Source organism: Trichosurus vulpecula, chromosome 1, assembly GCF_011100635.1.
Source record: "Trichosurus vulpecula isolate mTriVul1 chromosome 1, mTriVul1.pri, whole genome shotgun sequence".
Classification (NCBI taxonomy): domain Eukaryota; kingdom Metazoa; phylum Chordata; class Mammalia; order Diprotodontia; family Phalangeridae; genus Trichosurus; species Trichosurus vulpecula.
In genome coordinates, this window is record NC_050573.1 from 122,998,455 (window position 1) to 123,070,543 (window position 72,089).

The window sequence follows — 72,089 nt, forward strand, 5'->3', positions numbered from 1 at the left end:
ACACCAAAGACAACTTAGCAGGTCAGTAGGAAAGGTCTGTTGGACCTAGGTGAGGGAGGAGCACAGTTTGACCCCACCCCCAAGTTGGCAATGGCAGTAGCAGTGGCAGCCATGCCTGCTTCTGGAGCTCTCAGCCCATAGGACGGGGTTGGGGGGGATGGCGATCAAGTGGCTGATCAGAGGGGATCACAAGGATCTCTTTGCTGGCACTGAGGCAGGATTCTCTTGCTTTGCTTTGTATGAATGAATGAGAAAACATTTATTAAGCACTAGGGATACAAATACAAAAGCAAAGACAGTCCTTGACCTTGAATTATAATAGGGGAAACAACCCACATGTGAAGTGATGGCTGGGATGATGAGTGGGAGCCATAGAGGAGTAGATTGACAGATATCATCCAGGAACAACAGAAAAGTGGATTTGATAACAGTTTATGATATCAGGATTGGGTGGAGGTTGGTGGAGCTAAGCAGGAGAGAAAGGATTCAGGAAGAGACAGCTGGTGAAGATGTTGGGGAGGACATGTCTGGAGGGAAGAAAGTGAAGTATGGCTAGGGCTTTTCAGAAGTGTTTAGGGATAGGTAGTGATTAATGGGGAAGAGTGATTTGCTTCATTTAGAATTGTCTTAGGAAGATTCTGAAGATCACCTGGCAAGGTAAGGAACTGGACACTGAGGTTCTTTCTCAAACTCAACTGCCAAGCATTTAAACTCAAATCAGAGTGCAACTTTGATGAGCTGGCCACTGTTGAAATGCCAAATGTACATTTGCCTTATAAGATTATTTTACAGAAAACTCACACAAGGCAAGTACTCACATGGAAGAAGCAACACGAGGACTCTTCAGGTCGCTCTGAAGAACTTTAGAATCCATTGTAAGACATGGAAAACACTGGTATAGGACTGTCCTGAATGGCACGCCTGAATCAAAGAAAGTGCTGTACTCTATGAGCAAGGCAGAACTGCAGTAGCTCAAAATGAACACGAGATTCACAAATTTAGAAACATCTCCACTCCAAATGTACATATGGATTATTTGTGTCCATCCTGTGATATAGCCTTCTGAACTCATATTGGTCTGATCAGCCACAGTTGGACATATTGTACCTTGACCCCCAAAGAGTGATGTCATTTTGGTCAGCTTTGAGTATGAAGGACAACCTTTCCATCACTGTCACATACTACAACTTGTTCAGATATTCCCCAATTCATGGGCATCCCTTTAATGTCCAATTCTTTGCCACAACAGAGTTGTTATATTTTTGTACACGTATGTCCTTTTTCTTTTTCCTTTCTTTCTCCCCCCACCTCCCAATCTCTCTCTCATGGCAGTCCAATAATTCTTAAATTATCTCTTCTCAATCTATTTTCTACGGCAACTATTTTTCAGGTATTTCATAATTTCTTCTATATTTTCATTCTTTTGATTTTATTGTTTCTTGATGTTTCATGGAGTCATGAGCTTCTACTTGCCCAATTTTAATTTTTAAGAAATGATTTTCTTCAGTGAGCTTTTTTATATTCTTTCCTCTTTTGGCCAATTCTGCTATTTAAGGAGTTCTTTTTAGTGGATTTTTATCTCTTTTACCATTTGGTCATTTTTTTATAAAAGTTAATTTATTTTTAGTTTTCAACATTCAGTTCCACAAGCTTTTGAGTTTTAAATTATCTCCACCTTCCTCCCCTCCCCCATCCCAAGATGGTGTGCAATCTGATATAGGCTCTACATATACATTCATATTAAACATATTTTCACATTAGTCATGTTGTAAAGAAGAATTAGAACCAATGGGATGAACCACAAGAAAGAACAATACAAAAGAAAAAGAGAGCAAATAGTATGCTTCACAGACTCCATATTTCTTTCTCTGGATGTGCATAGCATTTTCCCATCAAGAGCCTTTTGGAATTGTCTTAGAACCTTGCATTGCTGAGAAGAGCCAAGTCTATCAAAGTTAGTCATTGTACAATGTGGCTGTAACTCTACAATGTTCTCCTAATTCTGCTCACCTCACTTAGCATCAGTTCATAGAGGTCTTTCCAGGTTTTTCTGAAGTCTACCTGCTCATCATTTCTTATAGCACAATAGTATTCCATTATATTCATATACCACAACTTGTTCATCCATTCCCCAATTAATAGATATCCCTACAATTTCTAATTTTTTGCCACCCCCAAAAAAGCTGCTATAATTATTTTTGTACATATGGGCCCTTTTCCCATTTTAATGATCTCTTTAGGACACAGCCTTAGAAGTGGTATTGCTGGGTCAAAAGGTATGTACATTTTTATAGCCCTCTGGGCATAGTTCCAAACTACTCTCCAAAATGGTTGGATCAGTTCATAATTCCACCAATAATGCATTAGTGTTCCAATTTTCCCATATCTCCAGCATTTATAATTTTCTTGTTTTGTTATGGTAGTCGATCTGATAGGTGTGATGTGGTAACTAAGAGTTGCTCTGATTTGCATTTCTCTAATCAATAGTGATTCAAAGCATTTTTTCATATGACTATGGATAACTTTAATGTCTTCCTCTGAAGACTATTCATATCATTTAACCATTTATCAAGTGGGGAATGACTTGTATTCTTACAAATTTGACTCAGTTCTCTATATATTTTAGAAATGAAGCCTTTATCAGAGATACTGGTTGTAAAAATTCTCTCCTAATTTTCTGCTTCCCTCCTAATATTGGTTGCATTGGCTTTGTTTGTGCAAAACCTTTTCAATTTAATGTCATCAAAATTATCCATTTTGCATTTCATAATGTTCTCTGTCTCTTGTTTGGTCATAAATTCTTCTGTTCTCCATAAATCTGACAGGTAAACTTCCTTGCTTCTCCCAGTTTGCTTATCGTATCAGCTTTTATATCTAAATCATGTACCCATTTTGACTTTATTTTGGTATATGGTGTAAGACACTGGTCTATGCCTAGTTTCTGCTGTACTATTTTTGAATTTTCCCAGCAGTTTTTTGTCAAATAGTGAGTTTTTATCTCAGAAGCTGTGGTCTTTGGGTTTATCAAAACAATTTTCTTTTTTAAGGTGTTATTTTTTCCACTATTTCTTGCACCTCTTTTACCAAGCAGTTAATTCTCACATTCTAATTTTCTACCATCACCTTTCTTTCCCCAATTTTTCCTCTACTCTTTTTATTTTTAAAATATTTTTGAGCTCTTCCATGTATTCTTGTTGGGCTAGTGTCCAATGCACTTTTTTTTTCTTTTGAGGCTTTACTTGTAGCTGTTTTGAGATTGTTTTCTTAATTCATGTTAATCTTCCTCGTCATCATGGTGTAAAGGCAATCAGTGAATGGAAGATCTTCTCCGCCCATTTGAGTGGGCTTCTGGGGCCGGGCTCTCAGGGTCCTGGGGGGAGTGGCTAGGACTGGAGCCAATGGAAGCCTGTGGTGGGAGGAGCTTGCTGAATGGTTGGAGCACAGCTAAGAGGCAGTTGGCAAGAGCTGAAGGGGAGAGGAAGCAGTCAGATAGCTGGAACAGAGCTCGGAGACTGCAGCGGAAGCAGCAGAAGTGGTGGCGACGGTGGCAGGTGCTACAAAAAGGCAGGACTGACCCTTGTGGGGACTGGAGAGTGCTGCAGGGGCTTGAGGCCAGTGGGTGGTCTTGCTGGAGGGCCCTAGCATTGGTGGGGAGCACCAGTATGGCTTGGCTTGCTGCCGTAATGTTTTTCTGTGGCCTCCTGGTCACTATTGTGAGATGGGCATACTGGTCTTGGAAGGTTCTTACCAGGATGTCAAACAGGGGACACTGGTCCATGGGTCTGCTACTTTTGAGTTTCAATAAATGCTTCAACTCCTCTGCCTTCTACTTAAAGAATTCCTTATATCCTGCGATTCTGGACCACTCGGGCATATTCATGGTTATCTTTGAAGTCATGAATTCTGCCTTACTGATATACATGGTAGCTTTTTTGTTGTTTGCTCATTTTCCAGCCTATTTCTTGATTTTTAACTTCATGTTAAAGTCAGGCTCTGCTCCTGGGGTGAAGGGGACGCTGTTCCAAGTTTAAGACTTTAAGTTTATGATCCCTACTGAATCTTATTAGATTCAGTCCAAATGCATATCCACCGGGCTACATCTTTTCAAGAGTCTCTCAGCCAGGATGTTAATTATCCTTCCTAGCCTTTTGTCACATGCAGATTTGATAAATATGCCATTTATGCTTCTAACCAAGTCATTAATAAAAGTACTTAATAGCATAGAGTCCAGCAAAGATCCTTGAGGCACTTCATTTCCTGCCACATCTAGTAAAGTTACATTTAGGCCGTTCCACTGTAAAACTGACTACACAGCATTGACTATAACACTGTCAAAAGAGGAAATAAGGTTAGTCTGGTATGACCTATTCTTTATGAAACCACTCATATTCTTTGTAAACATTTCCTTTTCTGGGTTCACCAAGCCACATAAAGTCCACAAAAACCAGATAATTTCCATGTCAAAAGAAAAGCTAAATTCAACTTAACATGTTTAGGTACTTGAGGACAAATGGTCTTAAATGTACACTAACATCCCCCATCCCTTTCTGTTCAATAAAAGATCAACTAAATATTATGAAGGTCCGTTATTTCATATAATGGTAGTCCTGAACAAACTGTTTGGATACATTGGCAGCCTCCCCATAGAAATTACAATGTATTTACATTTATGCTAATTTGCAAGTTTAAGTGTTTATATATTTACACACACATACACACAGAGGAATTAATAGCTTAAACTATTTTTTTTTTAATTTAGAAATAAGGAATAGACTTTTTAAGTTATTTGAATATAACATATTAACAAATGGTTACTAAATTAATCTTTTCAATATAAGATAACAAAATCAAGAAAAACAATTCAAGAAAAATAAACTTAATAATGAAAGTTTAAACCTAAAAAATTATGCTTTCACATGATTGCTGAATTATAGAAAACTAACAAAAATTAAGAGCTGTCAATAAGTTACTATACTTAACAGAGAGATGTTATACTGCTTACTAAACTATGAAGCATATATTTAATGTATATTTGCGATAATGGAACAAAAATTTAAATAAATTTTTGCAACATTGCGACGAAGGCAAATAAGCTACTGTTAAAAAAAAAAATCAAAGCCAAAGAGAATAAAATAGCTATGCAAGTTATAAAGTACAAATTTAAAAATCAGTTCAGTTCCTCATTGCCAACATGGCATTTATGTCCCAGATGAGATTCCGTAATTGGTCCATAATTTGTTTCAGCTGTTGATTCTTCTGTTTGAGTTTCTGTAGAAAAGAAAGAAAAAGTTTATCAGAAATGTTTGATGAATATATTAACTTATGATATTAATTTAACTAGAGTGACAAGGATGACTATGATAATATATACAATGGATGCCATATAACACAGTCATGCAGCTAGGTGAATTGACATTTAATTTTTTGTGGGGGAAAAATGAAACATAGCACCTGATATAATTAATGAAACTATGAGCAACTAACTGTAGCCCCCAATATTTCTTAAAACTAAGCATGTTCTAATGACAGCAACATAAAGTTGAGACAGTTAACATAATGGTTTTCATCAATTAAGAGTTACTAAATGCCTTCAGTGTGTACAATATGGCAATTATCTATACTCACATGTTTTCCCTTCTAGAAAGTGGGATAAAACTAGCAGCCTTGGTTTTTACTAGGCCAATAACTTACTTCTAGGGCACTTAAAGTCGCTGGGCTTCCCTTATATCTAATCAATTAAGGATTAGTTCAATGCAAGCATTTATTAGGCTGGAGTATTATCATTTACAATAGTCTAGTAATTCATTGCATTGTTTTTTGTGTAGGCTGTTAATTTTTTTCATTGGGAAGAGTCAACTCCTGATGAGGACATTCTACCCACTGCAGATCAGCAGTTATATTACAAGTGACAGTTCTGATTCACCTGCAACTTTTCAAGGTGAAGAAGCTTGTCCTTGGCCATGGAACCAGCCAGGGGTCTGAGGCAGAACTGATACTCAAGAGTTTCCTGACTTCAGAGCCAGTCCTCTGTTATGCAAAACTGACACTCACACTTTTCACCTTTAAAAAAGTTTTTACTATCAACTGATACTGACTTAAATAGAACAGGATATGAATGACACATCATTCTTTCCTAACACCTTACTTTTTAAATACTTAGATCTACGGTTTCAATTATGTGGGTATTCCCTACACTGGTGCTTCCTCATCCTGTGGAATTCTTGTCTATACTTTTCCGATTATCCCTCCTCTTTTCCTCCCCACCTTCCACCCTCCAAGGATCCACTCAACACTGGAAGCCTTCTTCTCGGTCTTGCAATATGCCTGGAGCACTGATGGAACACATGGGTTACTCATCGGCTATCCCTGATCAACCCAACCTCTTTTCTAACAAGGTATTTCTTCTACGATATCTCGTACACGACTTTCTGAATACAGGTTATCACTGGAAATAGGCTGTATGTCTCTTTGGGGCCATCTACAACTTTAATTCCTCAAAGACTGAGTATCTCTGCAACTACAAAGGACTATCTGAATCTGGAGAATATTTAAAAGTATGCATATGCATACAACATGAAGCAGCTAAGAATTATGAAAAGCTCTGTTCAATCCACTCCCTCCTCCTCAATTCTAGGCCTGATTCATTATCCATCTGTACCACCTATCCCTAGTGGATACATATATTGAGATACAAACTCAGTGGATTGACCATTTGCCAATATGTTATAATCTGAGAAATAGACATTTTCTTCTTATTCTGTTTTTCCTATTTAGATGATTAGGCTGCTTTTCTTTTGAATCATCATCAATCTCACTGCAGAAGCCCTCTAAAATTCTGGAACTTGATGCAATCAGTACATTATCACCTACAAACAGGATTAACATGCAGGATCTCATGGTGATGAACACCTTTGGTAAAAATATTCCTCCCTGTTTTAGGCTTCATTTGATACTAACAGTCACTGAACAGTTTCCTTTCTGATTACATTTGTTGTGGAATCTTAATATAAACATGAGATACTAAAAGGAGGAGACTTTTTAAGGTTAGTTGTTTGTATTGCCAAATGCTCTTTTGTCATCAGTAAACAATAAATCTAAAAGAATCTTATTTTCTCTGGAGCTTTTTATCAAATGTGGGGCTAAAAACCTCATCTACTATAGATAACCATTTACAAAAGTCTCCCTTTGCATATTTTTATCCAGTATATTCTTGGTACACTTACAGTTAATTCTCAGAAACAGTTGTATAAACCTGAGGAAGAAGGCAGAAACATAAACCTGACAGAGTAGAGAACTGGAAGAAGTGGGTTCAAGTCCTCACTCTATAAGAAAGGTAGGTCAACACTGATGATGCTCTCTTGAGGAATCCTCACTGCACACCTCATTTATATTATTTCAACTACTAGGCCAGTACCTTCGAAGACACATTCTCTTAGGCACAATTGTGAAAATCTGAATGTGCTTCTCTTTCTTATAAAGAAATATTTTTATAACTCAAAATAAAATCATTTTTATTTATAACATGGACAAGAATTTAAGCTAGAGGCATCCAGATGTATAACATTAAATGTATAAATTCATCGTGTCAATCAACTACTAAGATATGTGTTCATCTCTATACTCTTAAATGATTAAAATCTTTGAGGTGCTAGCTTAAAAAGTTACCATTGCTACCAATAAACATTTTTTGATAGAGTGATCCCATCAGGAGCCACAGAAAGTTGACAGTCAATTGTAAGAAAAGGGCAGCTTTCCAGGGAAAATACCCACAGTGATATAAATGTCAGTGTTGGCTTCAGTAAAACTTGAATTGTGTTCAGAATATTATGTTTCACAAAGAATTACCACCTATATTATAGTCTAGTGATGAGTTTTTAAACAAGCATAATAAAAACTATCTTCCACAAGAGTAAACTAACATTCTGTTCACTCCCAAAGAAAAAGGTATTTAGGTTACATTTAAGAAGATACCTTAATTTCTGGCTTTCAAGAATGCTGTCAGTTGGCGGGGCCAAGATAGTGGCTGGAAAGCAGGGACTTGTGTGAGCTCCCCCCCAGGTCCCTCCAAAAACCTATAAAAAATGGCTCTGAACAAATTCTAGAGCTGCAGAACCCATGAAATAACAGAGGGAAGCAGGGCTCCAGTCCAGGAAAGCCTGGATGGTCGCGGCGAAGGGTCTATTGCATGGAGTTGGGAGCGGAGCAGAGTAGAGCCCAGTGTGGGCTGTGCCAGGAACAACCAGACCGGGAGCCAGGCAGAACAGACCACAGTGCCCGGAATCAGTGAGCTGTGGCAGTTACCAGAGTTCTCAACCCACAAACACCAAAGGCAACAGAAAAGGTTAGTGGGAAAAGCTGCAGGGACAGAGTAAAAGGAGTTCGCGGTTCAGCCACCACTCCCGGGGCAGCAGAGGTGGTGCAGCTCTGAGGACAGAACTATAGCTATAGTTGCTTCTGGCCCCAGGCCCACCTGGTGGGGGGAATTAAGTGGTGGATCAGAGCAGGAGTACAGAGCCTGCGGAAGATCTGAGTCCAGCCTGGTTTGGGGGTTCTTGGGGAAGGAGGAGTGCTGGTGTGGCAGAGCTGGCGCATCCCCCCAAGCTTGGAACATAGTACTCTTTATTCTACAAGCAGTCATACCACAGTGAAAAACTTAAGGGTCAAGTAAGTCGGCTGGGAACATGGCCAGGCAGCAAAAACGCACCCAGATTCGGTCTCAGACTTTGGAATCTTTCTTTGGTGACAAAGAACAACAAAACGTACAGCCAGAAAAAGTCAACAAAGTCAAAGAGCCTACAACAAAAGCCTCCAAGAAAAACATGAACTGGTTTCAGGCCATGGAAGAGCTCAAAAAGGATTTGGAAAAGCAAGTTAGAGAAGTAGAGGAAAAATTGGGAAGATAAATGAGAAGGATGCGAGAAAACCATGAAAAACAAGTCAATGACTTGCTAAAGGAGACCCAAAAAAATACTGAAGAAAATAACACCTTAAAAAATAGACTAACTCAAATGGCAAAAGAGCTCCAAGAAGCCAATGAGGAGAAGAATGCCTTGAAAGGCAGAATTAGCCAAATGGAAAAGGAGGTCCAAAAGACCACTGAAGAAAATACTACCTTAAAAATTAGATTGGAGCAAGTGAAAGCTAGTGACTTTATGAGAAACCAAGGTATTGTAAAACAGAAGCAAAGGAATGAAAGAACGGAAGACAATGTGAAATATCTCATTGGAAAAACCAGTGACCTGGAAAATAGATCCAGGAGAGATAATTTAAAAATTATTGGACTACTTGAAAGCCATGATCAAAAAAAGAGCCTAGATATCATCTTTCAAGAAATTATCAAGAACTGCGCTGATATTCTAGAGCCAGAGGGTAAAATAGAAATTGAAAGAATCCACCGATTGCCTCTTGAAAAAGATCCCAAAAAGAAAACTCCTAGGAATATTGTTGCCAAATTCCAGAGCTCCCAGATCAAGGAGAAAATACTGCAAGCAGCCAGAAAGAAACAATTTGAGTATTGTGGAAACACAATCAGAATAACCGAAGATCTAGCAGCTTCTACATTAAGGGATCAAAGCTTGGAATATGATATTCCGGAGGTCAATGGAGCTAGGATTAAAACCAAGAATCACCTACCCAGCAAAACTGAGTATCATGCTCCAAGGCAAAATATGGACTTTCAAAAAAAAATAGAGGACTTTCAAGTTTTCTCAGTGAAAAGACCAGAGCTGAATAGAAAATTTGACTTTCAAACACAAGAATCAAGACAAGCATGAAAAGGTAAACAAGAGATATCATAAGGGACTTACTAAAGTTGAACTGTTTTTTTACATTCCTACATGGAAAGATGATGTGTATAATTCATGAGACCTCAGTATTAGGGTAGCTGAAGGTTATATACATATACATATGTACATGTACATATACATATATATACACATATATACATATACATATATGTATATATATGTATATATATGTGTGTGTATATATATATATACACATATGGAAAGAGAGAGAGAGAGAGCGCGAGCACAGGGTGTGTTGAATATGAAGGGATGATATCTAAAAAAAATCAAATTAAGGGATGAGAGAGGAATATATTGAGAGAGGGAGAAAGGGAGAGATAGAATGGGGTAAATTATCTCACATAAAAGTGGCAAGAAAAAGCAGTTCTGTTGGGAAGGAAGAGGGGGCAGGTGAGGGGGAATGAATGAATCTTGCTCTCATCGGATTTGACCTGAGGAGGGAATAACATACACACTCAATTGGGTATCTTACCCCACAGGAAAGAAGGAGGAAGAAGATAAAAAAGGGGGATGACAGAAGGGAGGGTAGATGGGGGAGGAGGTAATCAAAAGCAAACACTTTTGAAAAGGGACAGGGTCAAGGGAGAAAATTGGATAAAGGGGGATAGGATAGGAAGGGCAAAATATAGTTAGTCTTTCATAACATGAGTATTGTGGAAGGGTTTTGCATAATGATACACATGTGGCCTATGTTGAATTGCTTGCCTTCTTAGGGAGGGTGGGTGGGGAGGGAAGAGGGGAGAGAATTTGGAACTCAAAGTTTTAAAAGCATATTTTCAAAAAAAAAGTGCATGCAACTAGGAAATAAGATATACAGGCAATGGGGCATAGAAATCTATCTTGCCCTACAACAAAGGGACAATGGGATGGGGGCGGGGAGTGGGGTGACAGAAGGGAGGGCTGACTGGGTAATGGGGCAATCAGAATATATGCCACCTTGGAGTGGCGGGAAGGGTAGAAATGTGGAGAAAATTTGTAATTCAAACTCTTGTGAAAATCAATGCTGAAAACTAAAAATATTAAATAAATAAATAATGATTAAAAAAAAGAATGCTGTCTGTTATGGTGAATGAGAGGGGAAAGAGCACTGGGAGTCAGGAACTCTAGGTTTTAAACCTGGTTCTGCCACTTTAGACTGAGCAAGTCACTCAAGTACTTCAAGCTTCAGTTTCCTCATCCATGAGATGGGAATAAAAACGGCTTGGTCTCGCTCAGAGTTGTTATAAGGATAAAAGATAATTTTGTGAGCGCACTTTTATAAAATTAAAGCACCATACAGAGTAAAACATTATTGTTACAAGTTAAATAAAACTTTACATACTTACTGTCAGTTATTTTATTATGAATCACATGATACTGCCCCTGGATCACTGGAGTACTTCATACCTCTTATGTTATACCTTATAATTCTTGGTCTACATATTTTATCTCCCTCACTGTACTGTAAGTTCCAAAAGAACAGGGATTGACTTTTTTGTATCCCTCCCATTGCACACAGATTACACACAGTAGGTGCTAATAAACATATATTGAATTATTAATAACATCTGACTTTTTTTTTTAAAATGCTTTACAAACCTTACCTCATTAAATCTACAGAAAGATCCTGAGAAGTATTATTTACTAGCTCATGGTCCCACAATTATTAAGTGTTATGGGTAGGAATCAAACCCATTTCACTCTTGACTTCAGGTCCCCCACTCTTAAACATGAATGCAATTGTAACGTCAGCAAAGAATATATTTCTTGACCAAATGGATCATCCAAAAGAGTACTGAAGCTGGAGGACCCGAAATCAAACCATGAATCTGATATTTACAAATTACATGACTAGAGGTGAATTCCTTACTTTCTCTGAGACTCTGTTTCCTCACCTATAAAATGGGAATAATAATATTTGCACTGCTTACTTCATAGAATTGTGAGGGAAGGTATCTGGAAAAACATTAAGTACCAAATAAATAGATACTGTTATTACTGGCTACAGATACTGAAACATGCCCTACTAATTGTCCCAATCATGGATGTCGACATTTCAGATCACCTAATGATATAGTGTCCTGGTGGGGAAAAAAACAAAACAAACAAACAAACAAACAAAAACTTACACCCTTATATAGGAGGGGGACTGCTCCACTGTAATACCGCTGGTATAAGGAATTCCCTGGTGAGGAAGATCCCTGTACCAGTTCAGGCAGTACCTCCTCTGCAGCCTCTAGTCTTACAGAGTTGCCTGGGGCACTGAGAATTTAAGTGACTTACTCAGGAACACACATCAAGTATGCATCAGAAGCAGGACTTTTGACACAGGTCTTTCCTGGCTTTGAGGTCAATGATGTATCTGCTTCTACAACCTGCCTCTTTCTATATAAACATATGAAGGCAAAGCTTTAATATAATTAAGGCAAAAAGTCTATCGTAGAAATATTTAAATTTATTCCGTAGTTATTGACACATTTTTAAGTATATATCTTGACAGTTTTAGACTTGTCAGCCACACTGTCAGAAATAAAACCAAAATACTAGGATGCAGAAAAATAAGCCTTACAATGACAGACAGAAAAATGTTAATTTAAAATCAGATAACATGAAAGAATCCATGAGAAAATGGTGGAATATTTTCCAAATACTGTAATATAATAGCTTCTATTATTGTGAAAGTGAGTTTGTCTTAGAAATATCTTCCTAAAAAGCTTATTTGACAAATACTGTACAATAGCCAAGAGTTTACATCTGTCTACTCACTGTAACAACAATGCTGCTTGTGGCTGCTGTGGAGGTGTAAAGCCAGTAACACCAGCACAGAGGAGGGCTGCTAGCACAGGTTCTTTGATCTGCTTTTCTAAGGAAAGCAACTTTAAGGGATTAACAATCTCACTTTAATTAAACATACATATATCATTCACTTAGTTCAGGGGAGAAAGTCAACACCCTGAACTTCAGAACAAATACAAACAGAAAACATAAACAGAGCAAAATAACACAAATCAGCAGGCTTCTATCTATTCATAGTAATACATACACAGTTACCAGAGGGAGAAACACCAACATCTGGGTGCTTCTTTTCAAAGCTGGGAGGGCTCCGTGACCCAGTCTCATCTAGTCAAATCACAGGACACTCTTCCAGTGACAGAGCCCCAGAACTTATATACCCCTTCAGGGTCAGAGGGCATCATAACCATGTGACTCAAACTCATGTGACCTAAGCCTTGCTAGGCTTACAAAGGTCATCAAAGACTCTTGATCCAATCAAAGACTTTTGATTGAAACAAAGGCAAGACTCATCAAAGGGACTTGACTGCTTTAGTGTTGAGAAGCACTCAAACAAAAGACAACAAAAAAATCCACTTTGTTTGCCATTACATTTGAAAGGCAAGACTCATCTAAGGTACTCGACTGCTTTAGTGCTGAGCATTCCTCAAGGAAAAATAAAGGCAAAAAGTACCACCCTGATTACCATTACACTCACCTGTGCTTAATCCTCAGAAGTGTGAAGCCTCTTTCTCCCTCAAAAATTAACCTCTACTCTTCCTATTTTGCTCCTGTATTTATATCCTAAAGGAAGCTCCCTGCAATAAGCGACATCTTCTGTTGGGGTAGAGATAGAGCCATTGTAAATTCACCTCCTTCCCTAAGCCAAAAAGAGAATCAATCACAATCCCTAAAATTTCCCTTTCACAAGCCCCTGGAGAAGGTTTCAGGGCATACAACCTCATGCTCTCCACACTTTCCAGCTTATCACCTTGGAAGCTCTATCCAAGCATATAGCACAGAGCCATATACACATTAAGCAAAATGAACAACACAGGGAACCATTTTTAAAACCCAAATAAGAGGGCTACTGTTTTAAAGAGTTTGTTTAAAATGTGGGACCCATGTTGTTCCCTGAAAATCAGGACTGCTTATACTTGTGCAATTTATAGGAAGATATTTCTTCAATAAACAGATATCTCCCTAATAATGTGAAGGATACTTCGAAGCAGCTGAAGTAGAAGAGCAATTTTTAAAATTGTCTTGGAAACTTATCTACCCTAAACTAAGCATTACATTATCCTATGAGCAGTCTCTCCAAATCTGTGGGATTAAATCTGAAAATCCCCAGAACAATTCAAATACTCATCACTGGTAGTTCCATCAGATTGGCTTGAAACAACCTTTTGGAAACTCTATGAATGAAATGTGCAAGAGAACTTTCTCTGTAGCCTAGGATATTCCAGATGACATTTTAGCATAAAGACAACAACAATAACAAAACATTAGGCTTTGGGGTGATTTGGAAAGAGAAGATAATCTATTTGATTATTCTACCCTACAGAGTCTACATTAAAACATTATACAAATTAATATATATGTGCAATACTTATTTGTAACCCTAAAGGGAAATGGGCAGCAAGCTTCAAAATCTGAACTACTGATCTTCCTCAATATGGCTTTCATGGCAATTTAACTTTCATGAAAGAAAAACAAATAACTCTACAATCTGACTCAGAAAGATGCATGTATCTACTTTAGTCTACTGGTACAAAGAATAAAATGGAATGCAGCTCATGACAATTGCAAACATGTAAAACATCAAAATATTTTGTGGAAAAACAAAATGCCTATTTTGAGTCTTTAATTATCCTAATGTATAATATGTGTTTTAATTACACAGCATAAACGAACCAAGGAGAATTAGATAAAGCATTGTCATTTATTTGGAGAACTCAATTGTTAATGAAGGCTGATAACTTATCCCCACAGAGATCTATACTATAGAGTGACATGAATGAAATCATCTTTTTTCACAAAGTTCTTTTCAGGACTTTTGAAATATTTTCAAAATGTTTCAAAAACTCTACTATGGCTTGAGTCAGAATTTTAGAGTTGGAAGATATCACAGTGGCCATCTAGTCCAGGCCATACTTGAAAGAAATCCTTAGTGCAACATACATGACAAATGCTTATTCAGTTTCTGCTAAAAGACCTCCACTAAAGGAGAATCTACCACTTCCTAGGTTAGTTCTTTCCATCAAATTGTTAAAAAAAAGTTTTGTTTTTACTGCTCCTAATTCTGCCTTCTGGAATGACCTAATCCCTCTTTCTCAAAATAGCCCTTTAATATTTTGTCATATTTGGAAGACAACTACCATATTCCCACCCCAGTCTTTTCTTCTCTAGAATTTTCTAGTGAAAAGGCTTGGGCTTTAATCATGGCTTTGCTACTAACTATATGTAAGCAGATTATCCCATGAGCAGTCCCCCTAAATCTGCAATAAATTAAATCAGAAACTCTTTCAGAAGAATCCAGTTCTCCTTCTCCTTCCTCTTCTTCATCATCATCATCATCATCATCATCATCATCATCATCATCATCACAGTTTGCATTTAAATAACACTTCACTAACAGAGACTGGCTTGCAATGGGTACTCTTTGGCCCTCAGTTCTTTCATTTGTAAAATGAGGAGGTTTAAGGTCCCTTTCAACTCACAATCCTAGATCCAACCCTACTCTAAGTTTGTTTTTTTTTTCCTATAGTGAAATGAAGTACAGTGAAATTTTGGCACATCATACAATTTCATATAACATACAGATACTGCTATGTAGTAACTGTATATAAAGTAGGCTGAATGCATGGTCTAGATTTGGTCTAGAATTTTGATCTAGATCAGAATTTTTGATAAGATAATGACTGGAGGTGAGTGTTCCAGTGAGCACTACACCTGCTCTCTCAAGGAGCGTAATAAAATGCCTTCCTCTGCCTAAAAAAAAAAAGAAAAAAAGAAAAAAGATAATGACTGGAAATTGAACCTCAAATCCATGAAGTCTCTGTCATAATAGAAACCAATAAACCAACACTTCCTACAGTTACTGAGCATGACAATAAACTTTTGGATGAGTATAACATACAAGAGCTAGTCTTTCTATTTGCTTTTTTCTATGGTGTCAAACCAGTTCAGAATTGGTTGCCCCCTGCCCACAGACCCATATTTTACTTCTGATACATCATTTCCTTAGAAATGGATCATTCCAACTATTGCTATTCCCCTTCTCATTTTTGTAATAATTTGTATAAACTGATGGAGCTTAAGAAAAAGAAGTGAAGGAAAGTAGAGAGGGGAACATAGCAACAGGAGGGAGGAAAAGGGGTAGAGATAAAATAAAGATTACCAATTTCCAGGTTGAAAGGACTCTGCAGTCTTCTAGTATAGTGCAACTCCCCTTATTTTCCAGATGAGGAAGCCTGAAGCCTAGAGAGGTTAACAGACTTGTCCAAGGTTACAAAGATAAGTGACTGAGCTAGGATTTGGAAGTAGGCCAACTTGTATTCAAACAAGAATCCTGTCTACCGTATTCCTAAAGAAAGGACATCCAGTTTTTCTTTAATAGCCTCAAGTTCAGGGGACCCACTACCTTTCAAAGCAGCCCTTTCTATTTGTAGAAAACTCTAATTGCTAAGGAAAAAATGTCATTATACTGAGCTTAAATCTATCCCTACAATTTGCACATATCTATGGGATTCAGAACTGTATAGAAGAAAAAATATATATAGAAGAAAAAAATATATATGTGTATATATATGCTCTACCCATTGTGCCATCTAGCTTCTGCTGAATGAAAGGTAAGGAGGGGTTGTGTTCTGAAAAAAAAAAAATTGGCTATACAGAAATTGTGCACTTTAGGCCAAGTTGCAAAAGCTTAGCACTGAATGGAGAAAAGCCATAAAATAAATTAATATTTTAGAGTCATCATTATCTTTTCCCCCTAAACATTTCCTTCTCCCTACCTTCTCTACTATTTTAGAGGGCAACACCATCCTCTCAGTTCCTCAGGTTCCCAAACTAGGAGTCATCTTGAATTCTTCACTATTTCTCACCCCTCATATACATAAGTGCTTGCCAAGGGCTGACATTTTCATCTTTGTAACACTGCTGAAACACACCCCCTTCTCCTGTGACACTGACATCAATCTAGTATGTGTAGGTCCTCATCACTTCACACCTTGGCTGCTGTAATAGTCTGATGGTGGGTCTACCTGCCTCAACTCTCTCCCCCTTTAAATCCATTCTCCACATAGACACTAAAGTGATTTTCCTAAAACACAGATCCAAGCATATCACCTCACTATTCAATAAACTCCTGTGGCTTCCTATTGCCTCCAGAAGCAAATACAAAATGCTCTTTCTCAATGCCCTTTATAATCTAGACCCCCTCCTACCTTTCCAGTCTTCTTACATTTTACTCCCCAACATATAATTCTTCGAGTCAGTGCCACTGATCTTCTGGCTATCCAACAAACAAGACACTCCATCTCTCACCTTCCAGAATTCTCTCTGGCTGACCTCTATGTCTGGAATTCCCTCTTTCCCCTGCTCCATCTACTGACCTCCCTGGCTTCCTCTAACTCCTAAAATCCTACCTTCAATAAGAAACTTTCCCCAATTCTTAATTCCAGTCCTTTCCCTCTGTTAATTATTTCCTATTTATCCTGTATATACGTTGCTTTGGATATGTTTGCATTCTGTCTCTTCCGTTAGAGGGTAAGCTTCCTGAGGGCAGGGGCTGATTTTGCCTCTTTTCATAACCCCAGTACTTAGCACAGAGCCTGGGCACATAGTAGGCATTTAATAAATGTTGACTGATTGAACTTAGGCCATGAATTATATACTTTATTTATCTTTGCCTTAGGAATAGATAAATTTGGAAACATTTTCTCAGGAACTATCTTTTGACTTTTCTTACTATTCTCTAAGATTTTTCTTTTCTTCCTTCATTTGCCAAAATTATCTGGGAACTCTTGCTCTCCTCAGTATCTTATGAATATGGAGTAATCTGGGCAACACTCTGCCGAGTGTAAATCTAAATGAAAGGTATAATGATTCACACTAAAGGCACATCAAACTGTTTTATTTTTACTCTGGTGCTGTTTCTACTACTTTTGGTATAAAAATATACTGCATGTCTAATAAAAGACCTTCTATACTGTCAGAAAGAATGAAATTCTTTTAAACATGAGTTCATTACCTTGTGTCCAATCTTTTCCAAGTTAGGTGAAACATCAAGAATCTTTCAAAATAAAACCTCTTCCCTAAAATTAGAACTTCTTTTCCAGACTTTAAAAATAAAAGTTCAAACTGAAGTCCTAAATAAGAAATGTAATCATAAAATAATTGTCAGTCTTTAAGTGATCATGAAGAACAAGGGTTGGCACACAATAAAACTTTATATAAAAAATGTAAAAATCATTCTTAGTTTGTGAACTTTATAAAAACAGGCAATAAAGCAAGCAATCATGTGAGATGGATACTGATTCTGGATTGAAATGAAGTATGAGTTTTTAAGTAAAAAGACAATTTCTTGTGTGGCACAAGCTAATTCTAAAAGCGATTCACAAAGAGTATCCCAAAAACATTTTAATAGTGGCAGCACTGTCAAAATAAATAATACAGCCTTCAAAGGATATGGAATCAAAGTCACAGAATCAGTTTTTTGTGCTAAAAGGGACCTAAGACATTGTTTACTTTGAAAAACAATGCTCGTTTATATATATAAAACTCTGGTATATGAGAATATACACTTATGATTTCATGTCTCTCTCTATCAATACATGTATATGCGAGTTAGAAAATGTGGAATATTCTAATTGTAGATTTGAGCATTTCACTCTCTTCAGTAAGTTCCAGTGGCCTCTGTGGCTTTTACAGCCCTTCATATAATCTGGTCCCTTCCTACCTTCAAGTCTCCCTATACTTTATTCCCTTCCACATACTCTGATCCCGTAACACTAGTTTTCTTGCTTTTCCTCAAACAGGACGCCCCATACCTTTTCACTGGTAGTCCCCAATGCCTGAAATGCTCTCTCACCTCACCTCTGTCTCCTGGCACAAAAGACTCAGCACAAATCTCATCTTCTGCAAGAGGCTTTTGTTTCATGGTCCCTCCAAGTACTAATTCCTTCCCCTTGAGATTACCTAAAATTCACCTTGTATATGTATGCTCCCCCACAAATAATAAATATATTTGTGGCATGTGTCTATCTCTCTGTCTGTCTATCCATCCATCCATCTATCCATCCAGTCATCCTTGTTTTCTCCCATTAGAAATGAGAGCCCTTGAGGAGTAGGGACCCTGTTCTTGCCTTTCCTTTTATTCCCTTCATATAGTAAGTGCTTAATAAATGCTTGTTGTCTGACGTTATAAGGCTGTTTTTATAACTTGTTACTGATGATCGATTTTGCATCCCACACAGACTTATTTTCCAGGGTAACACTTTAACTCCAGTCAAGTCACACCTCGTTTTTTTTAAAAAGAAAGGCTTATATTATCATACATTCAAAGTGTGATTCTCAAAATATGATTATGGCACAGAGTGTCAAGAAACAAATTAGCATACAAGTAAAATATCAAGAGCCAAAACATGTCACAGAACTATCAAAAGTGAAACTGACAGTTATGCTTATTAGTGGTTAGAAAATGTAAATACATTTTCTTGACTATCTATGATTTAAATACACAATCTTGCCATTGATTGATTTAACAGAGCTTGACAGGTGCTATTTTCAAAATTCATCAGCTGTGCTTAATTTGATACTTTCACAGGTGAATGTGTAAGTATAGAAGAGACTTTAAAATATATGTATGCAAAGTCATGGCAAGCTACTTGATATTCATGCCAAATGTGACACTCTATCCAAATGCTTTAATTCTTAAACATATATTCTCAATTATACCTCAACAAAATAAAAACTACTCACCCACCTTTTCCATCACAAACAGCAATTTAAAAGAATTTGTAAAATAAAAACTGCCTCTGTGTGGTTAAGGTTACCTTCATTTAACCTCAGATGACAAATATGGAGTGGGAAGAATTAGGATGACATATCAATCGCCAATATCCCAACCTATTTATTAACTGTGGACTGCATGTTGTCTCCAGTAGACTGTGAGCTCCTTAAGGGCAAGGAACCCTTCTGTCTTTTGCCTTTCTTTCTATCTCCAGCACTCAGCACAGTGCCTTGCACATAGTAGATGTTTCATAAATGTTTACTGACTGAAATGCCTAACCTTTAAAATTCACATTTTTATATTTTATTCAAGAATGGAATATGGAATTCAGGAATGCAAGGTGGTAGAAAATTTTTAGCACTGGGCACTTTGTAGCTGTCTGTTTCAAAGTTTTCTTTTCCTCTAATTTTAAACAGTTAATGGCATTTAATCCAGAGGTTTAAACACAATCAAATCAACAAGTATCTATTAAAAGTACTTACCATGTGACAAGCACTTTGTTAGGCTCTGAGGATACAAGAACAAATGAAACAATCTCTACTCACAAGGAAAGTATTCTAATATATGTATATATGTATTTTTTGTATGTTTAAAAAAACAACAAAGGAGAAAATAAAACATTTACAGAGAGGAAAAGAATGTATTAAGAAATATGCCTAGGCAAAACATTTTGAGGTCTAAAAAACAAATTCTAAGAAACTTAGGGTTTAATTAGAAAAATTCTTCTAAGAACTTGGCAAGACCCACCTTGGTGAAAATCTGGGTACACACAGTTTAGAAGGCATAAGAGGACAATGTTTAGAGACTATGCTGAAGTCTCACCCCTCTACATCATGAACACTTTTTCAAGAGGAGTCAAGAGGCACTAGACAACTGTGAATACCAACACTGTGAACAGCACAAAAATAAAAATAATTAACATGAAACATGTTATTAACCACAGAGTCATTTCCAAATCAGCCGTTTGTATATAATCAGATTATAGACACATTAGATCAAAGTAAAAAAAATCAATGCCAAATTAGAAAATGAAAAGATATGGAAAAAAATGAGGCAACTCCAAAATGACATTCAAATAAGCTGGTGATAGTGAAAAATGGGGAGTGGATAAAATAACAAACATTGACACAGTCTATCACCATTTCAAAGTCCGATTTGCTACAATAATGAGGAAAAAAATGAAAGCTTAGATAGTGTCTCAGTCAACCAACTCTTAAATCTCTTTGACAACTGAAGTGATCTGGCAGACCAAGAGCAATACAGGCTTAGAGAGTAAAATTTAACAGAGCAGAATGGTAGCAGAGTATGAACAGCATTGTTTATAAAACATGGAGAAATGGTGGCGGAAAACCAACCCTAGGAAACCCTAGTGAGAGGTCCAAGTCAAATAATTCCAGGGCATTTAAAGATGAAACTGCAAGGAGGATAAAGAATGGATGAAAAATAGGAATAAAGAGGTGTGTAGTGGGTGTGAATAGGCTCCAACATACTACCAAGATAGTTGCTGTGCTTCCAGGTGTCCAAACAATGGGGAAAAAAAAATCTAGAGCAACCAGCTAGGAGGAGTCTCAATGAAGAATTTAATGAGAGAATATGAATGAATAAATGAATGAAAAAGCATTTATTAAATGCTCACTATATGCCAAGCACTTTGCTATGACCTGAGAATGCAAACGCAAAAGCAAAGATAATCCCCTTATAATAGGGGAATGGGTGGCCAAGGAGGGGCCCTTTAGTCCAGAAAGTTATAGGGATGTGAGTGTGACCAAGGGAGAACAGTCTGGCACACTCCTTTCCAATGCAATGGCAGTTTATTTGAACACGGTTCCAAAAAGGAGGGACAGAGGAGAATGTGGAGATACATCTGTGGCAGCAAGGTTGTTAGCTGGGCTGTTGAGAAGATGGTGGTGTAGTAGGTGGTGAAGCATGATGGGCTCACCTGAAATAGTCGGCCAAGTCAGGTAATCATCAACCAAATAAGCTCACAGGGAACTTACAGTCTATCTTGGAATGTAACAACACTAACAATATTAACAATAATAACTAAATGAATGATGGAGAAAATAAATGCTACAGTAATTCAGGGGAGTTGGAGAGGACCATGGGTTGAAAAAGAATAACACAACCCCTTCATTTTTTACAGATGAAGACTGAGGCTCAGAGTGACTTGCCCATTTATTTACAAAACTAGTAAATGTCAGAGGTTAAGATGGAACTCAGATCTTCCTCATTCTAAGTCCCTCACTCTATTCATTAAAGAAGTGAAATCTGAACCAAGCTTTGAAAGATCAGTACTTTGGCTGCCTGGAGAAAAGGGTGTTGGGAGTGAGCAGTGTGAACAACAGGGAGATAGGAATTTGCAAAGCCTGTTCTGAATATACTTAGGAGACCAGCTAGACTACAAGCAGAGAATTTCTTTTGGTGAGGGTAGTAGGAGATAATGTTGAAAAGGTAGGTTGGGGCCAGACTGTGAAGGGCTGTAAATCATAAGGAATTTTGGCTGCACCTACATGCTAAATTTTGAAGGTTAAGAGAATAGGGAAATGAAATGATGAAACCATTATTTTAAGATTACTTTGATGATAGCATGTGAGATAATAGTTAAAAAAAATGTATAACATAAGAGGCTGGAAATGGGAGGGCACAGCAGCAAGATGACAGAACTTGGGGCTGGAAGAGACCTTAGAGATCAACTGATTTAATCCACTTATTTTACAGAAAAGGAAATGTAAGCCCATAGAACCTAAGAGAACCGTCCAAGACTGCTTAGGCAGCAAAACATAAGGTTGCACACTCGAGGAAGATGTTTCCACTTCATACCGTAGACAAGAGCAGGTAATACATAGGCAGGTTAAGGAAAAGTAATGCCAGTATGAAAATAAACCCCTACCTAGAATAAAAGGGAACCCCAATTTGATTATATGAAGTGACAGGAGAGCCTGCTTCCTGGGCCAATGACTAAGACCCCGTACTTCTTACCACAGGAAGGGAAACAAGAAAAGGATGAGCATGAGCATGAAGAGGCACCCCCCCCACCCCCACCCCCACCCCAGTATCACTGCTCCAGTTGATCAAGGCACATTTTTTTCTAATGGCATGGGGACAAGGAGGGTAAGAGATGTTATTACTTTTCACTAACATTTTTGGCACATGAAAGGCAGTGTGGAAGAGCAGAAAGTACACTCAACTTGGAGTGCTTAACTGGTGTGATTGGATCTGAGTTCAAATCCTAGCTCTGCCATGTGCTTGCTACCTATGATATCTTCAGCAAATCAATTAACCTCTCTGGGTCTCAGTTTCATGTACAGAATTAGGGGGTTAGATTAGATAAGCTTTTTTACAGCTCTAGAGCTATGATTTATTTGAGGATAATTTCTGAATTTCTAACTCTAAATCGTTTGATCCTATGACCTCTTTATTATTGCTCCTGTACTCTAGGTACATTATCACCAGGGTCACTAAAATGCCACAGGGAAAAATAATGTGGGCATGCCATGCTTCATACTATTAACTGGCTCCAATAAAATGTTATGTTAAGCAGAACTGTCAAACCAGCTTTTACCCACCACTAATCAAAGGTATTTTTTCTACTCCTTTTCTTTTTGCTCCATTTTATATATTGTGGTTCTCCAAATGAGCTGGAGAAGAAAGTAGCAAACCACCCTGGTATCTTTGCCAAGAAAACCCCAAATGGGCTCACAAAGAGTTGGACATGACCAAAAATGACTGAACAACAATACAATGTTCCTAACTACAGGAGAGGATGCAAATTGCATTAAGCTCTGGAATAATACAAAGCCATCTCACAGAAATTCACAATGACATCAAAGAAATCAAGCTAATCCTCCACAATGAAAAAACACGAAAATTATACACATACACACACACACACACACACATATATATATGTATACACATACACACAGATGTACATACATACACTGATAACAGGTGGATAGTGCACTGGTAGAATTAGCACATCAAGTGTATATCATGAACAAGTTTATATTTTTTGGAGGGGGGAAGGCAGGGCACTTGGGGTTAAGTGACTTGCCTAAGGTCACATGCTACCCTAAGCTAGTAAGTGTGTCAAGTGTCTGAGGCTGAATTTGAACTCAGGTCCTCCTGACTCCAGGACCGGTGCTCTACTCACTGCGCCACCTAGCTACCCTTCATGAACAAGTTTTGCAGACAAATAATGATCTGGAAACTAAAGAGGATGAAAGCCAGAAAAATTACACTTAGAAAACTAGTACTTTCAATGATTTTAAAGTAGCAGTCACTCCAAGTCTGTCAGTTTAACAATTACCACGCTATGTTCTATTATCAGGGGGTTAGCAAACTTTGGTCCGAAGACCAAAACTGGTCCACAGTTTCTTTTTTGTCCAGTATGCAGCTAAAAATGGTTTTTACATTTTTAAATGAATAAGACTTTATTTAAAATGTAAAAATGATTCTTAACTCATAGGCTGTACAAAAACAGATGGATAGACAGATTTCTGCCTGCTGGACATAGTTTGCCAACCTCTGTTCTACATGGCTGTAGATCTCAGAAGATGGGCATGAGCAAACCATGGCATATTACCAATGACTATATGTGAGCAATAAATGGTGTAAAAACCATCAAGGCTACATAACGACTAAAAAAGATCAACCTGTTACATAGAAAGAATGAGAGGTTACAGATGGACAAGTAACTAGTATTTTATTGGAACCCTTAAGATACTAAAAGAACAAGAGGAAATCCTCCAACAAGACCAGGTACCACTCTGTTAGAACTACATAGGATAGAAGGCTTAGAGGATTTGTATTTTCAAAGAGAAAAAAAGAGTACTCAGGTGAAATCACAAATCAATGAACAATTTCTTAGGAGTATACTAAGTGCCAGGGACTGTGCTATGAGTTGAGGATACAAATATAGGGAATAAAACAACTCCTTCACTCAAGCAGTCTACAAATACATATATAATCACATACAGAATAAATACAAATAAACACAAAATAGTTAAGGGCAAGGTCCGTAGCAGTTGGAGACATTCAGAAAGGTTTTTTTGCAGAATGTGGCACCTGAGCTGTAGCTTGAGGGAAGAGACAGAATCTATGAGGTTAAGGTAAGAAGTGAATTACAGAAATGGGCAATAGTTTGTGTGAAGAACAGAGAGAAGGTCAATTTGGTTAGATGATTGAGTGTGGGAAGGGGAATTGTGTATAATGAGGTTGGAAAGAGAGGATGGGACAAGGTAGTAAAGGATTTTAAAAGCCAGAGAGGAATTTATATGTTATCCTAGCGTATAACAAACACTAGAGTTTGCTGAAAAGGAGGAGAGTCATATGATCATATCTTTAATTAGGCAAAGTAACACTTATATCTTTGTGGAGAGTGGACAGAATGGGTAAGAGGCTTAAGGTAGGGAGTTCAAGTAGGAGGTCATTACAATAGTCCAGGTAAAAGATAATGAGGCCCTAAACAAAAGTCATGACTCTAAGAGCAGAGAAGGGGTCAGACGCAAGAAATGTTGTGGAGGTAGGAATGGTGATAATGAGGGGGAGTTAAGGAGTCAAAGATAATGCTGGGGCTGTGAACCTGGGACACTAGAAGAATGGTGGTGTCTTTAACAAAAATAGACGAATCTGAAGGAAAGACAGCCCCCTCCTACCTTTTCAGTTAACACCTTACTCCCCAACACACACTCTTCTATCTAGTGACAACGTATTTCTGGCTGTCCAACAAGACACTCCATCTCTTGTCTCTGGGCATTCTCTCTGGCTGTGCCTCATGCCTGGAATGCTCTCCCTCCTCTCCATCTACTGACCTTCCAGGTTTCCTTTAAATTCCAACTAAAATCCCACCTCCTACAGGAAGCCTTCCCCAACCCCTCTTAGTTCTAGTGCCTTCCCTCTGTTAATTATTTCTTATTTATCCTGAATATAGGTTGCTTTGTTTGTTTGCCTGTCCTCTCCCCATTAGATTGTAAGGTCCTTGAGGGCAGGAACTGTTTTTGCCTCTTTTTGTATCCCCACTGTGCCTGGCACTTAGCAAGAACTCAATAAATGTTTATTAAATTGAAATTTCATGAGAAACATGAGTTCTAATCCAGTTATGATGAATTTGAGACACATCCCGACATCCACTTTGAATGTCCAGTGGGCACTTGATAACACAGGACTAAAGTTCAGAGAGACTGATGGGATTGCATCTGTAAGTTATTTGCATAAAGATGACAATTAAAATCCATGGGAGCTAATGAGGCCATGACCAAAGGAGAGAGTATAGACAGAAAAGAGAATAGGGCCCAGGAGAGAACTTTTGGGAATACCCACAGGGGAAATTATATAGATAATGATCTAGTAAAGAAGACTGAAAAGCAGTGGTCAGACAAGTTAGAAGTGAACTAGAAGAGACTGTCACGAAAACCCAGTGAAGAAAGAGTATCTGGGAGAAGAGGGTGGTTAATAGTGGTAAATGCAGCAGAAAGGACTAGAATGATTAGGATTTTAAAAAGACCATCAAATTTGTCAACTAAGAGATCACTAGTAAATTTGGAGAAAGCAGTTTCAACTGAGTGACAAAGCCTGAAGCCAGCTTTAAAAGGGCTGAGGAATGAGATGAGAGAAAGCAGTCAGTTAGAGAGGACAACTTTTTCTCAGAGTTTGGCTAAGAAAGGAAACACTCAGAATAACAGGAGTAAAGTTTTTGAGTAAGGAGAAGATATGGGCATGTCTGAAAATAGGGAAGGAACCAACAGAGAGGGAGATGTTGAAGACCAAAGAGAGGGAAGTCAGTGGAGAGCAATTTGCTGGAGAAGATGTGGCCAAGGGCATACAGAGAAGACTTGGCTTTGGAAGGAGAAGGCCCACCTCATTATCAGAGACAAAGGGGAAAGGAGGAGAGAGTGGGTAATGATGCCAGGAGGTTTTGAGGGGCAGCATGGTGTAGTAAATAATGAGTTAGTCTTTGAGTCAGTAAAAACTGAGTTCAAATCTTGCCTTGAATCTTGTGTGATCTTAAGCAAGTCTCTAATGGAAATGTTTGATTAACAAGGTCTGCACCAAGTATGTACTCAGTTTCTTCATCTATAAATTGGGGAGTGTGGAGGAGGATAGTGTTAGAAGAAAAGTCCTCTAAGGTATATTCTTACTGTAGTTCTATGATCCTATGAGAAAGGAAGAAGGACCTCATGACAAATGATCTTAATTTTCTTAGTCAAATAAAAGGTTCTCAGTTCAGAGGGTGGGAGATGGGGAGGTTTGGGAGCCTGGCGGGGAAGAGAAGAATATTTAGAAGAGTTTTGTGGGGAGTGAAAAAGTCAATCAATTAAAGAGCCATCTAAATAAAATTCTTTTTAAAAACAACTCATTCTGATTTTTGCTTAGGTACAGAACTTGTTTAATGTCAATCTACATGTCTTATATGAAAATTGTCTTTTACCAGGGAAATATTTGAGTCTTGCTTGTGACACTAAACTATAAAATGAACTGAAGAAAATAGGTACATAGAAAAGTGATGGAAAAATACTTCAAAATCAAAATGAATTGTATCTCTCTGATTTTTTTGATTACAATGCTTTCATAATACTACACAATCCTCACAGAATTCTCATGAAATTAGAAGGCAGATTATCATTTGCTGTATTAATATGGTATTCTGTAAAGAAAGTTGGCAAAGAAAAGATATTTTATTTATATTAAGTTAAAATATACCTAGTACATAGAGGAAAACAAAAACAGAAAAAAGTCATTAAGAATTACACCCAAAATGTTCTATATCTAAAGAAATCTACAGACCTGCCTATCTGGCGGAATAAGGTGGAAAAAATCTCAGATCACATAATCCAAACAACTACAGTCCTAAAGAAATCCCTTTTTGACTCTTGAAATGATTTTTATACACCAATAAAGATGAATGGACTTGAATATCATCTTCTCTAGTAGCCTTTTAAAAGCATTTTGTGCAGAAAGACAGGTCCAAAAAATGAAAAATACTTATACAATTTAGAATCATTGGTGTTAAGAACCATATTTCATATATTATTAAAGTATTATCATCAATAAACATTTATTAAGGGCTTCCTAAATTTGTGGCATATCATAACTAAACATATACAAATAAATATAAAACACTCTCTTCCTCTTAACGGCCCACTATTAAGTTGGGGGATATAAGACAAGTGGGGTTGACTTGCCTAGGGTCACATAGCTAATAAGTGTCTGAGGGCAGATTTGAACTCAGGTTCTCCTGACTCCAGGGCAGGTGCTCTATCCACTGTGCCTGCTAGCTGCTCTGTGCTACCTGCCCTGATAAGTGACAATCTCTTAAAAAGATAAATAACCTTTGAAGGATGAGTAGAAATTCAATAAGCATGGTGATGATTATGGGGTATTGGGGAGGGGAGGACTGAGAAAAGGAATAAGCATTTATAGAGTGCCCACTATGTACCAGGCACTGTAATAAGTGCTTTACAAATATTATCTCATTTGATCCCTACAATGAGGTAGGTACTGTAATTAGATTTTACAGTTGAGAAAACTGAGGCAAACGGTGATTAAGTGACTTGCTCAGGGTCACCCAGGGACTTGAGTCACTGAGGCTGGATTTAAACTTGGGTCTTCCTGACTACAGGCCAGTGTTCTAGCCACTGTGCCACCTGGTACTACAGAAAAAAGAGGTGGTGTGAACAAAGATACAGAGGCAGGTCTACACAAATGATGAATTTAGAGAAGACAAAAATAGACCAGCAGTTGGGCTAACACAGATCTTCACATGGGGAGACTGAAAGGGATAAACTAAAGGCTGAATGTTGAAGTCCTTGGAAGCCAGGCTATAGAATCCGTACTTTATTCTACAGAGAATACAAAATATTAAAGGTTTTATTTGTTTGTTTGGTTTTGTTTTGCGGGGGGAGTTGTAGAAGAATATGATATATGCAAAAGGGTAATTTCAGGTACACCGATCTGACTTTAGTATCTGATATGGAATGAAGTAGGAGATAGAAAAGCTAGTTAAAAAGACTATGGCAATAGTAAAGACATGAAACGAGAACGATCTGAACTAGAGTAGAAGTAGAAGGGATGCCCATTCCTTATAAAGGAATTGAAAAACTTAAATTTCCCTACAATGTAATTACTGTAGTTAATAGAAAGCTGAACTGTATCAAGATATTTTAAAGTTATTTTTAGAAAAAATTTAAAAAGTTGCAAAACATAAGAAACATTGTTAAATGAATAAAAAAACAGAAGGAATTGAAGTTAGGCTAGGGAACAGTCTATTAGGGATTAACTGGTTCCAACTACATTAGAGAAAAAAGTCAATGACTAGTCATTTTGTTTTCTATCTTCACAGAAAACTGAATAAAGAGGTTTCAATTGCATTATAAGATAGACGTTAAAAAAAGCCAAACTTCCTGACTACACAGCTAATTAAATGCTAGAATAGGTTACCAACATCAGGTAGAAAAGCCTCATCCTTTAAAACTGTTAAAAAAAAAAAAACTAAATGGAACAGGTATCTCAAATCTATAACTGTTCATATGACTACCTATAGTCTCTTAAGTATATTATGCAGCCCCATGTTTAGATAAATATGTAACTGGTCTATGAAGAGTGAAATGAGCAGAACCAAGAGACCATTGTATACAAAAATAGCAATACTGTTTTAGGAACAACTTTGAGCGACTACAGATTTGCCTAATGGTAATCATTTCTATGGGGGATGGGGGGAAGGAAGAAAAAAAGAAAAAAGTTACATAACTTTATTACATATTTTAAAAGAGTCGCAAGTTGTACATAACAGATTTGTAGTTTTATATGCAATCAGCTTTTTTATTCTATTATGTTACGGAAATGCTTGTTTTATTTCATAAATAATAAATAAATAAAATTTTTTAAAAAAGAAATTTAACAGCAATAAATTTGAAGCCTTGAAAAAAAATAGATGGTTTAACAAGTCTTTGTGAAGAGAAATAAAGACTTAGAAAATAGCAAAGCAAATAGATGAATGCTACAATCTTAAAACAAAAATGAAATCTAGACGAGATTACTAAAATAGAGGCTCTTGTGTTAGCTGATAGAACTACTGAGTCAAGCTCATAGCATACTGACTTAGAAAACCACAAATTAACATCATCCATGTTGTATTGTATTTTTATTTTGTTAAACCTTCCCTAATTACATTTTAATCAGGTTCAAGTAGCACTGGGAAGTTTTGCAGGGCATCAGTTCTAAAGATCTGGTTTAGAATTTCAGTTTATTAAAGGCACTTTGACAGATGTCCTCAAGATTACCTTTCAATTTTATCAACAAAACAAATCAATATATTTCTTAAACATGTGGCAATGTGGTAGTCACGGCAGTCTATACAAAGTAATTGTAATTTATACAAAGTAACTGTTCAATATAACTAAGTTTTCTAGATGGATAGTGTTTATTCCCACACATACCCAAACATTAAAAAAAAAAGTACTATTGAATTAAAAATTTTGAATTTTCCCATTGCAAAAGAAGATAAATAAAACATTTTATAATGTTTGTTCCAAATGTGCTTTTTTAGATAATTGCTTTTTTTTAAAAAGAAGAATTACTGGGCAATTAAAATGAAATGGATAATATAATTATCTGACCTCTCAACATCTCAGTATAATTCCTAATCTTTTCTCGATAACTAAAGGTCACAATTAGAAATATCAATTATTATAATGTGTTATAATAGCTTTTCTGTCTACTTCCCATTCTCAGGTGTCTTCTTACAGTTATCCACCTCCAAAAGACATATTTTTTAGTTTCTACTCCTATTCTGCTGTGAAACCAGATAATCAAGACTGTAGGCTTTTAATAAATGCTCGTTGATGGATTGACAAAGCTATGTAAAGCAAACAGGAAAAGAAGCTCTGTATGAGCTTCTCTCTTCTAAGTGCATGTGCTGACCTGTGAGATTTACATAAGATTTGGTCACTTAAAGACTGTTTTTGCTAACTTCATGTTTTCACCTATGGTATAGGGAATTGCTGGGTAAAAGATCTTTGCATAAGTAAGATATTCCTTTCAAGGACTCTATAATAAGGTCTTTGAACCATCTTGAAATCACTTAACTATTTAACTAATAATTCTAAAACATAAAAATGTAAAATAATCACTCACTTTATTTACTTCTGCTATTTCTCTCCTCTCTTCACTGGCAAAACGAAGTTGGCCAGAAGCACCACGGTCATCATTCTTTGAGCCATCTTCTTCCACATAAGGAATGAGTTGCTAGAAAGATGGTGAAAAAAGTTAAAATGTGCAGAATACAAATAAAACTCAAAGCTTAGAATAATGTTGATATTTTGCAGCATGTAAAATGTTTATTTATAGCAGCACATACGTAAATTTCAGTTTAGTGACAGCTTCAAAGAAATATTTTCATGAGTTTAAAAATGTCCATCAACATTAAAAAAATTATCATTTTAATAAGTACTCCTAGGGTCATAAAACTAGGGCTAGAAGAGACCTTGGGAAGTTATCTAGTCCAATTCGTTCATTTTATACACAAGGAATATGAGGCCCAGAGAGGTCAAGTGACTTACCCAAGGTCACACAGGTAGTAAGTGGCAGAGATAAAATCAGAACCCAAGTCTTGACTCCCAAGTCCAATACTCTTTCCACCAAAAACAATCTATTTTGTTTTGCCAAGTTCTGTTTAGATAACTTGAAGTTAAAGCTCACTTGAGCCAAGTATAATCAAAAATTAATATTTTTCAAGAAAAGCTCTAAATATTTTCAATAAATTTCAGAACAAAATAATCTGAATATAAACTTAAAGTTTCCATTACGATTTTTACGAGTCTCCATTTAAACGAAATCAATTTGATCAATATGGTCACACCTAGTAGGTGTTAAGTAAATGTTGATGGCACTGAAGCAGAAAATCAGAGCACTGAGAAAATTTATTTCTTTACCTTTGGAAACAAAGGTGCAAAATGAGATGGAAGAGGTAACAAACAGAAGTATCACATACTCGACATAATTGAAATACACCTTTATTACTCAACTATATTATATATTTAAGCAACTATTTTGAAATGTAAAAAAGATAAACACTAATCCAAACCTCAAATCTGAATTAGCATTACTAGTAAAAATCTTAAGGAGAATAATAACTAACATTTGTATAGCACTTTGAAAATTTTAAAAAACTTTTATGAAAGTTGACATTTTTACATTTCTAAATAGAAAACATGTACAATTCTATTGTTGAACAGTTAAGATTGTGGATAAAGTATTAAAAAATCACTAACAATCTAAAGACTTAAGAGCTGAAATTAGATTTGGCTCAGACTCAAAATTCAGAGCATCTTATCTTCTATACAGGTCACATGATAGATAAGTTATCTAACTAATGTATTTCAACATTCTTATTAGAATTTTTTTTTAAATACATATATCCCACAACTGGCAACCATGTTAACATATATTTTAGTCTTCTTTAGATAAATCAACCTAGTTCAATAGCTAAGACTGTACTGAAATAACAGACAGGGAGAAATAATTACTCCTATTGCCACTTTAGTCAGAGAAAAATGTCTTACTTTCTGATTACTGCCCCCATACTCTACCACTAAAACTTACCTCTATCAGAATAGGATCCAATCCTGCACAGTTTTCATTGCATTTATCATAAACTAATCTTAGTTTCCGGAAGAGGATGGAGAGTTGACGGAGATGATCTTGAAGTTTAGCTAACCTGTCCTGGTATGTTCCAGTGTGGTAAGTGACACCGTTTGGCAACTGATTGATCAGACAAAAACAAAAATAACACAATAAACACCTAAGTGCATTGAAAACACAAGACTTTTTCCTCAAAAAGGGCATTAAACCAGAAACACTTTGATAATCATTATATAGGATGAAAGGTCATGAAGGAATTACCATCTACATCTGTGGAGTGAGTAGCCACCCTGAAGGAATTATAGCTCCGAGAAAACTTAAAAGTCAAGTTGCTCCTATAAATAAACTAGGGAGATTTTCCATAGACCTTCTGCCAGACACAAAACTTAAGTAGTTACAGCATATTTTCATTTCTGTAAATTAGCCTTAGAAGCAACTCATTTATTTGGTATGTAGTGCTGGAATAATATAAAAATAAATATGGCTGTTGCTCTCAAGGAACTTACAGCCTAGCAAGAGATGTTGATATAAAACATTATCATGATGTCAACTCTATAATCAGTGAGCTTCAAACGATACATATCTGTCATGAAGTACAACTTGGCAGTAAAACTCCTGGGTAATAACAATTTTTTTTTGAAACTGAGTCTCCCTATCTCAGATAGGCTGGAAGTACAGTGGCCATCCATGTGCCTGATCCCACTGCTAGTCAGCATAGAAGCTTTGACCTTCTCTACTTCTGACTTGAGCTGTTTTGCGCTCCTCAGACAGCCTTGTAGTCTTCCCATCCTGAGGGATTCACTATATGCATGCCGGCCTTACTGAGAACACTTACTTGGCTTTACCACTCTTACAACTCAGGATTTCCAAACTCAAGATCCACCATCTCTGGCCTCCCCAGTGGCAGGGACTATGGGCATACAACCACCACACCCAGAAGTACAATGATATTCTAAAATTAACTGTACTTTATTCTGTAATTTTGAAAGAGGGCATAGCTTGAAAAAGTACTACTTTAATATTACCTAGAGTTCTCCATATACATGTAGTTGCTCTATCCAGTTAAGAATTAAAATTGGAAATGCTGAAAAATACTTGGCTCTGACTACTTGAAAAGTTAAAATAACACACAGCCAAAAATACTATTTCACAAATATCTAGCCAAAACTTATAAGACAATTAAGATGCTCAAGGAAGACAGCAAAGTGTAGTTTTCACCTTAACATTTTATTCTATTTTATTTTTAAAATATACCTTTCTAAGGAACTTTGCTACTTAAAACTTCATATGAATTTTAAGTACCTGTAAGCTATGCTATATATTTATTTTAAATGTCCATTTCCAGCAAAAGAAACAAAAGGAAAAATAAAATAGACCTTATATATAGACCTTAAATAAATGGAATTCTTACCATGAACAAAAAGGAAAAGGTATCTATATGTCAAAAACAAAGGAATTAAAGAGAAAAAAGAACTTTCTCACCTCATTACATAAGAAAATGTAATCCTCAAAGCTACTTGGTACTAGTTTAAAAAGCTAAAAGTAGATAAATGCAACTGACTAGATAATCAAGAACCAGAATAATCAATCCAGTGTTCAATAAATCTGATTAACACAGAATACTTGGAGAAGAAATCCCTATGTGCCAAGAACTGCTGGGTAAACTGGAATAAAAGTTAGGGGGAAAAAACTAAGCACCTTGTCACATTAAGTTGCAAATGGATACAGAAAATGGACAGCGATTTTATTAGCAACTATGATCACAAGAAATATTAACTAAATAAATGCTGGAAAAGATCTCAAAAATAAAAGACTATTATATACGACTACACGAAAACGAAAGCTTCTGCATGTTTAAATAAATGCAACTACGATAAAGAAGGAAAAACGCTGATTCAAGAAAATTGTATCAAATGTCTTACATAAAGGTCTAATATTCCGAGTACAGAGTATTCAACAATCACTCAAGAGATACTTATTACATTCCTCTTATGTGCCAGGCACTGTTTTGGCTACAGAGGATACCAAAAGAAAATAAAACAATCCCTACTTTTAAGGTGCTGACATAGTCTATTGAGGGAAACAACATGTACATATATCTATCTATCTATATATATATACATATATATATATATATATATATATAGAATTTATGCACAATAAATACAAGGAAATGGTGAAAGAGAAAAATTAACACAAATATATATGATTAAGAACATGCTCAAATGTAGTGGTTCTCAATTTTTTTATTCTCAGGACCCCTTTACTTTTGAAATTTATTGAGAAACTTCTCCCTAGAGATTTTACGTATATCATATTAGAAATGTAAATGTCTAAGTATTATTATGAAAATAGTTCTGACCTCACAGAGATCCTAGAAAGGTCTTAAGGATCCCCAGAGGTCCCCAGACCACAAAACTATTCAATGAGTAAGTGATCAAAGGACATTTAAGGAAGAGAGGTTCACTCCCATCCTGCCAGTGAAGCTGTGAATTAGTCTAACAAAGTCTTTAAAAGTAAACAAATAAAAAAACATGAATGAATCATGTTCTCAGATTTTTTACTGCCTATATTTTTCAATGTATCTCTCTCTCTGGTTATTCTTTTCAGAGAGTACTCTCTTACAACAAAGAGTAAAAGGAAAACTTTAAAACAGTTAAACAAAACCCATGAAAAAGCCTGACATATGCAGTATTCCATTTTCATGGTCTCCCACTTCTACAAAGAAGCAAGAGGAGGTGGTGTCTTCTTATGTTTTCTCTGAGGCCAAACTTGATTATTACAATCTCACTGCATTCAGTTTTACTTCTATTATTGTACTTTACATTTATATGGTTCTAGTCACTGTGTATGAGGCAGCTAGATGGTTCAGTGGCAGTGGGCCTGGAGTGAAGAAGATCCCAGTTCAAATCTGCCCTCAGACACTTACTAGCTGTATGACCCTGGGCAAGTCACTTAATCTATTTGCTTTAATCCACTAGAAAAGGAAGTAGCAAACCAGTATCTTTGCCAAGAAAACACCATATAAGATCATGGAGAGTCAGACACGACTGAACAACAACAACAAAGTCACAGTGTATACTGTTTTCCTGGACCTGCTTACTTCATTATATTTATCCTTTCTTGGGGCACAATAATATTCCATTATATTCACATGCCACAATTTGTTTAGCCACTCCTCAGTGATTATCTACTTTGTTTCTAATTCTTTGCTACCACAAAAAAAAGTGCTGCTATATCTTAGTCTATTGGTAATAAATCTTGACCTCCTTGGGATATACACCTAGCATGGGGTATCTGAGTCAAAGGATACGGGCATTTTAATCACTTTCACAGCACAGTTCTGGATGGCTTTCTAGTGTGGTTGGACAAACTCACTGCCCTTAACAACAGCATAGTAGTGTGTCTCTCTTTCTATAGCCTCTCAAACATTATCTATTCCTATCTTTTATTACCTTTCCCAACATGCTGAGGCTAGAGTGAAATGGTGATTTTTAAAATCTGAATTTCACTTGGTAATGCATTGGACCAATCTTAAGTAGTTATCAGCATTATATAATTCTTCTTTTGTGAAATATTCATTCATATCCTCTGTTCACTTATCCACTGAAGGAGCAGCTTTTATTGTAGAATGTATCGAGGTTAGTTCCCTTGTTACCTTGGATATCAGATTCTTATCAGAGATGTCTGATGCAAATTTTTTCCCCAAAGGTACTACTTTCCTGCTTGTTACAGCTGCATTGACTTCATCAGTGTTAAAAGCTTTTCAATTTTACATAACTGCAACTGTCTGTATTATCTTTTGTGGTTGACTACATCCCTAACTTAATTAAGAAGACATCATCTAGCCTAGTGTCCAGATACAGCTATGAAAGATACCTCATCTGCTTGTCTTTTTAATTTTTTATGGTATGATCTTTAACATGCAGGTCACATCTCAAGTTTATTACAGTATGGGGTGTATAATGTTGGCTTCAACCAAATTTCTGCCAAAAGTCTTTTCAGTTTTCCCAACAGTTGTTTTCAAATGGGAGTGCTTCTCCCACATACATCATGTTCTTAGATTAATCAAACACTGGGCTGCAGAATTCAATTGTTTCTGAACCATCATTATCTAGGTTGTTCCATTAATCTACTTTTCTATTTTCTAAAGGAATAGCAAATAGTTTTGATGATTATTGTTTTATAGTAAAAACTGAGCTCTTAAAGTGCCATTTTCCTACATTCCTACTTTCAAGTCAACAAGCATTTATTAAGCATTAGCTATGTGTGCCAGGCACCTTGCTGAGCAATGAATAAGAAATAAGAATAAAAATAAGAATAAAAGAAAGGCAAAAAAGGTCATTGCTCTCAAGCAAGAAGCCCATAGTCTAATGGGGGAGCCAAAATAAAACATATACAAATAAGATATATAGAAGTATAAACTGGAAATAATCAGAGAGTGAAGACACTAGCATTAAGGGGGATTAGGAAAAGATTATTGTAGAAGGTGAGATGTTAGCTGGGACTTGAAGGAAGCCTGGAAAGCCAAGAGACTGAGATGAGAGAGAAAATTACAGGTATGAGGGATATCCAGTGAAAATGCAGTCAGGAGTGTCACTGCAAAGAACATCAAGGTGTAAGAAGACTGGAAATGTGGGAAGGGGCCAGATAATGAATGACATTAAAAGACTTTAAAAACCAAACAGTGAGGGTTTGTTTGGTCATGGAGATAAAAGGGAGCCACTGAAGTTAATTGAATATGGGAGTGACAAGGTCAGAAAGATCAATCTGACAGATGAGTGAAGGACGAAGGGGAGTGACTTAGAAAGGAGACCAAACAGCAAGCTATTTCAATAGTCCAGACATGAGGTGATGGGAGTTTGCACCAGGATTGGATTGAGGGGAGGGAGGTGAGGAGGAAATGAGAGACAGTGAGTAGATGATACCTAAGCTGAGAGCCTGGGTGGATGGTGCTGCCCTTGACAATAATAAGGAAGTTAGAAAGAGGTTAGGGCTTAGGGGAAACTATGAGTTCAATTTTGGACATGTTGAGTTTAAAGTGTCTACAGAACGCTGAATCTAAAATGTCTAGTTGGAAGATTCAAGACTAGAAGTCAGGAGAGAGGTTAGGGTTGAATAAATAGATCTGAGGATCACCTGCAAAAAGATAACTGAATCCATGGGAAAGATGAAATCAATAAGCAAAATAGTATATAGTGAGAAGAGAAGGCAGGACAAAGCCTTGGGGAACAAGGTTCCCCACAGTTAGTGGGTATGATCTGGATGAAGATTCAGTAGAGTGAGTCAGACAGGTAGGAGGAGAACCAAGAGCTGTATGAGTATCAAGAAGAGGAGAATCAGAAGTGTTAAAGGCTGAGAAGAAAAAAGATAAAGATTGCTGAGAAAAAGCTATTAGATTTTGCAATTAAGTGATCTTTGGTAACTTTAGTGAGGGTTGTTGTTTGTCCTTCAATTTCAAAGAAGACCAATGACATCACAGGGTGATGTCCTGACTCACTTGTGAAGTGGATTTAAGTGAGGCACAGTTGCACAAGGTTGTCAACCCCACTCTCTTCCAGAGTCATCAAAGTCCAGTGGCAAGACAAAGCTCAAGATGACTGGTGATGGCCCCAGACATAGTGCATGACCTTGGTGTCTTCAATATCTGACCAGGCTCTAAGCACTCCACAGTGCCTGCTTCAGCTTTGGAACAAATTATTCTCATCCACCCATTCTGCTAGGTGAAGTCTTCACATGCTTGGGTAGAGAGTCCCTAATTCACCAATGGGATTGAGGACATCAGTTACCCCCAACCTAGTTTATCCCATCTGCTGAGATAGTTTATCAGGGTGTGGCTTGGAAACACAGCTGACAGTTGAGGGACAGGTGGATACCAAAGGCAGAGAGCAGCCCTCAAAAGGGCCTGGTAAGCTCTCACAACAGAGGTGCTAGTCCTCCTTGAACAGAAAATATACCCTGTCATGAAGTAGCAATGGAATGATAAATATTTGCAGGATAAACAAAAGTACTGGAAAGACTCTTGGAACTAAACTGGATGACAGATGGTAACAGACACAAAAAAATAAAAACAAAGCATGGGAAAAAAAATGATGTAAATGTCATTCGAAAGCTTCATGGATGAAACAAAATCTCAGATCTTGAAGCATTTTAGTATGTAAAGTGCTTTGGTAATATATTATATACTTAAGAATTTACATAAACTTTAATAATAGTGTCAGTACCACAGGGAAAAAACAAATAATATTATAACTGGAATCATTTCACCGTTTCTTTTTCCCTATCCCCCATGGCCAGAATGCTTTCTCTACTCCTCTCTGACTCCTGACTTTCCTGGTTTTCTCCAAATCTCAGGAAAAACCCAACCTTCTGTGAGCCTTTCCTTGACTCCCTTCATGACGTTGCTTCTGAGATTAGCACCCATTTCCTCTGTATAAATCCCATACATAGTTGTTTGGATGTATTAGCTACTATAGATTGTGAGCTCCTTAAAGAGCAAGGGCTTTGCCCTTCTCCCCCTTTCTTTGGATTTCCAACACTTAACCCAGTGTATATCACATAGAAAGCATACGGTAGCTAAGTAGGTGGCACAGGGCCTAGACTGCTAGACCCGGGCTCAGAACAGAGTTCAAATCCTGCTTCAGAAACTTAGTAGGTGTGTGACTCTGGGAGGATCATTTAAACCCTTTCCTGCCAGTTTCTCATCCGTACTGGCTGCATTACCTTGGGAATTCTCTGAAATGACTTCTCCACCGTCTCCTTTTGTTGTTAATCAGTCATTTTTTTCCAGTGGAATCACAAGTCACTTCATGAACCCATTTGAGGTTTTCTTGGCAAAGATACTGGGGTGCTTTGCCATTTCCTTCTCCAGCTTATTTTATAGATGAGGAAACTGAGGCAAACAGGGATAAGTGACTTGCCCAGTAAGTGTGCGAGGCCGCATTTGAACTCGCGTCTTCCTGCCTCCAGGCCTGGGGCTCCATCCAGCTAGCCATCATCCCAGGAAGCTCGATATTGGGATAAACTCGTCATCCCAGTACCCTCTGCTTCTGATTGGAGAGTGAGTCCATCAACTACAAACTTCCTTTAAGGAGAGACCTCGGGCCAGACACCTGCTCAATTCTCACCTGGCTGCAAGACCTTGGGCCTTTGCTGACCCTCTTTTCCACCGTGACCCCGGGTTTGGTTAATGCCCTTTCCCCCCTTTCAGCTTCCTTTTGCGTTCTGTCTTCTCCCATTAGATTTTAAGCTCCTTGGAGGCAGGGTCTGTCTTTTTTTTTCATATTTGCACCCCCGGCGCTTAGCATAATGCCTGGAACACAGCAGGCGCTTAGTAAATGTTCACTATCCTTGATTTATCTACCTGCCTGCCTGGGTTTGTGGAAGGATCAAACTAAATTACGTCAAGCGCTTTGCAAACCTCGAAACGCCCCGTGCACGCTAGCTTTAGCTTAGCATCAATGTATGCTTGCTGAGGGGTGGGTGGGGGCCTGCGGCCGGCCCCCTGGGGACCACACGCGAGCATCCTTCCCCGCCCTCCCTCACCTGCATGTTCCTGAGCAGCTGGAAGATCTCCATGGTGCGGTACACGATATCCTGCACGGTTTCCTGCCCAATCCGGCAGAGGGACGCGGTGTTCACCTCGCGGGCAGCCTGGGCCTGGGGTCCCGTAAAGGTCCCGGGCGGCATCCCGGCCCCGGCCAGCGGCGGGGTGGACATGCTGAGCCCAGCGAGCGCGGGCCGCGGAAGAGCCCTAGCTAGGGAGGAAGGACGGAAAGCGGCGGGGCCCACGCCTCGCCGCGCCGCAGCGAGGGACGCTTCGCTTTATTAAACCGAGGCCGGCCAGGGGCCGTCCTCCCCTAAACGCGGGACAAAGCTGCCAGGGTGTGCACGCCGTACCGAAGGTACGAGAGGGCGGAAGAATGGAAAGCAACCCAAGAACAACTTCAAAACAGTCGCCTCGGCTTCCGCTCCTCCGGGACGCTAACGTCCTCGTGACGTCATCACGCCGCAGCCCGGGGCCAGCGCGCACGTGGGTAAAGAGAAACTGAATTGGAGCGGGGCAAAGGATGCTGAGGGTGGCGTCTGCGTAGGGCGGGCGTGAGGGTGGGCAGCCTGGCTTCGGCTCCAGGGCTGGCTGCAATGGGAGCTTTGGGGAGCAGTCCCTGGAGAAGGAACGAATCAATGTGCATTTATTCAGCGCTTACTATGAGCAGCAGAGAAGGCGAGAGGAAGGGTTGATGAAATTGAAGAAAACAGAGGCAGGATTTGAGCTCGGGTGTGCAGTAGAAAGGGAAATGACTACGAAGCCTGAAACCTGAGTCCAAATCGTACTACTAAGGCTTCCTACCAGAGTGGGCTTGGGTATATGATTTACTATTCTTGGGCATCAGTTTTCTCATTTGTAAAGTGGAGGGCTTAGCAGAGGTGGCCTCTGAAATCCCTTTTAGCTCTGGATCTGGGATTCTAAATTTAGAGTTGGAAGGGACCTTGCAGTGTATCTACACCAACCCCTTCATTTTTTTTTGACGGTTTTTTATTTTGACCTATTCAATTAAGCATTCATTTTCTTTCCATCTTACCTTCCCCCCTCCATTAAACAAATTAATGAAAACAAAACCTTTACCACAAATATATGTAGTCAAACAAAACAAATTCCCACATTAATCACGTCTAAGAATATATCTCTGAAACTTGAGTCCCTCACCTTTTATCAGAAGGTGGGTAATATGCCTCATCATCTGTCCTCTGCATTGATCTGAGTTTCAAGTCTTTCAAAGTTTATCTTTACAGTGTAGTTACTGTATAAATTGTTCACCTGGTCCTGCTCACTTCACTCTGCACTAGTCCATACAAGTCTTCTCAAGTTTCTCTGAAACTGTCCCCTTCATCATATCTTATAGCACAATAGAATTCTATTATATTTATATACCATTGTTTTTCAGCCTTTCCCCAACTGAGTACTCCCTTAACTTCCAGTTCTTTGCCACTATGAAAAGTGTTATTGTAAATACTGTTGTACATAAGGGTCCTTTTCCCCCTCTCTTTGATGTCTTTGAATACTACTAATACTAGTAATATTTCTGGGTCAAAGGTCAATTAAATGACTTTCTGTGCATTAATATTCCTGTTTTCCCACAGCCCCTCCAAAATTTGTCATTTTCCCTTTTTGGTCAACCTTGTCAATCTGATGCCAGCACCATTTTACAGTCATGTAAGCTGAGGCTTGGAGAAGTTGTGACATACTTAATGTCACACACATAATGCATGGCAGAAGTGGGAATTAAAACCTCTAGTGATTCTAACACAACCTTCATATCAAGTTTTACTATTTACAGAGTAATCATCTAGCAGTACCTCTGTGAGTTATAAAAATAATATTTCAACCCTATTTTACAGGTAAGAAAGAGCAGAAGTTATTGGCCCAAAGTCATGGGGTAATAATAAGCTAGCATTTATATAGTATTTTTAAAGTTTGGAAAACACTTCATTAATATTATCTCTTTTATCCTCATAACAACCCTGAGAGGTAGGTGTTGTTATCACTCCTCCCTCCCCATTTAACAGATGGGGAAAATGAAGCAGACAGCAAATAGTTTTCTCAGGGCTACACTTACTAAGTAAGTGGATGAGGTAGGATTTGAACTCAAGTTCCCGACTTCAGGAATTCAATCCTCTAAGCTATCCAGCTACCTCTCTATAGTATACTTGCACTTCTTTCTCAGGGTGTCCAACTTGTGAAGTGTTTTCTTATTAGGTTGAAGTACATGTTGATGATAATACACATGTATAAGCATACACTTTGAATATTAGAGCAGGAATGGACCCTAAGGATTACTATGTCCCACTCCATTTTGCAGATAATTCACCTTATACTTCCATTACACTTCAAGAAGTGCTTTAAGATCATCAAATCATAAACATGAATAAAATAACTGTGAATTTGGTTATCATGCACCAGAGTGCTAGAATAAAGGGGTAACAGGTGCTACTGTTCTTTGTAGGTACTACTTGCTCACACATCCCTTCTCCCAATGTAAGTTTCATAAGGATGTCTTCCATTTCTGTGTCAGTCTGTCCAGCACCTTGGTCAGTGCCTAGCACATAAAAGATGCTTTAAAATGTTTGTTGAAAGAACGAGTGGATGGATATAATTTGAAGCCTGAGTTACATAAGTTTGGGAAATAGAAAGACACACAATTTCAACCCAGGTGGTAATTAAAAAAAATTGCAATCATTACTCTGAGAAAAAACTTTTTTTAAGGATTAGGCTCAGAAAAAAAGCGTACTTGAAGCCTTCTCAGAAGTAGTCCCACCTGGCTCTAACCATCCTCGCAAGTTTCTCTAATACTTATGTGGATTCTCAAGATTGTGCTTGTTTGAGAGCTGTTATTATTTGTTTTGTGCTTATGCCATATGATAATTGTACTTTCTCACAAGAGATGTGCACATATATAATCATAGCGTTAGAAATGCGAGAAGCTTAAAAGTTGATCTAGTCCAATCCCCTCATTTTACACATGATAACTTGCTAAATATTTACATAGTGATTCACAATTTACAAAGGGCTTTCCTCACAACAACCCTGTGAGGTAATGTAAGTATTCACATTTTACAGATGAGAAATTCAGTTCAGAGGAATAAAGTCAGTTATACTTAACAGAAGTACTGAGAGCCAGAGAGGTGGAAATGACTTAACTAAGTATGGTATTGACCACTTCACAGCTGTTCCACATCTTTCCTCAAGCTTCCTGCACCACCCCTTTCCCCCTCTCTCTTAGCAGAGGAGTTCAGGTCCTTCACTGAGAAAATAGAGAACACCTGTCATGAAACCCTTTTCCATTCCTCTACTTACAACCCCTCTTAATCAAACCCCATTCTCTCTTGCTCTAGTCTGATGAGATGGTCCTTTTCTTTGCCTAATGGTACTTTTTATCCCATTCCCTTTTTCATGATTTAGAAGGCTTGCTCCTTTAATCAACATTGCTTTCCCATCTTCAGTCTCCCATCTTTGATATCTCCTTATCTGTTGGTTCCTTCCTTGTTGCCTTCAAATATTACCAGGTCTCTTCCCTCCTTGAGAAAACATTCATTTGACCCCTCTGTTCCCTAAGCTATCCTCACAACTCTCTCCCCCATTTCTATATCTCCCCTTTAACTATCAATTTCTTGTAATTTGACTTCCAGCCTCACCACTTGACTGAAACTACTCTCTCCAAAGTTACCGAATGCTCTCTTCACTGCTACTTCTGATGACCTTTTCTTAACTCTAATTATTCTTTAACTTTTTTTCAGCTTTTGACACTGGTGACCCAACTGACTCTCCCTAACCCCTCATAGCCAATTGATTCTCAAACCTTTACAGTTTTGCCTTCACATACCTGATTTACCCCTTTCTGCCAAAATGATTTTCTTGAAGCACAGATATGACCATGATGCTCTCCTATTCAATACATCCCAGTGGCTCCCTGTGGTCCCGAGAATAAAATATAAACTTTTTTTATTTAGCTTTGCAAGTCCATCACAACCTAGCCCCAACCTATGTTTCTAGCTTTGTTATTCATTTTTCACCCTTCTTCGCTCTTTGATCCAGAAAAACTAGCCTTCTCTCTGTTCCTCACACATGACATTCCATTTCCTGTCTCTGTGCTTTTCTAGTAGCTATTTCTTATGGCAGGAATATATTCCTTTCTCATCCCTACCTCATAGAATCCTTCTCTTCCTTCAAGATTCAGCTCAAGTATCACCAGTTCTATTGAAGTCTTTCTTGACACCTCCACCCCCAATTTCTAGTGCCTTTCTTCCTAATTGTTTTGTATGTATTTTCTTTATATTTATTGTGTATGTACTTATATGTGTACTGGTATCTTTCCTGTTAAAATGTAAGTTCCTTGAGAGAAGGGATTGTCTTATTCTTTGCATTTGTTTCTCTAGCGCCGTGTACTATAGTGAGGAATTAATAAATGCTTGTTGATTAACTGACTACCACCTGCTCCTGGATATTTTCTTCCCTTAGGGACATCATTCTCTCTTTGTTTTCATGCCTGCCTGTCTGGCCATTCATGAATCTCATATTCTGAATCATTTTCCACCTTCCCACCTAACCATAGGTGTCCCCAAAGTCTCTGTCCTGTGCCTTCTTCTCTTCTTACTCTATACCCTCTCTCTTGATCATATCATCTCCCACTGATTAGATTATCATCTCTGAAAGTATTCTGAAACATACATGGCCAGCATTTGTCTCTCTTGCGATCTTCAGTCTCAAATAATGGTCTGGAGCCTAGAGGGCTGCTGGGATACCTACCAGTTTTCAAGTTCTGTAACTGTAACTAAAGCTCAGAATGAGACAGATATCTCTTAACATTTTCATTGCTGTAATTCTGTTTGAGCAAGTTGACAGGGGAAAGACTAAAATTTAACCTTTAACTTGACTGTTGAATTTGTTTTTGTTTCCCAGTTCTTATAAAATTCAAGAGAACATTGGTTATAAGACAAAGAATTTCAATAAGGAGAACACAATATTTTTTGATTCTTTCTCTAAGCAGCAATCCTTGGAGATAATTAATAAAAAGTCTATGCTGAATTTGTGTTTAAAAATTGAAGAGTGTGGAGTTTTTCTTCTGTGGGATGATGGTCACAGAAAGCAGAGGTACTCAATATCTTATTTTGTATATACATGTATAGGTAATAGAATATATAGAGAATATGTTTGTATGTATGTATGTATATGTGTATACATACTTATCAGTATGTTTGAACTGGGAAGAACAGGGCAAAATAGTTAACAGGACATTGAATCTGAAGGTGAGTAAGGTAGGAAGGAGCATCTAGCTGCCCTCAATAAATGAAAGTTATTATATTTAGAAGAACTACGTCTCATTGATCTGAGATAATAATTGTAAAGTTCTTAGCACAGCCTGACACATAATAGGTACTTAATACAGTAAATGCTTATTTCTTTCTTTTCTTTCCTTTATTTAAGTTCTGATGACACAAACAGAAACAATTTCAATAAGGAAAAAGTGGGAAAGCTGTTTAAAGAGAAAAATGTGTGTGCGTGTGTGTGTGTGTGTGTGTCTGTGTGTATGCATACCCTTGTCTTTTGGGGCAAAAGAGAATGAGGAAGGTGGTTCAGAATTAAAGATAGACAAGTAGACAAGTAAGGTGTCTTGAATTTTCAAAAGAAATAAGAGCTCAGTTTCTTTGAACTGTAGGCCAGGAAATTTGATTTTGATTTCTGGGGAAAATCTATAATGTGATTAAAATGATAGTTTGTGAGCCTCTAAAAAGGAAAAAGGTGATCACAAAGAGGTCATTCAGAACAGGTAATGCCAGACTAACCTTATTACCTTTTTTGACAGAATTATTAGGTCCAAGGGAAGTCCATAGGAATAATATTCCTGCATTTAACAAGGCATTTCACAATGTAAAGTGGTTTCCAAATTTTGTGTAGTAAAAGCTTCCTTTTTTGTTATTTACAAATTGTCACTGCTCCCTTACTTTTCATTAAAAATCTATAAAAACAACTGACTTACATATTTTATTCAAATAAAATAAATTTTTTAGTTTTATAACAACACACAAAAATATCTTAAGCATAATAATGTGACATGTAGACATTTATTAAAATTATTTAGAGCTTTATGAGTAAAACTGTAAAAATGTGTATTGTAAAAACATTAATGGATGCAATTAATGTACTGAGTGGACTTAATTTTGGGTACAATTCCTCAAAATGTGGTGTCATTGATTATGTTGGTACTTGTAATTCTTTTTCAACCCCTAATCAAGATGTCTCACAAAACAAATGATATTACAAATTAAATGAAAATTTGTATCACTTTATTTTATAAACCAGAGAATTCTTTATTTGCCTATAGCCAAGCATAAGATTTTCAGGTTCAAGCACTTGTTCCAATGTACTATCATAAGAAAAATCTATTAACTATTCCTTTTCAGAAGTCCTAAAAGAACAAATGTATTGTATCTGTCCATACAAAACATATTTAGAAATATCTAGATACCTGAAATAAAATCATAATTGCTTCTGTAAATCAGTCAAGTGGTTGATATTTTCTTTACTTTCTTCTACTTTATTTTCAGGGAAAGTATTTTCTAAATTGGGAAACTTAATTTTTTTCTTAAATCCAACATTTTCATAATGTAGTCACTTTACATTTTTTGTATCCAAGTATGAATCTGAAGAGCTTACATTGAGCTGTGTGGAATATAGTGCTCAGTTGTTCAAAATTCTCCCCAAATACAGAAGTTTGAGGAGGAAATTTTTATTCTAAAATGAATTTGCATCATTGTTGCTATTACTATCAATAAAATTTCTTTTAACTCAAACATCCTTTAAAGTACTTTGACATGAGAAAGTCAATGTGTTTCCCCCAAATATAGAAATAGCCTATGTTATACTCTCATATCATTGTTAAAATGTGCAAGGAGCTTTTCTTTTTGTGCACTAATTTAAAAAAAATAAAGTTTATTATCATTGTCGCAAATTGAACTGTATGTAGTTCTACACTCATATTTTTTGAAACAGATGATTGTCTCTGAGTCATGCAATGTGTCCAGATTGAATGAAGGGCCACATTTTAAAGCAGTGCTTATAGACTTGCATTTCTTCCTGACATTGATTGAGTTCTGTCAGTGCAGGGTCCAATCTAATTTTCCCACAATATGTCATCTTGATTTTTAAAAAAATCTGTCAATCTTATACAAAATTTCTCTTGATCTGGCATTGCCACCAATAGATTTGCCAAGTAACAGATCTCCATTATAACTTCATGCTTTGGACTGTATTGCATATATTATCTGGGCCAGAAGACAATTGCCAAGGGTTAGAATATTCCCTAAAACAGTTGTGCTCATTGTCAGTTGAAGCTGATAGGTTTCACTTAGGCTTCCTTTTGTTGACTTTTACTTGAATGGTGATTCATTTACATAAGTTTTGTATTAGAAAATGTCCAATAATCTGTGCCCCACAAGAGCATCTCATACCACAGAGAAGGTAGGACAGCATACTTCACAGTTTGGAAAGCTATCTCATTATTATTGTGGATAGGGTGGTGTGACATGGGTTGTATTTTGAACAGGTTGAATGACCAGACACAAAGATCAATCATTTACTTTGCCCTCCCCAATCCATATTCCACATAGCTGCCAAATTAATATTCCTAAAACACAGGTCTGACAATATCAGTCTTCTTAATAAGTTCCATTGCTTCCTTATTGCTTAGAGAATAGAATATAAATCCTTTTGTTATTTAAAATGCTTCCAAATATAGCTCTAACCTATCTTTCTAAGTTTATTACACATGATTCCCCTGAACATACTCTAAGATCCAGCTAAACTGACCTTGTTCTTTGTGCACAATACTCTTACCTTTGTGACTTTGAACAGGCAGTCCCCAAAGCTTAGAATACACTTGCCTCTTAGAAATCCCACCTTCTTTCAAAGCTCAGCTCAAGCATCCCCTTCTAGATGAGGTACTTCCTGAGTTCAAATCCTGCCTGAGACATCCCCTAATTGTGTGTCTCTGGGCGAGTCACTTAACCTCATTTTCCTCATATATTAAATGAGGTTAAAAATATCACCTACATAACTGAGGACCAAGTGAGATAATATGTATAAAATGCTTTGAAAACCTTAAAGCAATATATAAATATTAGCTAATATTAACTACAAACCCAGTGCAAGACCCAAAAGATTAACATTTTGATGTGCCTTTAATGAAGACATAGGCATCAGGTAAACAAAACCACTGATCTGGAACAAAATGTCAACTCAGAAACAGTCTTTTAATTTGCTGATTGTTATCAGATGATGGCTTACAAGCACAAGCCCTAGAAAAGATAATAGAACTCTGTCTCGTTGCTATGCCAGGACTGGACATATCAATCCTAAATTTTATGTCTTCCGGAAGTTAATTAGTCACAAAAGGCATCCAGAAAGGTGATAGAATTAACTTGAATATAACTTTTAAAGTGTTAAAAGACATTTGTGGCTGGTGAAAATCTGAAAAAAATGAAGAGATTGCTATCTTTTCTGTGGGAACAATATGACATAATAATCTGGTTATCACTAAATTAATTAACCCCCTTCCCTCCCTTTTTTAAAGAAAAGTTTCTAAATTTGAGTATTTTTAAGTAAGTAATCTCTATTAACATTTTAATTTATACTTTTTTGCAGTGCTTGAAGCCTGTTACTTTTAGGGTTATATGAAATAGTTGTTAATATGCTAAAAACTATAATAAATAGAATTCAGTAGCTAAGCATGACTCACTAGGCAAAAATCCGGTGTATAGCATCTTTGGCATTTAAAGTCCTTCACAATCTGGCTCCAGCCCAGGAACCAGAAATAATTCTTTGCAAGTTTATTTCACATAACTTCACTTCATACACTTCATGTTCGAGCCAAACCAGCCTACTTGCTACTGCCCCAAGTCACCATTCTACTCCTATGCCTGAAATACTTTCCCTCTGAGAATCTTGGGATCACAACAAAGGACAGCTCAAGTGCTACCTTCTGTGGGAAGTTTTTTCTGGTCCTGAGATTTGTTAGTGATCTCTGCCTTCTCAAATAATCAACTATGGAATCTTGATAACAGTTAACAGTATAGAGCTTCTACATGGCAAAACATTTTCTCATATGTATTTAGCATTTTCTGTATTTTATCTTGCCATATTCTCCCCACCCTAGAACAATGGCAGTTCCTTGAGACCAAAATCTAATTTTTGTTTTGTCTTTGTATGCCCTGAGAGAATCACTATGCCTTGCAGGCTAATAGGAGGCTCTGGGAAGATTTGCTCCTCTGGTATGAGGACTTGCTGAGCACTTTTCAGGGCTGCTTATCAACCTTTGGTGTCCACCTGCCACCCAACTCTCCCCTGTGGCTCCAAGAAGCTGTAGCTTGGCAGAGGCCATACCCCATCCTGGTAGATGGGATAAGATAGGTTGAGGATAATTGACATGCCTTAAACCTATTGGTGAGTTAGAGGGATGTTTACCCCAAGAATATACAGACTTCCCTGGTGGAATGGGCAGAAGAGAACAATTTGTTCCAGTGGGTCATGAAGGTGGCAGAAGCAGACTCTGTGGAGCCCTTAGTGCATGGTTAGACTCTGAAGACGCCAGGATCATTCACTGCATCTTTTGCCTGGCCACTGGATTTCCATGACTCTGAAGAAAGAATGAGACTGACAACTGAACAACTCTGCCTCACTGAAATCCAATTCATTACAAGTTGAGATATCACCCATCATCCACTGTTTTTACCTCAACAACATCATCATTGGTCCTCTTCAAAAGGAAGGATGAACGACAATAGTTACTGAATAAATGATGTTTGTGTGACTAATTGGATTTCAGGAAGACATGCTTTCCTCAGGAGGTTGATACCTGTAATGCAAGCAGGGGAACAAAGGTTTCCTATGAAAATTAAGGGTTTTCTTTAGGGTTTTGAAAGTGAGGACTGAGGAAGAATGGTGAAAAGGATGGGGAAGACCAAGGTGAAAGATAGTGACAAAGAAATAAGCAAATTGAGAGTGGAGGACAGCAAACCTATTGACAATCCAGATGACAAGTTTGAAAATGAAGATGGGAAGAATAATCTTATTTAAACTTTTCTTTTGGTGTGTCTCTCCCCAGATGAAAATCTTCACTGGTTCCTATACCAAATCTGTTTACACAATTCAGTCTTAAGGTCCTCTCTGAATGCTTTTTCTGGCCTTCTGTTATCTACCCCTACTTCACACATCCAACCTATTTCTCTACTGCTTTGTGATTGGCACTCTTTTCTAATCAGCCAGCCTCCTCAGTGTCCCATGAACATGCTCAACTTGCATTCTTCATTCCCACCTCCATGACTTTGCTGTGAGATGTTCCTCCCTTCTATGGGGTACTCACCTCTGCCTGTTCAAATCCTACCCATTCTTCAAGGCTCATTTCAAGTTTTGCTTCCTCATGAAACCCTTTCTCATCTACTAAGCCTTAGCTCTTCTCTTGACTAGTCCTTATTTCTATAATCATAGATTTAAAGTTCATTGAATCCAACCTCTTCATTTTAATAGATGAGGAAACTGAGGCTGAGAAAGGTTGCCCTAAGACACACAGCTAGTAAATATGTGAGGCAGCCCAGTACTCTGTTCATTGGACCACTTATCTACCCCTCTTTCCCTTGAACTGTTATCCTTATAGCCCTAAGTTTTTTTCACAATATGCATATATTTATACATTCATAATTACAATTTAGCTTAGTGCTCATATACATTTATAATGATCTATGTCTGTCTGTCTGTATGTCATGCTCACTTACCTATGGTTTGCAGATTTTGTTATATTTCCTTTTTTGGAAATGGGACATCATTTGCCCTGCAGCTAGGTGGCCTAATGCATAATGTGCTGGGGCTGGAGTCAGGAAGACCCAACTTCAAATCTGGCCTCACTTACTAGCTTTGTGACCCTGGGCACACTTAACCTTATTTGCCTCGGTTTCCTCATCTGTAAAATGAGCTGGAAAAGGAAATGGCAAACCATGCCAGTATCTTTGCCAAGAAAACCACAAATGGGGTCATTAAGAGTCAGACCTGACTGAAATGACTGAAGAAATTGCAAATCCTAAAGCATCATATAAATGCTAGTAATGATGATGGTGATGATGGTGATGATAATGACAGACCCTGATAAGGTGTAGAGGGTCCAGGAGAAGACAGTCAGGATGGTGAAAGGTCTCACACTTTTCCTTATAAGGATCATTGAAGGAAGGTTCTTAGCCAGCAGATGAGGAGACATGACATGTGGGTGATATGAGAACTGTCTTCAAGTGCGTGAAGGACTATCAGAAATGTCAAAGAGGCCTTAGACTTCTGATTACCTTGCAGAGACTAGAAGTAGGAGAAATAAGTAGAAATTGCAAAGAGGTAAACCAATTTAAAGAAACTTTCTAACAATTCCAGAAGTGGGAGGTAGCAAGCACAGTTTTCTTTGCTACAGATCTTCAGGTACAGGCTGAATGAATACCTGCTCAATATAGGATCATAGACGTTAGAGCTGGAAGGGACCGGAGAGACCATTAAGCCCAAATCTCGCATTTTACAGATGAGGAAAGTGAGACTCACTTTAAATGATGTGCTGAGGGTCATACTGTTGGTGAGGGTCTGAGGCTGACTTTGAACCCAGGTCCTCCTGCTTCAAGTCCAGTGCTTTATCCAGTACACCATGCTGTCTTTTTACATGTGAGAGAAATTTTGTTCCCTTAAGGAATGGATTAGATGGCTTCTGAGATCCTAACTCTGGTATTCTACCATGCTGTAACTTAACTTGATTTTGTCTGGGTAGAGATGGAGAGCAGATTAAAAGGTCCTTAAAGACAAGGATTGTGAGAATCCTTTGTTTTCCCTAGTCCAAGTCTATACCTAGAGGTCTCCCTGCCTCTAGGATCTCCCCCACACAAAATTAATTGTCTTATGACTGACTCTGGTCATGTCACCTACTCTCACTTCCCTAGCTCAGAAACTCTAGTGCTTCCTCATGGTTTATAGGATGGAATCCAACCCTCTTAGCCCCATGAATATTCCTACCTCCAGAACTTTTCTCATGGTACTTCTCCAGCCAAAAATGCCTTTCTCACATTTTTCTTCTAAGCCTTTTGCTTCCTTCAAGGCCCCACTCCGTGCCTAGCTCCTCATGAAACCTTACCCTGTATCCTAAGACATAAGAGATCTCTTTTGTTTGGACACGCAATTCTGCATGAATTGTCTGTGCTATTCATTAGACATATTTGTGTATATATATATATATATATATATATATATATATATTAATTACCTTGCACTACTATTAACTTCTATACAAGATAGAATATTGGATAGAGAGCTGGCCTCAAAGCCAGGAAGTCATGGGTTTGAGTCCTGCCACTGACGCATACGGACTGTGTCATCCTGGGCAAGTTACAGTCTCTCAGTGTACTTTTAGACAACCCTCTGAGACTATGTGTTGTAGAGAACATGGCAATCTGCACTGATAGAGGGAGCTTCCTCATCTGGGAGTTCTCTAAACAATTAAAACCACAGATCCAGTCCCTATATCTATCCCTATGTACAAGCTGCCCAAGATCCCTAGATTTTAAGCCTCAGGAAGGAAGAGGCCATATCTTCTTTGTATCTTCAATACCTAGGAAGGTGCTTTGTAATAATATTATGCCTTAAAGTCTGCAAAGTATAAATTTTCTCATTTGTCACAATAGCCCAGTGAGGTCATTGCTATAGGAATTATTAACTCCCATTTTATAGCTGAAAAGATTAAGGCACAGAGAGGTTAAGTCAATTGCCCACCCAGGTCAAGTGTCAGACATAAGATTTGAACCCAGGTCTTCCTGCCTCTAAGTCCAGTATACTCTTCCACTTTCTCATCCCCTTTTCAGCTTCCTTTTGCGTTTTGTTTATGCCCATTAGAATGTAAGCGAGAGGACAGAGACTTGTCTCTTTTTTTGTATTTGTATCCCCAGCACTTAGCATAGTGCCTGGTACATAGTAGGCACTTAATAAATGTTTATAAACTGTCTGACTGACTATACCATACAGCCTCTTTGTATAGGGAATGCCAAATAAACATTTGTAATTAGTATTACTACTATGGCTAATAGTGACTTTGGGAGCCATTTGGGATATAGAACATTTTCATTGCATCTGTCCCTAAAGCACACTCGCAGTCTTTCAATTGAGACCCTGTGATAAAGAGAAGACTATGAGAGTAACTAGGATAATCAAAAATAAATTCACTTCAACAAATAATTCAATAATAAATGCTTGGTGAATCGAATCATATGGAGTTTAATAGATTATTTAACACTTTAAATTGGGCCTCCTAGGAGACACTGTAATAACCTGAAACTAATTACCAGCTTGTTTTCTGTCCATTGATTTGCATTATCTTACAAGCATTTTTCTTTTTTTTTCTTTTTACAACGTTTCTTACAAACAGAGATTCTCTTCAGTTCCATTCAACAAATATTTGTTGTCTACCAGGCATTGTGCTAAGAAACAAAGGTGAAAAATAACTAGGCATTGAGGTGGCACCATGGATAGAGTAATAGACCTGAAGTCAGGAAGATGAGAGTTTGAAGCATGTCTTGGACACTTACTAGCTGTGTGACCCTGGGTAAGCCCCTTTTCCTTTCTCAGCCTCAAGTTTCCTTGGCCATAAAATGGAGTGCTGGGAGGATCAAATGCGATAACATGTGAAAAGTTTCTCAAACTTTAAAGCACTATATTAATATTAGTTATTAGCAGTATTTAGTCCTCCCTCTTAAGAAACTTATAGTATGGTATACTACCTAATAATATAGTACAAGGATAGAACATTGGATTTACAGATATAATTATAAGTCATGTTAGAATGTGATAAAGGCACAGGAAATAGGAAATGGAAAGGCATGTGATATTGGGGAAAGATGGATCACTTTGGTCTGGGGTCACTCGGAGAAGAAACCACAGAGGCAAGTCTTAGTTAAGCTGGTTCTTATAGGAAGAAGAGAATTGCAAGCAGTGGCTTCATCGTAGAGGGAGTCAGGTTCAGATACAGGGAACAGTGTGTATAAATGTACAAAGGCCAGAGAGAGCAATATAAGATTGAGGGACAGCTAGTAATTCAATTTGTCTGGAAAATAAAGATCTTAAGTCCTAGTATTCAAAGTCAGAAGTTCAATTAGAGTTCCTTTAATATAACATTTCTCATCTTACAGACCGAGAAACTGAGGCTAAGAGAAAGTGACTGTCCCAAGATCACATAGAAAGTAAGTAGCAGAGTCAAGTGAGGGGGAGTAGAGAGAAATCATTGATTTCTAGGTACCTTAATCAGTCTTGGTATGGCATGAGCTGGAGGTCCTCCAGTGTCCTGGTTGCCTTACTCTGGATATTTCCTAGCTAATTAATGTTCCTTTGAAATTGTGGTATCTAGAACTGCCCACAGTACTTCAAATGTGGTTTGGCCAGGAAAAAAGGATTATCATCTCTCTAGCTATGGCCATTAATTGTGTCTCCCTTAAGCCAGTCAAAGATTACATTAATTTCCTTGGCTTCCATGTCCTACTGTGAACTTATATTGAGCTTACTGTTAACCAAAACCTGATTTTTTTTCATAAATCTGACTCAGATACTTACTAGCTGTGTGGCCTAGCTATTGACTAGTCATGCTTCCTTGTTCTGGTGCTCATAAAAATGATTTTTTTGAACTCGCCTACGAGATTTTATATTTATTCCTATTAAATGTTATCTTACTAGGTTTGCCCCTCTAAGATTTTGTTGACTCCTGATTTTTCAACCAGCATTTTATGTATTGCCTCCCAGATATAGATCATTTGAAAGTTGTATAAAGATGCCATTTTGCTGTTATTCAAGTCATTGATAGACAAATTAAATAGCATAAGGCCTGGGGTACCCCACTAAAGACCTGCGTACAAGTTGTCATCAAATCACAATGGCTATTCTTGGGATCTAGCCAATCAACAATTCTAAATCCTCCTACTTACACAATTTCTCCAATAGAACAGCATGGAAGAGTTTACCAAATGCTTTACTAAACATTCTCCTGATCCTATAGGTGGAGATCTCCTGATCTTCATGAAATTGTAGTCAGACATGGCCAGTTCAAAAGAAAAGTTTCCAGGACACGTTCAGGGTAATTCCAATTGGCCGACGGCAATCTGAGTCAGCCCAGGTCCCAACCCAGTCACCACGTACTTTTCATTTTAAAAAATGCAAAATATTTGCTAAAACTCTGTAGTACCTAGACCTACTCCTTCACACATGGTCTTTAGAAAAGCCTATGTTTGAGGCACTCAAAACCAAACCAAAACAAACAAACGAAAAAACTCACAAGCCCCTGCTGATATATTTACTTATGTCATCCAATGAGAAGATAGTTATGCAAAACAAAAGTCATTTAATTAAGCAGTAGAGCAAATAAAATGACAAGAAAGTATCTCCATACCATATGCATAAGGGGGCACATAATCCCACAGGCATCTAGGTGATAGACCTGGAGTCAGGAAGAGTGGAGTTTCAAATCCAGCCTCAGACACTTCCTAGCTGTGTGACATTGGGCAAGTCACAGCCTCCGTTTGCCTTAGTTTCCTCAATTGTAAAATGAGGATAATGATAGCACCTACCTCTCAGGGTTTTGAGAATCAAATGAAAAAATATTTGTCAAGCCCTTATAAGGCACAATGCCTGGCACTTAGTGAGTACTTATTCCCTTTCTTTCCCCATAGTTTATATCAGTTCCAGTGGGAAAGGGAACGCACATAGATTATTGATATCTCCTGAATCCTTGGGGTCAGAGCTTTTTGTTCCCCAGAGGCTAACGGAGCATTGGTTCAAGATTCTGACTCCTCATTAATTGCTGATTGACTGATTGATTGGACTGCTTGCGCCTGGAGTCAGGAAGACGAGTTAAAATTCTGCCTTGGTAACTATACGATACTGTGAGTTAGACTTAGTTTTCTTATCTGTAAAAGGGGAAGAATACTAGCATCTGCTTCCCGGAGTGGGGCAGCTAGGTGGAGCAGTGGAGCAGCGGCTACAGTGCCGGGCCTAGACTCAAGAAGGCACATCTTTACGAGTTCAAATCTGACTCAGATATTTAGTAGCTGTGTGACCTTGGGCAAGTCATTTAACCTTGCTTGCCTCAGTTTCTTCATCTCTAAAATGAGCTAGAGAAGAAGGAAATGGTAAACTCCAGTTGTCAAGAAAACCCCAAATGGGATCAACTCCCAGAGTCACTGTGAAGATCAAATGAGATAATATGTGAAGCACCTTGCCAACCTTAAAGTGATCTAAAAATGCTAGTTACAATTATTATAATTATCATTGCTGTTTTCATTATATACTACCTTGTTATTGGTAATGCTTTCTCTCTCTAACACAGAAGCATTATGAAAATGAATATTTCAGAGTCACTTGAGGGATCCTAGCTCACATGCAAATACAAATTCCTATGGAACTAACCAAAAAAAAAAATAAAAGGAAAGATAAAGCAGTTCATTCAATATATTTTTAGGCACACTGATTTTTGAGATGCAGAACAAAGTAATATACTAATTTGCATAGCTGATTTAGGTGGACAGGGATACAGGGAATCCTTTGCGTTAGAACACTTATAATTTGGGAACTATTCCATGTAGAGTAAATTAAAGGTTTTTGATTTTCTTTGAAGAATGTAGATTTCCACATGACTAAAGAAAAAAGCACCGGTGTCAGTCTTGCCTTTCATTCTCTGTGAAGACAAAGTTCTGTATGTTTTGAGGATACTTAAAAAAAATCAAAGTCCTTGTTTTTCCAATTACCTACATTACTAGGACTGGGGTGCCTGCTTTCTGACAAGTGCCTACCCAGAAGCCCAGAAGTGGGGAAGAACTCCACAACATCAGTCCCTTTGTACTCATTTAACATTGTTGAATCCAATTGTGTGTTTAAAGGGGATTGACTATTTAACATTAATGGCATATGACAAGTTTCATGTAAAATGTGTGATGTTTCAAGATCCTAGTTAAAAAAATAATCAAAGACCTTGGAATACGTGGTGTTTCTGAAGAGTGTGAGAAAAAGCCATCAGGAAATATTCAGGGACAGGGAGACACATAAACCTGCCATCAAAACTAAGCCTCCAAAGCAGATAGCTTTCCCTCCTGAGCCCCAAGAACAGATTAATGAGAGAAAAAAGAAGTTTGCAGTATTGTGGTGGCTTAAAAAAACATTAAAAGCTCAGTGCTACTTGGATAAATAATAATTTTATTTATAAAAGAGCCCCTAGCCATGGCACTACAAAATTACAATGATTGCAAGTCACTGCAAACTTTAATTAACTAAGCTGTGAAATGCAACATTTCTTTAACTATACATATAAGCATTATGTGCTAAAAACTGCTTAGCAATGGAGTCCCCCAACTTAATTCTAGTAATCAAATTAGTGCCTAAGAGATCCATGGAGTCTTATCTTTTCCTTCACTTTATTAATGGTTTGTGCAAGAGCTCACCATGCAAAATCACCAAGCAGTTTCTAAATTATAAGCTGCATTCCTAATTGAATGAGATGAAAACGATCCACAGATGAAAGATCTATATAGGGAGGGAATATAACTGGGGCATATATGGTCATCTGGAACAGGTTGAGGCTAACTAATTCCTTCTCCCATGTTCATAGCTATTTTAGCTTTAACCTTTTGGAAGTTGGTCTTTCAGGAAAGAGCTAAATTAGGTAGCTATGCTAAATTACAATTATTAGTTAATAATTTAGAATGGCTTTTTAAAATCTTTTGAATTTGATTTTCTTCTCCCTGAAACTAGGGATAGGGGTAGGCACTGGTCCTAAGAAATGCCTAGAGCACTAAGAAGTTAAGTGACCTGCCCAGGGTCATACGGTTTATGTGGTATGTGAACCTAGGTTTTTTCCTTGCTGGCTCTCCCCCACTAGCAATTACTTTGCATATATTGTGTGTATATTGTCCTTTCTAGCTCTAAATCTATGGTCCTATGATGCAATCTCTGGTGGCTCACTATAGTCAAAATTAAGAAATTTCTAGCTACATTGTTGTAGACCCATAGTCTCATTGTTGTAGAGAGCTCCAGATGAGGGAAAGTCAAGTCAAATCAGTCAACCAGCATTTATTAAACCCCTAATATGTGGCAAGCACTATGCAAAGCCGATAAATACAAAGAAAGGTAAAAACATGCCTTGCCCTCAAGGAGTTCACAGATGAATGGGGGAGACAATATGCAAGCAGCTATGTATTAACAGGTAGGAAGCTAGGTGGTGCAGTGGATAGAGTACCAGGCCTGGAGTCAGGAAGACCTGAGTTGAAATCTGACCTCATATACTTACTAGCTGTGTGACCCTGGACAAGTCACTTAATCTTGTTTGCCTTAGTTTCCTCATCTGTAAAATGAGCTGGAGAAGGAAATGGCAAGTCACTCCAGTATCTTTGTCAAGAAAACCCCAATGGGGCCACCAAGACTGAACAATAACAAAAGCAACATGTATTAACAAGAAATACATGCATGATATTCAGTTGAAAATAATTATGGCATTAGCACTAAGGGGGACCAGGAAAGGCTCCTCACATAAGATGGAATTTTAGTTGAGACTTAAAAGGGGCCAGAGAATCCACAAGGCAGAGATAAAGAGGCAAAGGATTCCAGGCATGGTGTCCAGTCAGTGAAAATACCCTGAGTCTGCAAATGGTGGGTCTTGTATGAGTAACAGCAAGGAGGCCAGTGTCACTCAATTGGATATACGTCCTGGGGTACAAGATGTAAAAGGACTGGAAAGTTTGGAAAGCATCAAGCGATGAAAGGCAACAGAGGGTTTTATATTTGGTTCTTGAGGAAATAGGGAAGCTTGGAAAAGATATTGTGTTTAGTGGGATTCTGAATTGATTAGAGAGATGCAAAAGCATTGCTTTGCTAGGGATGTCTTAATTAAGATTACATAATCAATTTGTAGTTGAACCAGTGGGCATGATTTCCTGATTTTTCTCTGCCTTCATTCAACAGTATATGCATAGGAATGAAAGGAGGTGATGGCCCAGATAATTCAAATCAAAGCAGGACACGATCAGTGATAAGGTAAGGGGGCAAAGGACTTGAGAGAAGAGGGAATTATGAAGTTAGAATGGATCAGTAAAAGGTCAAGATGGGAAAAAGAGGAGAGTGGAGCAAGTACAATGGTTTGGGAAAGAACTGGAGGGATTGAAGATCATGGTGAAGATGAAGATCAGTGGGATATGAATCTGTCCATATGATGGAGGAGGAGTTAGAAGGCAGAAGGAAGGTGGAATGGCAACATATTATGATCATATAAAGGAATTTCAAAGTTCATGAACATGAAAATGGAACTTATTTTGGATGGCAAAATGAAGGGTATGGTCAGCAAGAGTATGGAGTAGGTTAGAGGTCATGGGAAATGATTAAATTGAGGAACTGTGAAAGTTAGGTGTTTGAGACAGTATAAATATGTGTGCTGACATCCCCTAGTATGAAGGCAGGTGCTGTGGAGGAGAGAAAGACTGTGACCCAGCCACTGAACTCCTTGATGATAGGAGGAGAATATCCTGGTAGCTACCAAAATCTTGATTGGGTGATAAATATAGACTGAACCTAAAAGGAGGAGAGGTTGCTGAGTGCTGGTGGTTAAGGGAGATTATGGAAGTGGTAATGTGGAACAATGCATATTCTAACTACCCACCTCAGCCACTTAATTGAGGAGTATGAGTGAAGATTGAACTAGTGTGGGAAAGGGTGGCTAAGGAAGCTGTGTCATTAGAAGGAATCCAGGTCTCAGTGAGTGCAAGAAGATGGAGAGATAAAGAAAGGAAAAAGGTTGAAGATGAAATCCAATTTGTTATTTTTGGAGCAGACATACCAGGGAGCATAGTGGAAGGGTTGAGTTGCTTAAGGTTTCGAGGTTGAGGGGAAGGATGTTGTTGAGGGGAATGGGAACAAGGGAAATATATAGTGGGAAATAGGTGTGATTAAATTAAATTATATAAAATAGGTGTAAAAAAAAGGAGAACTAGAGGTTCAAAATCACCGGGATTGGGAGGGTATGATGGGGTGGGAGTATACTAATCGTTGAGACATGAGTTTAGGTTGCTTATCATCATTCCCAGAGAGCCAGGCAAATGGTGTATGGGTAAAGTAGGCCAGTAGTGATGGGTGAGCAGGAAGCCTGCATGTTCTCATAGTATGGATTGGAAAAGTTCCAGGCAGGGACTCACCATCACTGAGTTGGCCTTATGGTGGAGACATCCCGGGGTTTACACCCTAGTATGGAGCTGGAAAGAAAGGTCTATGGAAGGTGTCGGGGGCAAGAGGTATGAGGCAGGTGTGAAGTTTTAGCAGATAAATGACTTGCTTAAAGTCACATATCCAGTATGTGTCAGAGGCAGGACTTTAACTCAAGTCTTCCTGTGTATAAGGCCAGCTCTCTATGCCAATAGTCTATGCTTATTATTAGATTTTACTTTGCAGGGGCTTAATTAAAAAATTACAATCAGCTATTACCATGTTAATTCCCTACTCAGTGAGCTCCAATGGCTTCCTATTGCCTCTAAGTTCAGATGCAGATTTCTGTCAATCATTTAAAGGCCTTCCCAACCTGCCTCTTACTGACCTTTCCAGGTTTATTACACATTACACCCCTCTATGTATTCTAATATTGAGTCAACCCTAAAGGGATTTCAGTATATTTATGAAGATTTAAAGATAGAGAAGATAATTCAGGATATGATGTTAAATATTTAAAATTATAATAATGATATTTTTGTCATATCACCAATGTAGATTTATTTTTAGGTATGATATTCAGTAATTTTAAAAAAATTGCTTTTTTTTGTAATTATTTTTGTAATTATTACTTTTGTAACCAGGTTTTTGCTGCATGTGCCCAGGTTACCTAACATGGAGGCACCTAGTTTCTGGAAGAAGACATCCTGCATTCTCCTACCACATGGATGAGTGTAGTTTCTTTAGATTGACTGCATACCCAGAATAGGCTACATCTTTAAAAAATTGCCAGACTATAACACTTTTTCTTCCCTGTCTCCAGAAAGGGTGAAGGTCCAACTTTACCCACAATGAAGGTACCAAGAATGGAACTGATAAGGGACAAAGGGAACCTTTTCCCTGTTCTTACTTTCTAACCTGTAGCCCTGAGAAATGGGCTTATGGGTTCAGGATCCTTTTTGGGGAGGAGGAAGATGGGGACTGTTTTGTTTGTCATTTTCTGTTTTAGATAAATGGGGCTAAATCCCTTTGAATCCAGAATCCTGCTATGGTGATCTTAGAGAAAAGATTCTAGGCTGGATATTGCAGCCAAGGCATCTGACAGGAATGTCCTGGGAAGCTAGAGTGCCTATGACTCAAGCCTAAAAGGGTTTTTGTACTTGGAACTTAGGATAGTGCTATCTAGGAAGTGAACTAAATTGTGAACTTAATTTCCTTCCTTCCTCCCAGAGCATGAGGAGGGACATTTGTATAATTTAATTCTTCTTATTCCTTTGAAGGAAATATTCCTTCAAAAAAACCTAATCTGTTAGTTGGTTAAATGGAATTGGAGGGCAGGAGACCTCTTACAACTGGGAAAACACTATCAATGAAGGCTGGAGCCAATGACAGAGAGCCTATGCACCCCAAACCCCCTTGAGGGTACCAGAGCACCTTGGGGAAAGGGGAAATATAATGTACTTGGCCTTAAGGCAGTGGAGGCCAAAGTAGTCACTGTTACATTTTGTAATAAATTTGAATCAGATATTTTTTCTCATTCTTGTTCTTGTATTAAAACGGCTTACCTTATTTTTAAAAAAAAAATCATTGCATATTTCCATTGAGCTCGAACTATTACCATCTTTTACTTACAATTATAACTTCAAATAGTGTGTATTTGAGTAATGGAACTACCTCATAGCATTTGTTATTGAATTAACCAGGACCTAGGTGTATTTTAGGTGCTCTTAGAATGTAATGTAAGTTCCTTGAAGGCAAGGACTGTCTCACTTTTGTCTTTGTATCCTGGCACATGGTAGGCGCTTAATAAATTTATATGCATTGTTTATGAATTAAACATTTGTTGAACTAAAATTCTATTTCTATCTGTCTCAGTCATAGCACACCCAAAGGTCTTTCTTCCATTGTACAACTGTTAAGCAGATCTGTCCTGCACCCCTCCTTCCTTCTATATCTATTTCTTTGAATATCCCTTGACTTTATGTCCTTTAGCTTCTTTCTCTTCAGAATCAAGATTTCACAATATTTTCACCCATCCTATCATCCTTCTCCTCTGTGTTGAAGAAGAAGTGACCCTCCTTCCCAAGGTTAACTCTGTCTACTTGAATTCCATTCCCTTTCATGTCCTGAGATCCTTGCTTCAAACTGCTTGTGTTATATGGAATCTTTTTGCCTTCTGCTGGCCTCTTCCCTGAGCTGTAACTAACATGGAGCGAACGCAGCTTTTCAGTTCAAAGTAATTTCATGTAAAAATTAATCAGGAAACACAGTAAGTTAACTGGACCTATACCCATGAAACTACCACTCTAGTTTGGGTTAGAGAGGAACCCAGTTCTATTTCTAAAACCAATGTTTTGTTTTGTTTTGTTTTTACTATTCCATGACCATGATACATCTATAATAGCTTACCTTTACACAGTGCCTTGCAGCTAACAGAGTACTTTCCTCATAACCATCCTGTGAAGTGCTTAAAAAAAACTATCATTCCCATTTTACAGATGATATAAACTGACACACAGAATGGTTAAAAATGCTTTAGCCAAAGTCATATAAGATAATAAATAGCAGGTTGGAATTCAAATCAAGGTCTTCCCACTGAAAGTCCTACGATATTTTCAGTACACTAGACTGCTCTCAAATATACTACTCACTGTCAGCTAAAAAAACACATATCATTTTGCATAAATGAATTATATAAACATTTAAATTATACTGTTTTCCCAAAACATATAAAAAGTCAAAACAGCAAAACAAAACAGACTCTTCCAGTTTAAATTCATTTCTACTGAGGGGCAAAATAGCATGACTGAATTTAGTTTCTGAAAAATGAGCTTTCTTAAGAGTACATTTTACTAGAGAGTGGAGTCAAGATGGCAGAGTGAAAGGTCACAACTGCCAAACTTCCCTCTAAATCTGCTTTAAAACGGTCACAGAAAACACTAAACATAACTCTGAGCAGGAGACCAAAGGAAAAGAAACAGTGAATCATTTTTCCAGGGGTCACAAAGAGTCATACATGCCTGAAATGACTAAACAACAACAAAAGATTAAGGGAGGCAGTGGTCAGAAGCAAAACAGACTTTGGAGGAGGGGAAATGAGAGAGAGGGAGGGAGGGAAGAAGAGAGGGAAGGAGGGAGGGAGAGAGAGAGAGGGAGAGAGAGAGAGAGGGAGAACAACAGAGAGAGGCAGACAAAGAGAAGCATAAATAGAAGAGAATAGGATGTGAATGGGGTGAACTCACCCATAAAACTAAAGAGGGTAGCAGAATGGATTAGAAACTAGAATCCAACAATAATTGTTTACAAGAGATACTCTTGAAATAGAAATAAATACAGAGTTAAAGCAAGGGGCTGTAGTAAAATTTATTATGCTTCGGCTGAAAAAAGTCAGGGATAGTAATCATGATTTCAGACAAAACAAAGACAAAAAGAGGCAAATCAGGGGAGAATGCAAAAAAAATGCTTGTCAGATCTATGGATAAGGAAAGGGTTTATGGCCAAATAAGAGATAGAAAAAATCATGTGAGGTAAAATGGAAAATTTTGACTACATGAAATTAAGGGTTTTATACAAACAAAACCAATGTAGCCAAAATTAGAAGGAAAGCAGTGAACTAGGGGTGGAGGTGGAAATTTTACAGCAAGTTTCTCTGACAAAGACTTCATTTCTCAGATATATAGGGAACTGAGCCAAATACATAAAAATAAGAGCCACTTCTCAATTGATAAATGGTTAAAGGAAATGAATAGGCAGTTTTCAGGAGAAGAAATCAAAGCTATCAAAGTTGTGAAAAAATGCTTTGTCACTAATTGTTAGAGAAATAAATATTAAAACTACTCTGAAGTACCACCTCACACCCATCAGATTGGCTACCATGATATAAAAGGAAAATTACAAATGCTGAAAAAACAATTTGGAACCATGCCCAAAGGGCTATAAAACTGTGTATGGGTATGCAACTAGCAGTGCTGCTACTAAACTGTACCTCAAAGAGATTAAAGAAAAGGGAAAATAATCCATTTGTAGAAAAATATTTACAGCAGCTCTTTTTGTGATAGTAAAGAATTAGTAACTGAGGCGATACCTATCAATTGGGGAATGGCTGAAAAAGTTATGATATACGATTGTGATGGTATACTATTGTGCTGTAAGAAATGATGAAGGTGATAGTTTCAGGGGAAAAAAAACCAGGGAAGACTTATGTGAACTGATGTAAAATGAAATGAGAAGAATTAGGAGAATAATGTACACAGCAGCAATATTGTTACAATAATCAACTGTGAAAGACTTAGTAATTCTGATCAATGACCCACAATAGCTCCAAAGGACTCATAATGAAACATGCTATCCACTTCCAGAGAGATAACTAATGCACTCTGAGTGAAGATTGAAGCATATTCATTTTCTCTTTATTTTTCTTGCTTCCCCACCCTGGTCCCCTTCCCCCACCATCCCATAACATGGCTGATATGGAAATATCATAACTTCATATGTATTCTGAGTATTGTATTTCTTGCCTTCTCCATGGCTGGGGGAGGGGATGAAAGGAGAGAGAGTTTAGAACTGAAAATGAAATTTTGAAAAATTAAAAGAATATATTATACTAGACTAATCTTGTGGTGTGGTTTTTCTTATGATCTTACTTGATCCAACACTTAGCACAATGCCTGGTACAGAGCAAGTGACTAATAAATGTTTGACTCTGACTTATTAGATCAAACACCTCAATCACCTGGAGGGAAGACTTTGGTGGAGTGCCACAGGATTCTGGTACTGCCCCATTCTCCTCAAGTTTTATCAATGATTTGGATCAAGATATAGATGACATGTTTTTTTAAACTCATGGATAATGTGAAGTCGGAAGGGATAGCTTGTACCCTGGATGACAGAATTAGGATCCGAAAGGATATCAGGTAGCTGGAGAAAATAAGTCAAAGGCAATAATAGAAATTTAATATGGAACAATGTAAATTTTTACACTGGGGTCCAAGAAATCAGATTGAAATAAGACATGGCTAGGAAAATGATTCATGTGAAAATGAACTGAAAAAGTTCATTTGTCCATAGGATGAGTTCATAGGAATATAGTTTCCAGAGTATAAGAAGTGATAATTATGCTGTACTCTGGCCTATTCAATCTGTATGGGACAGAATTTTTAAATAATAGGAGAGACATCTTTAAGAGAAACAAAGTAAATTTATTCTACAAACCTTGCAAGATTTGGGCACACCTCCATAATGGAGGAGGCAAGGTAAAAGGGAACCTGCCTTAATTTATAGTCTTAATGAAAAGATTCCCACCCACCTCTATCCCTTCTCACCATTGGCTGGGAGGTGGGCTTACAGTCTAGGCGGGAAAACTACACAGAGGACCAAGATTGATCCGGTCCATTCAGGTTTTTCCCTATCAGAACTCAACTGCCAGGGTGGCGTCTGAAAGTCTAGGAGAAGAAATGGGGTGGGGGAAGGAGAGACCCTTCCTGGATCAGAGAACAAATAGCTCACAGGTGGTCATTATCTTCTAACATCTGAGGGGGAAGGGCATGCCTTCCAAAATTACAAGGCCAAATCCCAAAACCTCTCCATTAGACATAACTTGTGAAGTCTTCACAATTATCCATCCCATTCAAGACCATAATGATGTCCATTTCTAAGGTACCACGTACAAATTTTATTTTTTTAAAACAAAGTTTTATTGATAGTCTTTGTTTTTATACTGCAGTAATTTCCAGATATTATTTTTTCTTCATTTGTAACAAAGAAAAACAGCACCTTCCTCCCAGGGTTGGTGTGAGAATGAAATGAGATAATATTTAGAAAGCACCTTACAAACTCTGATGTGCTATATAAATGTTTATTATTATTAAAATGGCCAGACCTGATGGGGGTGTTTCTGGAAATGATCAAAGTTTAGAGTATTAAGTAATTTTCAAATGTCAAAAGTACATAAGTGTTAACAAGTGACTGTAATCAACTTTTAATTATCTGTATCTGCATTAAAGGGAGCATTGACATAAATAATTGGAATCAGTGGGTAATCAGCCCAGTTAAATTAGGCCCTAGGGCCAGGAAATGTGTCATGGAGAGTGATTTTTGAAATAGCTAGATATCTAGGAACCCTTTTACAGGGAGGTTTCTTTCTTCCCAAGATAGGGGTTCCTGCCTGAATGGTCTCACCTTCTGAAACTGCCTAAATGGTAGAGGTGGTGCCCTGATTCACCTGGACACATGACAATGCTTTCAAAAGGGAGCACCCCATTCCCAAGGAGCTTACTCACTACTGGGTTGGAGCCTCAGTTGTAGTCACTAGTAAAGGCACCCAAGCAGTGAGGAATATTGGTTCACCACACCTAAATGACAGGTCCTGGGATGCATGAATGCTCTGCATTGTGAGCAAATCCCCAGTGCTTAGCACAGTGTCTAACACTTAGTAGGTGCTTAATAAATGCTTTTTGACTGACTGGATGAATGTGCCATTATAATAATTCAGAATAGGTTTAATTGGGTTAATTCTATCTTAGAAGGGAAAGACTGTCTTTCAACTCTAATGATAAACAATCCTCTGAGATGTTTCATGAGTAGCAGAGTAATTTATATACTTTTACTTCACAGAACTGTATCATTTTTTCCTCATCATTAAGGGAAGTATAGACCCATGACTTCAAGCATAATAATGTACACATTAGTTGTAGAGAACACTCTCTCCTTGAGTGGTGGCTCAAGTTTATTTTAAGAGCCATAACAAGATGGATCTGGCAGTTCTTAAAACTAAGCCCAATAAATATTTATTTTATATTCCCTCTGACAAGGGTCTGAAAATTTACTTCCTAGAAGGTTGAGGTTCTTTTCCCCTTCTCCCTAGTAATTTCCCTGTTGTATTATATAGACAAAAAATCCCACACCCCAAAATAAAAAAAAATAAAATAAACCCCACCAGAAAAGCTGGATCTTCTCACAGCTACAAAGTAAAACTGAAGTAAGATTTAGTTTCTTCTCTATGTTTTCAATATAACCTGGAATTTTGCCCACTACCCCAGAATTAGATACCATCTGTGAAATTAATTTGAAATTCACTAACTTTAATTTGCCTGACTATAAGTCTGCTGTGGCTTCTCTCCAAATGTATTTTTCTGACTTTGGACTAATTTTATTTCCAAATCCTTCTCATGAGTACATTTTGGTCTGCCTCGCTGAAGAAATGTCCATTTTAACTATTGGATTTCTATAATGGTCTAAGCACGATGGTGACTCTCACCTCTTTCACGTAATATGGATCAGTGAAGTTTCCCTGCTTTCTCAGTCACTAACTGAGCTAGTGATTTGGATGAAAGACATTTGGCTGAGTCTCAGTGCAGGAAAAATGAAAACCATGTTGCCAAAGCACTATATGAAAGCTGGGAGCAGCCTCATTGCATCATGGCATCTTAGAAAGAGAAGGATCTTAGAGGTTATCTATCCAAATGCCCATGCGTAACAAACAAAGTGACTGAAGCAGACTATCTCCAAATTTAAGGAGTACATATCATCCATCTATTTAGTATGTTCTTTCTCTGTGATTTGGAGTCCAACTTGTTCTCAGAGTCCTTTGCTTGAGAAAAATAGGGGAACTGTGACGAGAGGAACAATGTAGCTTTCAAGACCAGGGCCATAACCATGGATGGAGTCATCCAAGCCCTGTTTCTTCATCTTCCATTGATTTGTGGTGTGACTGAACATATCCTCTCAATGATACAATGTCTTTTGTGACTCCTAGTTAAAGAACATAATGTTGTTAAGATTCATCTTTTTGAATGTAACAACACTATTTTCATGACCTAGTGAATGGCCTATGGTAAAATTTTATTATTTTGTTTATGAACATTTATCTATGGAGAAATCCTCTCCTGGTCCTTATCCCGATGTTTCTGCAGTATTCTAACTATTTTCAACTCATCTTTTCCAAACAAACATCAAAATCTGTGTTTTCCCTCCTAGACTTCTGCTATCTAGCAATGTAGGATTGTCTTGGATTTATTATTGCAATGGTACAGGTAACTCCCAGTAAGAAAAGTGTTTCTTGGCTCTTCTCAGTTTCTCTACAATATAGTGATCCAAGACAATTCCAAAGGACTCATGATGGAAAATACTGATGGAAAATATTCATATCCAGAGACAGAACTGATAGAGTCTGAGTTCAGTTTGAAGCATACTATTTTCACTTTCTTTATACTTTTCATGGTTCTTTTCTTCTGGCCTGTTTCTTCTTTCGCAACATGACTAATATGGAAATATGTTTTATATAATTGCACATACATAATCTATATCAAAATGCTTACTGTCTCAGGGAGGAGGTGGTGAGGGAGAGCGAAAATTTGGAACTCAAAAGGTTTTGAAAAATGAATGTTAAAAATTGTCATTACATGTAATTGGAAAAAAGAAAATGCTATTTCAAAAAGAAAAAAAAACTAGAAAAGTGTTTCTATCCATTCAGGTCACACTTTCTAGGGATGACCTAGACATAACTATTATGACAACTCTCTAGGGCTTAGTGAGTTGTCTAAAACATTAAGTTAAGCGACTTCTCCATAGTCACCTAGTAGTATATGTCAGATATATGTCAGATATAAGACATGAACATAAGCCTTCCTGAGTCTTAAGCCAGCTCTCTATCCACTACACTATGATGCCTCCCATCTAAAAATTGAAAAAGAAAAAGATTGGGTAAAAGTTGTAAGCATGTACCTCCCACTCTTTTCTGCTAGATTTGATCTCAAGATGCATTCATAAAAGTATAGTGTCTAGAAATAGATAAGGATAGTTCTATAGTACTCTGCCCTAATAAGACTATATTTAGAGTATCGTGTTCCATTCTGGGCACTACAATTTAGGAAGGATATTGACAAATTAGAGAATGTCCAGGGGAAGACAACCAATGTGCAAAGGGAAATGGAAACCAACTTATATTGGGAAGTGTTGAAAAAACTGCTCAGAGTTGATACGTTAAAGAGAAGACTCAGGGAGGACATGGTAGATGTTTATAGATATTAAAGGGCTATCATGTGGGAAAGGAATTGCTAGGCTTTAGAGCAAAGAACTAAGAGTAATAAGAAGTTGCCGAGAGGTTTTCAGCTGGATGTATGGAAGCATTTCCTAACAAAGCTGTCCAAATATGGATGGGCTTCTTGCTAGAGGAATAATGGGATCCCCAGCAATGGAAATCTTTAAGTAGAGGCCAAGTGATTAATCAGCAGGAATATAGTAGAAGAGACTCCTATTTGGGTTCAGGCTGAACCAACTGTGTAGCAGGACCCTCAGGTTCCTTCCAACTCTAAGATTCTATGGTTCTATGAAACAATGTTTGTTGTCACCTTTAGTACAACAAAGAACCAAGGAGCTAATAACAATTTAGTACCTCTCCCCTCTGAAGACTAAGATGCTGATTTCTATCAATGCCCATGAAACAATTTGAAATGCTTCCTGGAAGAGATTTCATTTTTATATTGTGCAAAGACTTTAGGCAATGTCAATGAAGGATTCTCAATGCTTCTCATTTTTTGTGGGCCTTTTGAGTCTTCATAATGGCTCTCTGATGACAAACGAAGTAAGAATGTATTATCTTTGGAGCAGTTGCATGGTTGTCCAACAAATGAAATGAAGTAGATAATTGAGACATTATTTGGATAACTCAAAAAATTTTTAAAAAAAGGAGTTTTGTCCCAAATATTTAGACAGCTAAAGTAAAGTTAGGATTAAAAATTTTAAAAGATTGTGTTATTGGGATAATTGCATTAATTTTCTACTTCATTGGACCAGGACAGGGCACGTTGTGCGGAATGCGGGCACAGAGTATATTTAAATTTAACTATGGGAGAATGACTGAACAAATTTTAGTATATGAATATAATGAAATATTATTATGTTGTAAGAAAGGATAAATGTGAGCAGAAATGTAACTAGTCTTTTTCTTACTTTGGACAAAAACATTTAAGGGGGAGGGGAGTAGGAGCCTGGCATGGTGGATAGTGTTTTAGGGAGTTCTATAGTGCAGAGAATAGTCTGACTGACAGAAAGTAGAGGGGGTAGCTTGCTCCCTCTCTCTCTTCCTCTGACCCTTCAACATTTTTACAGCCTGCCCGTCTTCAACCATTGTTGTAAGGTTCAAATGAGAAAATATGTAAATTGCTTTGAAAACTTCGAAACAGTATATAAAGGTGGCTATTATTATTATTATTAATAGTACAAATGCAGATTCAATTAATTCAATTCAGATACATTCAGTCTTGGTTCCAGAGGATGATGAAACATATTTTCCTTCTCTGGGTACAAAGGCAGTGGAGTATGGATGTATAATGCTGTATATGCTGTCAGACATAGTTACTTTGTTAGTTGGTTTCAATTAACTGTTTTTATTTGTTGTAAGGAAGCTTTGAAAGAAAATAACTATAGTGTAGACAAAACAGAGATAGAAATCACACACACATACATATACACACCTCTTTCTATACACACCATGGAAATAAATATTAGAAGCAGTTATTCAGTAATATTTGGTCTATACTATCTTACTTGGTGATCTCAGTTCCCACTTTGTAGATGATTTTCAGATATTTATGTATATAGATATAGATATGGAGAGAGAGAGAGAGAGAGAGAGAGAGAGACGGAGAGAGAGAGAGAGAGACGGAGGGAGGGAGAGAGAGAGAGAGTGAGCGAGAGAGAGAGAGAGAGAGAGAGAGGGGGAGAGAGAGAGAGAGAGAGTGGGGGGGAGAGAGAGAGAGAGAGAGAGAGAGAGAGAGAGCTATCCATCCCTAGTCTCTCTCCTGAGTTATAATCACATATCACCAACTGCCTTTTGGCCATTTCTAACTGGATATCCTGTAGGCATCCTGAATTCAACATGTTCAAAATAGAATTTGTTATCTTTCAAAACCATCTGTTCTTCCCAACTTTCTTATTACTGTTGAGGACACCAACATACTCCTTGACTCCTCATTCTCTCTCATCTCAGATATCCAATCTATTGCCAAATCTTATCATTTTTACCTTCACAACATTTCTCCACTACATTCCATTCTCTCTACCCACACAGCCACAACCCTAGTCCAGATCCACACCATCTTACTCGGACTACTGTAATAGTCTTCTAATTGGCCTCCCTGCCTCAAAGTCTCTTCCCCCTCCAATCCATCCTCCATTTCACTGCCAAAGTAATTTCTCTAAAGCTGAGTTCTGACCATGGATCCCCCTGCTCAATGAGCCCCAGAATCTCTTTATTAGCTCCAGGATCAAATAAAAAGGTCATCTGTTGGTGTTCCAAATTCTTCATAACAAAGCCCCTATCTATCTTTCTAATCCTTCTATACTTCACTCCTTTCCAATGACCCTAGGGTCCAGTAATAGTGGCATCTTTGCTGTTCCTTATACAAGACACATTTCTGACCTGGAGTATTTCCCTGACTCTCCATTCCTCCAGTGCTCTCCCTCCTCATCCCTGCTTCCTGTCTTCCTTCAAGTCCCAATTAAAATCCTACCTTCTACAGGTGATCTTTCCCCTCTTAAATTGCTTTCTATTTACTCTGTATATATTTTGTCTGTACCTAGTTATTTACATGTTGTCCCCCCAATTAGAGTAAGGTTGAGGGCAAGGATTGTTTCTGTCTCTCCATTTTATTCCCAGTGCTTAGCACAGTATCCAGGCTGGTACATGGGAACAGCTAATCAATACTTGCTGACTGACAGGTAATTCTTATAATAATAGTTATGATGAAAATAGCTCAAACTAATTTATATAGCACTTCACTGCTTCCAAAGCACTTTCCTCACAATTTTTTGAGGGAGTGGTATTTTTATCCCTTATTAGGTTTCCCTTTTCAATGAGTGGAGAGACTGGGCTATATTTGTGCATATACACATACATATGTGTATACCCACATATTCATTATGGATATGTACATACATATATGTACCATGAACATATATACATACATGTAATAGATTTACCTAAAATATTCTGGTTGAGATAATTTTTTTATTCATTGAGGAAATTTGATTCTGCTTTCAGGCTAATTAATGTGGGACTAAATAATATCCACCAAAACATGGATTTAGAAAG

General features: G+C 37.7%; 1 protein-coding gene across 1 annotated transcript; it reads right to left on the reverse strand.

Moving 5' to 3' along the window:
- Positions 1-4,728: 4,728 nt before the first annotated feature.
- On the reverse strand, positions 4,729-40,205 carry MED30 (mediator complex subunit 30). The gene is made up of 4 exons (XM_036738444.1): positions 39,757-40,205; positions 32,173-32,331; positions 30,706-30,816; positions 4,729-5,268 (listed from the first exon to the last, which is right to left on the reverse strand). The coding sequence occupies exons 1-4, from the start codon at positions 39,928-39,930 to the stop codon at positions 5,173-5,175; spliced, it is 540 nt and encodes a 179-aa protein (XP_036594339.1). The 5' UTR covers positions 39,931-40,205; the 3' UTR covers positions 4,729-5,172.
- Between the last annotated feature and the right edge of the window lie 31,884 nt (positions 40,206-72,089).

Excerpts from the sequence above, each read along its gene's own strand:
- MED30 (XM_036738444.1), bottom strand. The coding sequence starts at position 39,930 with ATGTCCACCCCGCCGCTGGCCGGGGCCGGGATGCCGCCCGGGACCTTT. Across the intron at positions 32,332-39,756 it reads AGCTGCTCAGGAACATGCAG|TTGCCAAACGGTGTCACTTA; the intron begins GTGAGGGAGGGC and ends CTGATCAATCAG. Across the intron at positions 30,817-32,172 it reads TGGATCCTATTCTGATAGAG|CAACTCATTCCTTATGTGGA; the intron begins GTAAGTTTTAGT and ends CCATCTTTCTAG.